Source organism: Phascolarctos cinereus, unplaced genomic scaffold, assembly GCF_003287225.1.
Source record: "Phascolarctos cinereus isolate Bilbo 61053 unplaced genomic scaffold, phaCin_HiC Scaffold_4;HRSCAF=312, whole genome shotgun sequence".
In the NCBI taxonomy this organism is placed as follows: Eukaryota; Metazoa; Chordata; class Mammalia; order Diprotodontia; family Phascolarctidae; genus Phascolarctos; species Phascolarctos cinereus.
In genome coordinates, this window is record NW_027555847.1 from 476,741,911 (window position 1) to 476,800,665 (window position 58,755).

A 58,755-nucleotide genomic window follows, 5' to 3' on the forward strand; every position below is an offset into this window, starting at 1 on the left:
TCTCCTCCCCTCTGTCTCCCTCTCTTCCTCTGGTCCTGGCCCGTTTTTCTCTTCCTCGTCTCCTCTTCTGCTTAAGCCTTAGGCCTGCCAGTGCCACCCAGTGGCTCTCAGGGGCACTGCGGGGCCCCACAGGTGACTATGCAGAGCTGAGGAATTCTTCCCTCCCCATCTAGGATAGAGGAATTCGATAATGGTTTGTCTCTTTTGAACCGCATGCATCTGCAGGAGCCCGAGAAGTCTTTTCTCCCTTGTGTTGGCTGGATGTGACCCAAACCTGTCACGTTCTTCCTTACTCACGAGAGGTTCTTGCCGGCCACACCCAAAGGACCAAATTGCTTGTTTTCAAAGCTCCTAGTGGGAGAAAAGGAAGGAAGAGGGGGAGAGACGGGAACAGAGGGGATGCTACAAGAGGTTTTTGGCAGTTCAGACGGTGCGCGCCCTCTGCTGCTAGTCGGGCCTGGGGAACTCACATGACCAAAAGTTCCCAAGTCCAAGACTAGCAACTTCAGGGAGCCATTCCAGGACAACGTTCCAAAGCTAAAGCGCAGGCGCAGGGCGTCACAGACTGGGGTGTATACAGTGTGAGCTTTTGCTTCCACTGGGAGGGCTTCGGGAACAGTCTGCTTCCAGGGCTTTCAAGAGCTGCAAGTAAGTGGCATTAAGTGGATGTGGTGGATAAGGTGATGAGCAGCCGGGACTCTAGCTTCTCTGGAATTGTGGGTGCCGCGTGTTTGCAGACGAATGATCTTGAGTGCCTCTGTCTGGCTAAAGTGGGGTTTCTGGGCTCGGGGAAGATCTCTTTGACTAAATGCAAGGGGGAAAAGGAGAAGGGGAAGGGGGGCAGGAGTGAGAGGTTTCTATCTTGCTTTTGCCTTCTACAATTTTGAAGCTCTTCTTCGCTTCAGGTGTTGGTCTCTCGGTCGGATTCTCAGATCTAGTTGGATTAAAGGCAGTAAGGGAGTTTCCCAGTCCTCGAAACTCTTAGTTTTGCTAGTTATGCCGGTTTCAGGTTAGCTGTTTGCTGAAGATGTCACCCAAGCATTCTGAGTAGAAGCAGGAATAATAGGGAGGTAATTTAGTGGGTGTGTCAGAGAAATATAGCTAAATAAGTGAGGAGAAGGGCTACACACACACACACACACACACACACACACACACACACACACACGCGCGCTTTGCACATCTTGTTTAATTTTGAAGGCTTATAGAACTTTCACTGAAGTTTACGTGGTGGGAACAAAGGAGTATTGTAAAGGACTTCCCAACTATGACTAACTCCATGTGCTGCAGATGGGAAGAATGAGTTGAAAATATGACTACCTTTGGAGTGGGTTCTCTGCTTCCCCAGATCCTCCTACCTACACACACACACACACACACACACACACACACACACACACACACCCCAGATCTCTCCTCCACAAGCATTTATTTTCTCTCCCTCTTACCTCTCCCTTCTACAGGTCTCCCCCTTTTTCTTCTGAGTCCCCACCTAGTACTATATTCTCTTGCTGCTTTCTGTAAAGGTCCTTAGAGGGGTTGTAAACCATCCTTTAATTACTATAGCTGAGTAGGAGAAAATTAGGCTAAGAACCCCCATTTTCTTCTTGACCAGATTATACAGAGTAACTGTTGGGGTGGAGAGTAACTTGGTATAGGTAAAATTCACTGGGCAAACATCTGAAATCTGGATTCTAACTTTGTAGCTTTGGGCAAGTCAACTGCTGGGCCTCAGTTCCTTCTGTACAATGAGAAGCTTCATTCAAAAAGTGTTAAGATTCAATCTGCATTCAGACTCCATCGGTTTTTACATGTAATTAAGGGGGTGGGAAATTAAAAGTATTTTTTAATGTGGAAAAAAGAAAAGAAAAAATTTCAGTATTAAGCCAGTACTTTGTGCCATACCTCCACCACACTAGGTTCTGAGGTTACAAAGACAAAATCAGCACAGTCCCCATTCCAAGTAGCTTGCATTTTATTGGGGCAGTGCAGCTTGTATAAGTAAAGGAAGAAGATAACACTGATAACTGGGGGGAAATGGGAAACACTTTGGAGAAGGCACGTGAGCTATTCTAAAAGGAGCTAGGAATTGTAAGAGGCTAAGGTTTGGAAAGAGCATTCCAAGCATGCTGAATAGTTTGCTAAAGGCACAGAATTGAGACTCAATCAACAAGCATTTGTTGAATACCTACTAGGTGAGAGTCTTGGTAGATTTAGAATCAGTCCCTGCCCTGGAGGAGCAGCAATCCAGAAGAGACAGCATATGCATACATAAATAATACAAGATAGAATCAAAGGGCACATAAAAGACTTCATTTAGAATGTATCACTTAAGCTGAGCCTTGAAGGGAGCTAGCGATTCTTAGAGGCAAAGGTGCAGAAGTGAATCCCAAGCATGGGAGACTGACAGGAGAAAGGGCTGGAGACAGGAAATGGAGTAAGAGTAAAAGCAGTAAGGCCAGTTTCATGTGTGCATGAAGGAGAGGAATGTGTGCTGGAAAGATAGGTTAGAGCTAGGTTGTGAAAGACTTTAAATGCTGAATAGAGCAGTTTCTAAAGGAACAAAATGTAGGCTGAGGTAGTGGGAGTGCAGGAGGGAAAGTAATATGAAGTGGGCCTGGAAAGACAGGCTAGAGCCAGAAATATGAAGGACTTTGAATACCAAACAAAGGAGTTTCTCTCTTATCCTATAAGCAAAAGGGAACCATCAGAACTTCTTGAGCAGAGGCTTGGGAGAGGCAGGATTGCATCTCTAAGTTTCTATTTGCCTACATTCAGCTGCACTGATCTGGAAGATCCTGATGTTAGCAATGAACTCTACCCTCTTTCTCTCAGAAATCCCCAAACACGTTGCCACACCCGCTCAAGTATGGGATTATCTGGATAATCTGGATTGTCCAAGAATTTGTGGTGAAAAAAAAGTCCTGAAGCCTGTCTTTAACCTTCTACCCACTTCCTAGGTTAGAGGATATTTCTACCTAACTCCCAGATGACTAATGTCTTCTGGGTGCCCAAACTCACCCATCCAGGCTTGCCTCTCAGGAGCAGCATTTGAAGATTACTGTACTAGGAATTCCTAGCTCAGGGGTACCAGGCCAATTTATTTTCCTCCCTCAGACTTTTACTAGCTGTGTGACCCTGGGCAAGTCACTTAACCTTGCCTAGCCCCCCCCAAAAAAACAGTATAATTTTCTTCAGACTACATTGTGGTACTGCCTTTAAGGAATAGTTGGACTAAACTTCTTTGAGACCTTTGATCTGTAACATGTGATTTCATGGATACAGGAAACCGTCCAATGTGGGGACTCTCTCCACCAGGCAATATCACCAACTCATCTGTGGTTTATGCTCTTTGAAGGGTTTCCCTGGAGGCACTGAGAGGTTAAGTGATTTGTAGGTAGTGGACAAATAGTAAGTATATGTCTGAGATAGAATTTAAACCCAGGTCTTCCAAGTCAGGCTCTTTATCCACTCCACCATTTTGCCTTCCTTTGAATCAACAATTAATTATTAGTAGTAGCAGTTAGATCCTTTTCTTACATTTTAGCTGGTTCTTAAAACCTACCATGTAATTTGCAAATTCAATGTTAGATTATTTTATTCTAAATTCATTGTGCTAACTTTCACAGAAGGTGCTCTACCCTATTTGTTTCACACCATCTTGTGAAATATTCCTGAAATTTATCTCCAAGGGCTAGTTCTTTAGGAGAAAAAAAAAGGTTCTAATCTGTAATTTCTCTCCTTCTAGATGATTTATAAAGTGATTAATGTTACCAATACCAATAGATCTACAAAGAACCTCCATTATTTTACATTTATTCATTCTCAAAATATCAGTCATTCTCCCTAACTTTGGGTTTCCTATTTTTTGAGTCATTTCCCTGTCCAAATTAACCCCCACAATCTCATGGTAATTAGACTTGCATTAATTTTAAAATAATCATAGCTTTGCCAAAAAACATTTTTAAAAACTTAAGTTACTGCTCAGTAACTTGCCACTACCCTATCCCTAAGGAAGAATGATCCTCCCTTTAGAAAAAAAAGTGACTTGACAAGGTATATTTGCATTAAATCTAGACTATATTCTATGATCCTTTCAATAATTCACTCTTTTTGAATATCCCTCACTCAAGATACATTCCTTTACTGAATTGTTACATTTACATATTTTATTTTAGTTTATAAAGGGAATATATTCCATATGCAATAAATACTACTCTTACTTTGGTGTAAGGGATCTAGTCTGAATTGTTTTGTTTTGTTTTTAATTTTAAGAAATGCAATCATGTTACTTTCAAGCACCTACAAATAAGTGAAATTCTAAAAACTAGCTAAACCTGTTTTGGTTGGGTGACAAGGCGGGGAGGGGAAGAGGTTTAATATGATTAACAGCAGCATTCCTATAGGTTTTAATATATCAAAGTCCTTAAAATAAGTGGTCTCCCCCACACACACCTCCATGAGTGGGTAAAATATGTTCCTTGAAATTTTGTTTGTCCTGTCACAGGATCTCAGAGTTGGAAGGAACTTCAGAGACCTACAAGAGTCCTTCCCATATCTCAAGTGACAGGGGTCCAACCACAGCTTGAAGACTTCTAGAGGGAGCCCATTATACCTTTGGATACTCTCAGTTGTTAGGAATTTTTATAGTTCTGGAAACCTAGATTTGCCTCTTTGCAACATACATCCACACACTTGTACATCCACATCATTCATCCTATGATCCAGAGCCAATGGAGGGTTCTGGTTAATTTAATTTTGTTCCTCATTGGAGCTTATTCCTTTATTGAAATTATTTTCACATCAATTCTTGTTGGAAATATATTCCCCAACTGGTAACAGCACACATTCCTGCCTTAGTGAAATATGTCTAGTTTTAGAGTCAAGACTTTGCTTCAATCTAAACACGACCTGGCTGTGTGACTTTAGGCAAGTCATTTACTTTCTCTGCCTAAGTTCTCTCATCTGTAAAATAAGGGGGTTGAACTAGATGACCTCTAAGTAAGGCCTATACTGAACTTAATTTAACTTTTATTTGATCCTGAATCCTTGGCACCTCAAGATCAACAGTAGAAACCATTATTCTATTATGAATAAGTATATTGTTTAGGTGAGATCTATCCCCTTTTATCCTTTATCTACTTTAATCTGTCCCCTCTTGATTTTTCTTACTGTTCCACCACTATTGCTATCCTTTCCCCTCACCTTCATCCTTGTTAACCCCCCTGCCTACTTTATTACTCCTTTTTCTCCTCTCCTCTCTTCTCCTTTCCTTTCTCCTCCTTTCTTCTCCTCTCCTCTCCTCTCCTTTCCTCTCCTTGCCAAAAACATTCAGTTAGGAAGCAAACATTCATTAAGCCCTTAGCATGAACCAGACTCTGTGGCTAAGAATGCAAAGACAGAAAGTCTCTACCATCAAAGATCTTACATGGAAGATTCATTGAGTAAGCACCACACTCAGAACTTAAGATATTTCCCACTCACCCTCAACCCTGTCCTGTGGCATAATATGTTATTTGTGGGTCCTGATTAGTTGGGTCCCAGCTAATTGAAATCTCCCTCAAATTTAGTTGGTTAGCAAATCCTTTCTGTGCTCTCATGAAGTGGGTATAAAAGAGAAGAAAGGACAGAAGAGCAGAACAATCAGATCACTGAGGAAAAGATTATGACTGAGAAATAGAGAAAGAGAAATTAAATTCCTGTTGACAGGGGCAGACTCTTTGAGTTATACATGAGACTTTTTAACAAGGTCCTTTTGTTAGGTAAGCTAAGAAGGAAACAGAAATGAACAACAACAAAATAATAAAAGCAAACATGTAAAAACAAAAAAAGGAAAAGAAAGGAATAGCAACTGAGATGAGGGGAGAGATGCTGAGCTCAAAAGACAGGGAAATACATCCCCACAAAGGCATAAATACAAAGAAGGTGGTGGAATACCTACAGTCAGACAGTCACTTGAGTAGTCAGCCTATGCTGGACGTGTTGTAAGGAAATGTCATGAAAACCATAAACTTCAGTATGTTGGGCTAAGGTTTTGAGAAAAAATCAAGCCTGCTTATATTTCCTGATAACTAGTAATGACCTTTTTGTACATATCCCAGATACCACATGGGGGTAATGGAAGGAGAACTGGATTTGGAGTCAGTATGGCCTGGGTTTGGATACTTGCCACTTGTGTGACACTGTTTGACTTACTTAAACTCTCTGAACCTCAGTCTCCTCTGTAAATGGAAGATAATATATAACACCTTCCCTACCTCCTTCACAGGGTAGTTGTGGAGGAAGCACATTGGGAATCATAAAGCACTATAGAAATATAAGTGGTTGGCATTATTCTAAGAACAGCAAATTGTAATTAAGACACACTCCCTACTGTGTTCACTAGCCTGTGTGTGCACATGCCAATATGTGGTCAAGATTATTATCTCAAAAGTGTGATCTTATTATTTCTGAAGACTTTTCCTGTAGGAACCTCATCTCCATTTTTGTAGTGGAAGGTAAACATAGCTACTACTCAAGCTACCACTTCAAGGCCTTCAATCTTCTTACACCTTCCTCCCCACCACATGGTCTGATTTAGTACACTAGACTCCTCGCTGTTCCACAAGACACTCCAGGCATTTTCACTGGCTGTCCCCCATGGCTGGAATGTTCTCCCTTCCCATCTTTGGCTATTGCTTTATGTGGCTTCTTTTAAGTCCCAACTGAAATTCCATCTTGATCGATTGGGTAGAAGCACAAAAGACAAGTCTGAGATATCCTGAAAGGCAAAATATTGAGTTTCTGCTTAATTAAAATTTCTGGTAATACAGTAAGGGATATTTGATGATTCCTTCAGCTCCCCTTTAGCAAGTATTATGTGCAAAGTACTACATTAGGCACTGGGAGATAAAAAGATGCTTAAAGCCTAATAACAAATGATGTCTATGTGGATGAAAATTGCTGATATGGTATATATGGAAATCAGCACTTGTAAAGCAAATGATCTTGTGCTAGATGAAGGTTAGTCTTAAATGGACAATGACCAGAGTCAGGACTAGAGAAAGGAAGGAAAGCAATCTCTATAGGCATATTATATGTGAGCTGGGAGAATCCAGTGGGTGATACTTTTTAGTATTTTAGGAAAATAAAAGTACATATTTTAATACCAAAATAATTTTACAACAGGGATATAGGTCATTATGTTGTGCTAAATCGAGTCACCTGAGTGCACTGAAGGTTTAGTGCCTCTATAGTTATAATTAATGCCCAGAGTATATAGTTTTCTTGCCTAGGACATACCGAATGCCTTACCCAAATCTGACTGATCCAACTCAGACAGAAAGAGAAATTTTTTATTCAAGGTTGGGAATTTTCACATAGGTTATGGATAGAGTACATTGTGCATCATTGCAGTGAAAGCCCTTTATAAAGTTCTCTGTGGTGTGAATTAGTATCTTCATTGTATATGGGAAATTAATGCAAAAAGCTATAGAGATTTGTTTCAGCTCTATGATTTCATAAAGGGCCGGAGAAACGGGGAGGGGGACCATACCGTTTAGTGAAGTATATCAGCTTAGTCATTTTTACTTCAGCAAAAATAGGTATCAACTTTTTTTCTGAATACAGTGCTCCATTCTGAAGCAAATTCATTATGCTCATTTATAGATATTAAATGTATGGGGTTAAATAAGCTTTGTGTAAAATTTTATTAGGCAACATTGTTTTCCCTTTGAGCTACTTTTCTTTCTCCTCAAATTTGCAACTTTGTAATAATATGCCCAACTCCAGAGAAAGTTGGGACAATACTGAAGCACTGTGACCTGTTTTAATGATACATAATGACTATTTTCCACTTTAGCCAGCCCTGGAACACCCCTAAGCCTCAGCTGCTCTTACTCCACCTCCAGTAGTGTTCTTTCAATACCTTTCCACTTGGCCTTGTCCTCCAAGAAATACTGACACTAAAGACTTAATTACTGTTACCACCTGCAAAGAAGGTAGAAGCCAGACTTAATTTGGTCAAACTGAGAGACTGACCAACTAAACTTAAATTAATAGATTTCTCATTGGTCCAAGAGGTTCTGCTCTTCATTTCCATCATGAATCCCAGAATTTCTGACCTGGAAAAGGACCTTAGCAGTTTTTCAATACAACTCACACCTAATAAGAATCCCTTCTGTTGTTGTTCGGTTGTGTCCAACTCTTCATAATCCCCATTTGGAGTTTTCTTAGTAAAGAAACTGGAGTGGTTTGCCATTTCCATCTCTAGCTCACTTTACAGATGAGGAAACTGAGGCAAACAGGGCTAGGTGACTTGTCCAAGGTCTCACAGCTAGTAAGTGTCTGAGGCCAGTTTTAAACTCAAGAGTCTTCCTGGCTCCAGGTGCAGCACTCTGTTCTAGACCCACTGTTCTACCTACACTGCCCAGAATCCCTTCCATAACAAATCTGACAAGTGGTTATTCAGTCTTCCTTTAAAGATCTCTATCAAAACCCAAACAATGAGCAAGCTTGGGCTGGGACCTATTACGTGAGAAAGAATCCACTATTTCCTTAATCAACAACTTCTACTTTGGTATAGCTCTAATTATTTAGGAAATTTTCCTTTACATATTGAGTCAAAATTTGTCTCTTTGAGACTTCTACTCATTGCTCTTCTGCTTCCAGAGATTAGAGCAATCTCAATCCTTCTTCTATGTATTACTTAAAAACAGTATTCATGTTGCCCCCAGAGTCTTCTCATCTCCTAACTAAATATCCCTAGCTGCTTCAACCAGTACTTAGACAGCATGATCTTGCACCCCTTCACCATTCTGGTCATTCTCCTTTGGAAACTTTATAATTTGTCCACTCTGTCAATGTCTTTCCAAAAATGTCACACTCAACTCCAGTTTGTCAGTCAATGTCTTTCCTAAAATGCAGTACCCAGTAAATTCATCTCTTTATAGGTATTTGCTGAAATATGCCTTCAAAGACGAAAGCCATGAAGGATCTGCTCATTTTTGCTGTTAAATTTATATATGGCTTTTTGGAAGCTTTATTTCACTGGGTAGTTCCAAAGCCAAAGAAAAATGTTGCTGGTGAAATAGTCCTTGTAACAGGATCTGGAAGTGGAATTGGACGATTATTAGCTTTAAGATTTGCCCATCTAGGAGCTATCCTCGTTCTCTGGGATATCAATCCAGAGGGCAACCAGGAAACTTGTGACTTGGCAAGAAAAGCTGGTGCATCAAGAGTGTATACCTATATCTGTAACTGCAGTGAAAGACAAGATATCTACCGAGTGGCAGCTCAGGTAAGACCTGTGTATTGCTCAATTTCTTTACATAATAAAATTGCATCAACTACCCAACCTTTGAGTAAGTGGTTTAACCAAAATTTGCATTGAGATGGTTCTCTATAATATAATAATCTAGTTTGGCAAACATTAAGTGCTTACTATATGCGAGGCACTATACAGTTATCCCTTCCACATGGCGACTTTTCCCATTGCAGTTTCAATATATCACAGATGGTTTCAATGTGTTGAGGCTCAGCAAGAGAAATTAAATGGGAAGTTTGAAGAAATTTTGTGAAAGCCACAGACAACACAAAAAGGCCAGCAGACAACAGAAAAAATTTAGAAACTCAGAAATGTATGCAATATATGTATAGTATTGTATAATATCAATATGTTTAATCCTTTAGTACCGTAATTCAGACTTCTTCTTTGGTACGGAAGGAAGGCCAAAAATTTTCACAAAGATTTTCCAGATCACAGGGGCAGCACGCCCATAACCTTTGAGATTTAGAAGTTATAACTGTGCTGGGTACTAGGTATACAAACTCAGATAATGAATGATACAAGCCATGCCCTCAGGAGCTTATGACCTAATTCATACTTATCTTTCTGCCTTTAGTTTCTAAAATGATTTAAAGTATTTTGTTACCATTTGTGAGTAATAATGACTTCTAAATGATGGATAGGTAAAATTACAGTATTATTTGATCCTCTAAATGCAGAGAAGATCAATGCTAATCTCCATATCAATAGAAATAGTCAATCAATAAACATTTATTAAGCGTCTATTATGTGTCAAGAACTGTGCTAAGCCCTATGGATAGAAAGATAATCTCTCCTCTCTAGATACTCACAGTTTAATGAGGGAGACAACATATAAAACCACTATGTCCAGCTAAGCTCTCCATATAGGATAAACTGGAAATTAACCACAGAATGCTAAAATCCCAGATCAGAGGTGTCAAATGTGTGCCGCCTAGGTTAAACCAAATTAAAGTTTAATTGGAAAATGTTTAACAAAATAAATAAAAATACGGTACAACATAGTTAATGTTAATTTGTGATTTTCTAAATCAATATGCAGTTGCAGGAATCCATTTGTATTTGAGTGTGACATCACTGGTTTAGACTTTGCCCTTTGAAATGAAAGTTTATACTTTTAAGAGATCATCTGTTAAGGCCCCTTTCAGCTCTATGAGGCTTTGAATCAGTCAGACCAATTCCTGCTTAATGATGTGGATGGAAAAATCCTTGCTCACCTGTAAGTATGCTTTATATCTAACTCTTGTAAGAATTTTTTTTCAGCGTAGCCAGCAGAAGAAGAGGAAATGAATGCAAGGCAGCATCTTAACTCAAATTACATTTGATAGTGTTCACTTTCCACCAAATGATGCCCTTGTGAAAGGAGCTCAATCACATTCAAAGAGCATTTTGCCATGTGATCATTAGTTAGGAACCTTGTAGGTTCAATTGTCCACTTTTACTTTCTCAGAGATACTTAGAAGGAAGAAAACTACAAAGTTTGGGCCTCAGCATGATTCTGCTTAACATTAATCCCAATTCTCCCCCATTGTAGGAAGGAGGAGAAAAAGATGCCTGTCTTGGATCTAATCTAATGCAAAGGAAGAATTGGGGTAGAATTGTTCATATTACTGAAGCACTTGTCATGACTTGCCCTGGTACATTCAACATATAATTTTATTTACATAGAAATTGATTTATCCAACTTTTAGGAATTTGCTAAATTACAGCAAGTGAAACTACCACAGTGCCTTGCTGCCAGCATAAAAAGGAAGCCTGGCCCCATCTAGGTGTAATCATTGATTCCCTTGCCAGATCAGAACAAAGATTTCCTTTCCTCCCTTCCCTTTCTGTTCTTAGATGGGGTCTCCCCATCTCTCCATCAGGGGCTACTCATGGACTGATCCCACTATTGATCAGCACATGAGTTTTAACCTGCTCCATATCCAACCCAGGCAAGTTCAGTTGTATTTCAGCAACCTGGCAGCCTCTCCTCACATTCCTCTGGGACTCATATCAATACAAGACATCATGGTGACACTTGGTCAGCTTAGCCTACTTCAGCTCAGAACTCCCTGGTTCAAGATATCCACTAGCCTCATCCTTCGTAGTAGCAGGTTTGATAATAGATATGCACCACCATGTCTAGCCATAGAGGGCTTTTCCAAGAACAATATCATTCTCCCTCTTTTTTTTTTCTTTTTTGGTGAGGTACTTGGGGTTAATTGACTTGCCCAGGGACACACAGCTAGTAAGTGTCAAGTGTCTGATTTCAGATTTGAACTCAGGTCCTCCTGACTCCACTGCACCACCTAGCTGCCCCCCTCCTTTCTAATTCTTAATGCAAATGAACTGACCTGGTTATTTCCAATCTTAATGTCAGTTCGGTTTTGATTCAGTCATATATCTTAACTCTTCTCTGCAGCACCAAAGTATTCTCCATGCTCTTTTTTTTTTCAGTTTTGTCTCAGAAATAAAATGGAATGCTACATGGTGAGATAAAAGTATCTTAGACCCAATTAGCTTAGAGTCAGCCCCAACTCATTTAACCCTGATGCTGTGAGGGCACAGGAATTCCAATAATAGATGAGATCAATAGCAGTTTCAATTAGTTTCCATAATATCTTCTACACCCAAACTGTGTCCTGACTGACTTTGCACTCATGTATATATTCACCCTCAGTTTCTAGGGCACCTGTTGGAAGAGCTGACTAGACATAAGAGCCCTACTCTGTATTCATACTGTAGACCTTTCTGATAACTAGAGAATGTCTTCAACTTGCAGTTTTCTCCAGCTTCTTGATGGAATGTCAGTCAAGATGAGGATTGTATGACAAATTATTGGTGAGGGCAAGTATGATAGAGTTACAGTTCAGGACCTATAATTTCATCAACATGGAATCTCCCCCAACAAATCAAATCAGCAACTTCTCTGTAACTTATACAGAATTACAATCTTAAAGAGTTGCCTGAGACATTGAGAGGTTAGGTAATCTTCCCAGTCACACAGGTAGTATTTCTCAGAAACAGGATTTGAACCCACATCTTGTCTTCTTAACTTCCAGGCTGGTTCTCCATCCCCTACATATACCATGCTAACTCTTGTATTGGATTATGAAAGATATCTCCTTTCATATTCTTCCTCTTTTAAAAAAAATTGCTGTAGCCTTTTAAATTTGATATTGGGATCCACCTAGAACTTATTGGGGTATATTGAACTTATTGGGGTATATTGTAATAAGTTAGTCTAAATCTAATTTCTGAAAAACTGCTTCCTAACTTTCCCTATAGTTCTTGTCAAAATGGGAGTCCATTTCCCAGTGTTTATATTCTTGGGTTTATCAAACAGTAGGCTACTATGTTTGATTGTTTCTGGGTCTTGCTTAGTTTTTTCCATCTAACATTTTTTCTATTTTCTGACCTATACCAAATTGTTTGGGTAGTTAGTACTTCATACATGATTTCAGATATGTTTATGCTAGGGCCCTTAGGTTCTGCTTCTTTTTTGTAATTATTTTTTAAATAATTTTTTATTACTAACTCGTATTTCAGTACTACAGCACAAAAGTAGAGAGAGGTCTTTTGCAATTTTTTATATTGACAAGCTCTTTCCTAAGTGATATTTCAAGGATCTGTGATTTTACTATTATGGGTACTTCCTCTACCAATGCAGGCTAACACCATGGTTCAGTGGAGAGAACTGCAGTTCTGGAGTCAGAACATGGGTTCATATTCAGCCTCTGGTGATTACTGCATGTGTGACCTTAGACAAGTCACCTTATCTCCTTGGGCTTTAGTTTCCTCTAAAATGAAGGGGTTGTGCTAGATAGCCTCTGAAGTGCCACCTAGCACTAGATCTATGATCTTGTGGTCCTACGAATTCCCTCTCCAATGCCATAGTAAATGTTTTCATGAGTTGCCATCAACAGAAAAGTTCATCCCCTGGTAGCCAACCTCCTGATGCTGAATCTCTGAATTTAGCTAGGCTGGTCCTTAGTCAGCATATCTCTTATCCTCTACCAGGACTGTACTCAGGGCCTTTGGGGCTTAGTAGGGCCTGCCAGAGATTGCATGGTCCTGATAATAGCCTTTAAAAACCAGTCACCTCGAGACCATGGTAAAACACTAGAGTAAGAATTCAGTAGGAGGCATTCAATTATGCTCTAGTTCACTAGGCAATGAAATCACAAAACACTAGGAAAATGAAACTCAGAATACATAACAAATTACTTCTTTTTGCTTTCTCCTATCCAGGTTAAAAAAGAAGTTGGTGATGTCACCATCCTCATTAATAATGCTGGAATTGTAACAGGAAAATATCTCCTAGAGATTCCAGATGAATGTGTGGAAAAGACATTTGATGTGAACTCCAAAGCACATATCTGGGTGATTTTCTTTGTGTTTTCACAGTGTCTACAAAATTGTCTTAGCATTCAATCTCCCTTTTGTAAATTAGATTAGTCAAGTTGTTTTAAATAAATAATGATTTATTTTCTGGCATTCTGAAATAACTTCAAAACTCTCTGAAGGTAGCATAACTTTTTAAGTCACGGAGTAGTTCTAAATTATAGGATTACCTTATCCCAGGTACCACTCAAATCTCTTTGATAATTTTTTTTTACCAGAACTATGATTTCACTGGTATATAACCATTGGACCTGAACTATGATTTCATTGGTATAGGGAACTTTTAGTGATAAAATGTTGTTCTACTAATGCAGATTGGTGCGTGCTTTGCAATTTGTAATCTTACAAAATTGCCTGGGGCAGTGAGAGGTTAAGTGACTTGCGCAGGGCCACATAACCAGTGTGCACCTAGTCAAAGGTCATCATCCTTCTATCCTTTATAAAGCTAGATGACATAGTGGTAGAATGTTGGTCTTACAGTCAGGAAGACCTGGGTTCAAATCCTGCCATCAGCCACTTCCTAAGTTATATGACCCTGGATAAGTCACTTAACCATGTTCAGCCTCTATTTCCTCATTAATAAAATGGTAATAGTGCTTACTTCAAAAGATTGTTGTGGGGCTCAAATGAGATTTGATAGATAGCTAGAGATATGTATATAAATATAGTTCTTTACAAACTTTTCAACAATAAAATCATAAATCATATCTGCATGGCACATTACAGTTTCCACAGTTTTCCCATATTATCTACCTGAGATTTTTTTTTCTGGGCCCCCCACCTTTTCTCATCTTTCTGTTCACCTTGATAACACTATGATACAATGGATAAACATAATGGAAAGAACTCTGGAGTCAGGAGATATCAGTCATAATCCTGACCCTTCATAAATACACCATGACTTTAGGCAAATGATATAACCTCTTTTGGCCTCACTTTCCTCATCTGTAAGAATAAGGAGCTTAGACTAAGTGACCTCTAAGATCCCTTTTAAGATCCCTTCTTTTCTAAGATTTCATTCAAAAGCTATCCTCTTCATACCATTCCCTGAACCCTGATATGGTTCTTTAAGATTCAATTCAGCTAACCCTTGCCAGAAAAATCTCATACTAAGATGTAAGTAGGTTGAAATTTGTAACTTTATCATGATTAGAACATCCATAATTAATGATGTGATTGCTTCATGAGGGAAACTAACTTATTTGCAGACTGAGCCTGCCCAAGGGTAAAGAAGAGATTAATAAAAAGACACTTACATTAACATATTGAACTAAAAATGAAAGTTTATTGTTAATGTTCATAAATATCATTAACTCAATTATGTATATCTTCAATTTGATTTTAAAAATAGGTATTATTACTGGTTTTTAGGCCTTAAATTTTTTTTTGATACTTTAGTTAAATTCCCTTTCTCAGTTTGCTAATGGGGTGGTCCATTTGTGTGTGTGTGTGTGTGTGTGTGTGTGTATACATATATAGATGTATATACATCTATATATGTATATTATGTAAGTTATATACATACATGTGTGTATATACATGTGTACTTGTTTGCTATGACATTCTTTGTTCTCAATCTTAAGTTCCTCTACAGAAGAGGCTATATTTTGATCTATCATTTGTAAACTCAATAATACCTTTTGATATCTTTTTATATAATGGCAGCATGACCAGCTGAAGTAAAAGGAATACTGTATTTAACTAAACATTCTTAATATTTTATTTTATCATGCCTCGTAGACTTACAAAGCCTTCCTTCCTGCTATGATTACTAATAACCATGGACACTTGGTTTGCATTTCAAGTTCAGCTGGATTACTTGGTACAAGTAGACTATCAGGTAAGTACTGTCTAGATTAAGCAATCAATGTTAATGTAATATTTTGCATTGCATTATCCTTTACAAACCTTAGCTTGGAGTTGGATGAGAGCCCTGTGTAAAGTATTGACCTAATTTCATAAGGAAAGCAAATTAAGAAATGAAGTCTATAGCAAAATTGGAATTAGAACTCTATTCCTAATTCTTCAAGCTGCCAACTGGCAAGTAGACACAAATAGCATCTATTAGATATGTTTATATAAAACTGAAATGTATAGCCTGGATTAGTCTTTATTTCTCACGATTGCCTTGACAAGAAACTGAAGCATGGCCCATACAGTTTTGTTTTCACAATTGGTAAGATTTCCTAATAATTATAGCCATCTGAAAGTGTCGTGGGGTTCTCTTCACTAGAGGTCTTCAAGCAAAGACCAGACGACCACTTGTTGAGTATATGGCAGAAGTAGTTCTAGTCCAACTGCAGGTTGAATTCCATAATTTTGGGGTGTCCTTTCAGACTCTTATGATTCTGTGAGTCTCTAGTCAAGAGATCTGCTTGAAATTGTTAACCCATCATATATGTGAAGATTTGTTGAAGAGGGTGTTTTGTTTTGTTTTTTAATGAACTGTACAAGTTTACCACAAACACAGTATCTTCCTTTCCCTAAATAAATAAATAAATAGATTAACCACAATATCTTCCTTCCTCCCTTCCCCTAAAGAAAGAAATAAATGAACAAATGACCACACAACAAACAAATAAATGGTCTACTGAATATTAAAATATATTTATATCACAGAATAAATTTTAATCTGAAATTTCATTCATTGGTCCCTCACTGTAATAAGGGCATTAGGCCATCCCAAGCAGCCTAATAATCTCTGCCTTATTCCTTCTGTGTTACAAATATCTCAGGAACCTCAGACAAGTAACTCTATACTCCAGGCCTACCTCCCTATAAAGCAGAGATTCTTAATCTTTTTTGCATCATAGACCCCAGCTAACAATCCAGTGAATCCTATGGATGCCTTCTTAGAAAAAAAAAAGTTTTTAAGTGCATGAAATGGAATACACAGGATTGCAAAAGAAAGCAAACATATTGAAATGTAGTTATCAAAATATTTTAAACCAAGTTCACTGACCCCCTAAAATCTACACACAGGTCCTTGGACTCTAGGTTAAGGACCCCTGGCTCAGTAGGAAGAAGAGTAAAAGGAAAAGGGGTTCTCCTGTCACCAAGACACCTTCCAAATATACCATACTATTGTGCACAATAGGTTTCAGTAAACTCATTAATTCTGTAGCTACACTAAATGGTAACTTATTAAATAACTTTATATTTAAATAACTTTATAATACCATCACCTGCAATACATGCCTCTACTGTCTCATTCTAGTATAGCCACAAAGAGTTTTTCCCAAACCTTCCAGGCTACCAAAAATGTTACTAGTTCAAACAAGCATACTATGACCACCCCCATTCCTCTCCCACTACAGCTCTCTCAGCTGCTCTCCATACCCTTTATTATTGCATGTCCTTTCTCCTTAGCCTCATTACTCTAGTTGGCAATGATCCTTTTCATCAGTTCAACTATTCACACCTCTCTTGCTAAATGACTTTCTTTCAAGGTACCTATATTCTCAATGTCAAATATACTTTACTTTCCACTGTCACACCCACATACTAGCATTGGCATGCCCCAAAACTAACAATTCCCCTCATATTTTACTTCCTGCCAGTTACAGTTCCCTCCATTTTCTTTGCCTTCTGTTCATGGCCACAAGTAGCAAAATGGCTCCTAATCCTGATGATTCTAATACTCTAGGTTAAGTCTTCTGCCTGGTACTATTCCAGCCACGTTGTGGTTGTTTGTCCTTCACTTTTGAAGAGGACCAATGACATCTTGGGATGATGTCTTGACATGCTCATAAATTGGATTTAAATGAGAGTTACACAAAATCATCCACCTCATTCTCTCTTCTACAGTCATTGAAATCCAGTGGCAAGACAAAAATTAGGACCACTGGCGATGGCCTGGGATGCAGTAGATGACCATGGTGTCTTTGATGTCTAACCAAGCTCTAAGCATTCCACCGAGTTTGCTTCAGCTGCCTTCGTGGCCATTGGAACAAATTGTTCTCATCTACCCATTCCTCCAGGGAAAGTTTTCACATGCTTAGGGTAGACATCCCCCTAACTCACTGATGAAGGGTCTGTTGGTTACCCTCAACCTGGTTTAGCCTGTCTGCCTAGATGTTTTTACCAGAGCAGGGCTTCTGAACATGCTACAGCTTCTTGAAGCCACAGAGAAGAGTTGGGTGAATCAGGGGGACAACAAAGGTAGATGAGAAACCCTGAAAATGGCTCAGTAAGCCCTCACACCAAAGTTGCTAGTCTTTCTGAACACTCCATACACCCCAGCTGCATTCCAGCCATACTCTATAAGCAAAAACATTCCCCTTTCACTCTGAAGGAATAGGACTGCAACATTTAGAAAAGCTATGAGGGGCAACTAGGTGGTGCAGGGGATAGTGGACTGGCCCCAGAGTCAGGAGAACCTGAGTTCAAATGTGATTTCAGAAACTTGATGCATACTAGCTATGTGACCCTGGGAAAGTCACTTAACCCAGATTGCCTCACAAAAGGAAAGAAAAACAAAAAGAAAATGAAAAGAAAAGCTATGAAAACCACCTTAGCTGCTATTCCCTTTGAAACGTTCTCCATCAAGTGAATTGAGATTTCACGTATTTGTAAGAAAGGGAAACATGACTATACACAAGAGTGTTGGAGCACCATGGATAACACATTCTGCACAAGAAATGAAAGCCAGCATGGCTTGTGAATGGAGAGGTGAGCTTAGAGAAGAAAGATCTGGGTTCAAGTCCTGCCTCTGCCACAGACTGACTAAGCTATCCTAGGCAAGTCACACTTGTGGTGGGAGGGCTAGCCAAGCCCTTTTCAGGGCTGCTCATCCACTTTTGGTGTCTACCTTCACCCAATTCTCATCTGCGGCTTGAAGAAGGTATTGCATGTGCAGAGGCCACACCACAGAAAAATGATCTTGGCAAATGGGCTAAACCAGGTGGAGGGTAACTGACAGGCCTCAAACCCATCAGTGAATCAGGGGGATATCTACCTCAAGCATGTGAAGACCTCTCCTGGCAGAACAGGTGGATGAAAACAATTTGTTCCAATGGTCATGACAATGGATGAAATAGGCCGGGTACTTAGAGCCTGGTCAGACTTCGAAGACACCGAGGTCATCTAATGCATCTTGACTTTTGCCCTGCCACTGGACTTGCCAGTGGGAGTGGGAGTGACTCTAGAAGGGAGAGTGAGGCAGCATTTAAATCCTCACTTAAATCTACCCTGTGATGTCATTGGTTCTTTTCAAAAATGAAAGTCAAACAACAACAATAACAGCTTTGGCAACTCTCTGAGTCTATACTTTGCAGAGAAGGTGCTCACTTGCAGTGGTAGAAGAACTTGTCTCACCTGGAAGTTCCCTACATCTGTGAAATCATAGGTCCAACTGCCGTCCATCACAAAACATATAGGAAGCCATCAAGTCAAGTCAAGACTTGAAATCGGAAGTCCAATCATTATCCCTCATAAGATAGGAGAGAGAGGTTGAGATTACTAGGACGCCATTTTGGTACGGACCCTCAGTAGATTAAGAGAGTCCAGCAAAGATAGAGGATTGGTATGATAATCCTAGTTGTTTGCCGCCACTTTTCCCATCCCTGAATCTGCAGGCATCCTATCCCTTATTCATTCACTTAAAGGCTATTTTTCATTTGCCAGTATTCCTTCTTCCCTATGCCCTCTGATTTCCCCAGTGGAGACAGTGCTAATTCACTTGATTAATGTGACATCTTAGATATAAAGATATTTGAAAACTAAAAACACACCCTGTCAATTTTAACAATTAAGGTGAACTTGTATTTTGTGCAATTTAAAACGTTCTTTTCTTCTCACAGATTATTGTGCGAGTAAATTTGCAGCCCTTGGATTTGCTGAGTCCTTATGTTTTGAATTGTTTGCCCAAGGATATACTGGGATTAAATCAACAATTGTTTGTCCATTTTTTATAAAAACTGGAATGTTTGAAGGTTGTATTACTGAGTGAGTACTTTTATTTTGAAGGAAATTTCTAATAAAATATAATTAGTTCTCAGTTTTATAGATAAAGAGCAATTGGTCTAGGAATGTTTCTCCTTCTCTCTCACCCTCTCTTCTTTCCTTCCTCAACTCTGGCTTTTGCAGAGTTTTTGTGATGGCTTAGAGTTGCCTCGGGTGACTTGCTGGCAGGATAGAACCTGAGGAAAATTTGACTTTTGCTTGCTTTCTTTTCTTTCTTCCTTTTTTCCTTTCTTCCTTCCTTTCTTCCTTTCTTCCTTCCTTTCTTCCTCCCTTCCTTCTTTCCTTCTCCTTCCTTCCTTCCATCCTTCCTTCCTTCCTTCTTTTCTTTCTCTCTTTCTTTCTTTTTCTTTTTAATCTTGATGTTCAGTATGAATCAAGTAATTTGATCCGGCTGCCATAAAAACTAATGCCTTCTTAACTTCTAGAACAAGAAAGGCAGTATTCCTATGTGCTGTGCACAGACTCCACTTGTATTTTTGTCTTGTCTTGAAGTTTCATTGATATAGGAAGTTCCAAGTGGGAAACTCCCTCTACCAATGCCAACTGACAATAATATTACAAGTTACAGTTTTAGGGACTGAGAAGTTCGGGGACATACACAGAGTCACAAAACAAGTATGTTTCAAAAATCAAATTTTTGAACCCAGGTCTTCCTGACTCCAAAGCTGCCTCTATGTGTACAGGTTATTGCTTAAAATTCTACATGCTATATTTTATGATGGACTTGAGCAAACTGAAACCAATCTAGATTCTATAATTAGGACCATGTTATCATAGATCTAGAGTTGAGAGGGACCTTCATGGTCATCTAATCCAACCTTCTCCTTTTGTAGATGAGCAAAGTGAAGCACAGAGAGGAGAGGTGACTTGCCCAGTGTCATGTGGATAATAAGCAAAAGAAGCAAGATTTGAACCCAGATCCTCTGAATCAAAAGCTAGTGTTCTTTTTCTCCATTGGGTAGAAGGATCCACTGAAGGCACTGGAGATGGTTAGCCTAGAAAAAGACAATGTTGAAGAGACATGACAGCTGTCTTTGAATTACTGTCATATCAACATAAAACAGATTACACGTTCTGCAAAGTTCCAGAGGACAGTACTAAGATGAGTGTTTAAAAGCTGTAGAGTGATTTAAGCTCAGTATGAAGAAGAATTCTCTAGCCATTAGAACTTCCCAATAATGGAAGTGATTTCCTTGTGAGGTTGTGAATTGCTTACTGAAAGTTTTCAAGTGGCAACTAGAGGAACATCTGTCCAGACTATTACAGAGATGATTCATGCATTGAGTAGTAAGCTACACTAGATGACCTCTTAGGTCCCTTCTATCTCTAAGATTATGAATCTCTAGGAAATTTAATGTTTAAGCCTTAGAGAAGAGGTTTTCAGCTGTCAATTATCCATTGGGACCTCTGTAATTCTTGGTAGCTCTTTACTTACTGTTCCTTTTTTCTGTATTCTTTTTTAAAATTTTATTTTATTTTAAATTTCAAAAATTAAATTTCAAAATTTATTTTAAATTTGTAAAAAATCTCTTTTCCATCTCTCACTCTCACCACCACCATCCTCTCACACACTCATACACACACCCACTGGAAAAAGAAAAGAAAAAGAAAAACACTTAGAACAAATATGTATAACCAAGCAAAACAAATTCCTAAATTGTCCATGTTAAAAAAAAAATCTTATTCTGTGCTATCTCTTCTCTATCAGGAGGTGGTTAGAATATTTCTTGGTCAGTCCTCTAGAATCATGGATGATCATTGCTTTGATCAGAGTTCTCATGTCCTTTAAAGTTTTTTTTTCTTTACAGTGTCATTGTTACTATATAAATTGTTCTACTGGTTCTGCTCACTTTAGTCTTCTACAATTCCCAGGTTTGTCTGAAACCATTCTTTTCATCATTTCTTGTGACGTAATAGTATTCCATAACATTCATATGCCATAATTTGTTCAGCCATTTGCCAATTTAGAGATATCCCCTTAGTTTCCAGTTCTTTGCCACTACAGAAAGAGCTGCTATAAACATTTCAGTTCATATCCTCATTGGACTTTCATGGCATCCCATCCTCCTATTTCCATCTCAGCATTCCACCTTACCTTCTACTTCCTACTCCCACCCACACAAGAATACTTTTCTCTCTCTTCACCCTCTCACTTGGTGATGCCATTCACTCCCATGAGTTCAGTTATCTCTACAAAGACACTTCCAGATCTGTAGATCCAGTCTGAGTATCTGTCCTGAAATCCAGTCCTACATCACCAACTGCCTATTTTGAACTAGATGTCTTAAAGGCATCTCAAACTCAACATAAATAATTATCTTCTCTTCCTTCCTCCTTCCACTAACTTATACTTCTTCTGAATTACCTATTTTGGTCAAGGACACCACCACCATCCTTCCAATCACCTTCATCCGAGAACTCAGAATCATCCTAAACTATTCACTTTCCCTCTCTCCATGTATTATCAGGTCAGTTACAAGTCTTCTCAATTCTTCCTTCACATCTCTCACCACTATTTCCTTAACTTAAAGCTTCTACCTTAGTTCAGTTCCTCATTGACTATCACTGAGACTATTACAATAGCCTCCTAATTGGTCTCCCTGTCTGATCAATCCTCCAGATAGCTGCTGAAGTGATATTTCTAAAACATAGATCTGACCATATCACTCCACCATCCAAGAATCATCAGATGCTTTCTGTTGTCATTAGGATAAAATAAGAATCATTTGCTTCGAAAGCCCTTCACAATCTGGGTCCCATCAAACTTCTCAGGCTTATCATATGTTACTTTATTTCACACATTCATCTTAAGCTAAACTGGCTCGTTTGCTGTTCCCTGTACATGACATTGCCTCTCTTGTCTCTATGACTTTGCAGCAACTCTACCTCACACCTGGAATCTACTCCCTCTTTACCTCTACCTAGATTCCTTTAGGACTTAGCTCAACAGATGGCAACATTGGATGTGATTGATGCCTGTCCTGATTGTTCTCATTTGCTAGTGCCCTACTCCCTATTAACAGTTTGTTTGGTTTTTCTTCTTTGTGCATGTTATTTCATCTTTCACTCAACAGAATTAAAACTCCTTGAGTGCATAAGGGATTTCATTTTTGTTTCTGAATATCCAGCACATAGCACAGTCCCTGGCACATAGGTGGTGCTTCAGAAATGCTTATTAAATGAATTGAATAAGGATAGCATGCGTATTCAATTGTCAGGTCTACGGAAGTAGCAGGCACCCCTTTCAGGTAACAATTTTAGCCATCCTGAGTTAAAGAATCTGAATCACTGGCTTAAGATTGGTTTTATTTTCTTACTTACCAAGATCTGGCTATTGACCTAGAATTTTTATTTTTCCCATTTCAAATTCTACCTGTTTTATCACAGTTTTGTAGAGAATAAGCCAAGAAAATGGAAGAGATGGGGATATCCACTTACCAACAAACATCTATGAAGTATCTCCTATGTGCCAAACACTGTGCTAAGTGCCAGGTAGTCAACCACAAAACTATGCAGTGCCTGCTCCCAAGGAGCTTATAGTTTATCAAGAAGACAACATCTATGCATATAAATAGATACAAAATAAATACAAGTGAATACAAAGTAATTTGGTGGGAAGGTTCCAGCAGCTGGAGAGAGGGGATATAGCAAGGCTTCTCTTAGGAGCTGGCCACTTGAGCTGAAGTTTCAAAGGAACTGAAGCTGCAGTAAGAAGGGAGTGGATTCCAGACAGGGGAAACAGCCTGTACAAAGGCCTAATTAATGGACATGGAGAAAGACTCATCTTCCAGAAGTCAAATCCAGCCTCAGATCCTGGGCGAGTCATTTAACCCTATTTGCTTCAGTTCTTCATCTGTAAAATGAGCTGGAGAAGGAAACAGCAAACCACTCAAATATCTTTGCCAAGAAAACCCCAAATGGGGTCACAGAGTCAGACACAACTGAAAACAACTAAACAGCAACAACAAATGTTGAGTGTCATGCGTGAGAAACAGTGAAAAGGTCTATTTGGCTAGACTGCAATAAGCACAAAGGAGAGTAATGTATGATAAGCTTAGGGATGTAATTTGGAGTTAGATGTCAAACAGAAGTTTGTATTTGATAGTAGAAGCAGTAGGGAGCCACTTGACAATGAACAGGGGAGTGATATGGTCAGATCTGAGTTTTAGGAATATCATTTTGAAGGGAGATATTTGGACCAGGTACATGAAATAAGTACATGGCTGATATCTTAATAAGTTGCTAAGGTAATGCGATAGCTAAGTAGTGCAGTGAAAAGAGTTCTGGGCAGAGAATCATAAAGATACTTACTAGCTGTGTGAGCTTGGGCAAGTCATTTAACCTTTGTTGTTCTAAGAATCCAATGAGATAATATTGGTAAAGCACTTAGCACAGTGCCTGGCACATAGTAAGTGCTATATAAATGCTAGTTGTTGTTGTTGTTGTTGCCATTAATAAGGATTCTTTTCTTAATCTAACATAAAAGATAGTCTGTCTGTAAACTACCTTGACTAATTCTTATGTTAGACTAACTTACTGTTTCTGTTTTCCAGAAATCCTCTACTGTTGCCAATTCTAGAGCCAAACTATGTAGCCGATAAGATAACGAATGCAATTCTGGAAGAACAAGTTTACCTGTTTATGCCACGATTTCTATACTTTGCATTATTTTTAAAAAGGTAAGCCAATCTCTGTGTTCTTCTTTTTATATCTTTTAATCTGCTAATATATCAATCACCTGGCCAAATCATGTTTACATCTTACTGGTAATAACAGTTACAAAATATTGGGTTTGTTAAAAAAAGAAAAAAGGTCTATTAATGCAATGCTTTTTTAAAAATTTCTAGTATTGAGAATAAGAGTTTATGCTTATGGGCAAGGGGATTGTGCAGTAGCAGTGCACTCCCTCTAGGGTGGTAGCTGGAATTTTCTCATCTATACCTGCTCAGTGTTTCAGGGTCATGGAGGCAGACTGAGTTAAATAATGGAAATTGACTGATTGACCAATTCATTGACACACAGCAGAGAAGTTTTAAAAGGAGTCATTTTCTGGCAAACAATGACAATGAACAAGTTAAAATTCAAGTGGGCTATTGAGGTCTTGAGTAAATGACAGTCTCTTAGATTCTCTCAAAAACATCTGCCTTAAACAAATGAAGCTGTGTCCTCTGGGGTTCCTGAGGTAGTGTTGAACAGTAAATTAGGTACTTAGAGAGTTAAACATGTGGGAAAAAAAACTAAGTGATTAAAAACCTGAAATACTAGACAGGTAAGTTTTCCTTCGTCAAAAATGGTTACCTCTTAAGGCACCTAGAAAGCTAAAAGACTTCTTTACTAACTCCTCTCCTCCTTAAATTTCATCTGTTGGAGGAATAACAGCTACAGACTGGCATGTCCCTTAAAGGATCATAGGATCATAGACTAAGAGCTAGAAGGGACTTAATAAGTCATCTATTCCAATACCCTTATTTTTGCAATGAGGAAACTGAGGCCCAGATAGTTTGACTTGTCCAGGGTCACTCAGGTTATAAGTAGTATAGCTTGAATTCAAATTCAGCTCCTATGACTTGAAATTCAAGAGTCTTTCTGCCCTACTGTTTCCTTAATTTTTTACCCTTATTTTTTGTGGTTGTTGTTCATAGAACAGCCACATACGTAGTAGCAACAGTGTGAATGACCTGAGAGGTCCATGTGGAAGTTGAGCAACTACTATCTTTGGAGTTCTATTTGCAGGGAACCTCAACTGATAGTTTCTATTTCTGAACCTTCAAAGGTTAGATATTCCTGAGAAAACCAGCCATCATACTAATAACGATGATTATAATGCCTCCCATCTGAAGCATTTTGGTTTGTAAAACATTTTATAAGCATTTCCCTTTGATCCTAAGAACAGTCCTATGACTTACACCGGACAGATCATTTTTATCCATCCTCATTTTAGAGACGCTAAAACTGAATTTCAGAGATATTATAGCTTGCCAGTGGTCACACAGCTGGTGACTAGTAGCCCTGAAACTTTCTCCAAGTCCGTTGCTCTTACTACTATACGAAACATCCATTCTTATTTTGCCCTGCCCTTCTTTCTTTCTTTTTTGTTTGGACTTTGATAATATTTTATTTTTTTCCCCAAATACTTGTAAAAACAATTGCAAACATTTGTTATTTTTTTAAGTTTTGAGTTCCAAATTCTATCCTTCCTTCTCTTCTCACTGAGACAGTAAGCAATCTGAAATAGTTTATATGTGTGCAATCATGTAACACATTTCTGTGTTAGCTATTTTGTACAAGAAAACTGAAAGGAAGGAAGGGAAAGAAAAAGAAAGAAAGAAAGAAAGAAAGAAAGAAAGAAAGAAAGAAAGAAAGAAAGAAAGAAAGAAAGAAAGAAAGAAAGAAAGAAAGAAAGAAAGAAAGAAAGAAAGAAAGAAAGAAAAGAACCTTGTCCTATACTTCTTTCTAAATGTTATTGAACTCTGGTGGTTTTCAGTGATGTAATAAAAAGAATACTAGATTTTCATTCAGATTACCTGGATTCAAATCTAGTAAGTGTCAAAGGTGGGACTCCTGACTCCAAGTGCAGCGCTCTATTTACTATACTACACAACCTCTGAGTTGCAACACAATGGATGGTGTGATTTGTTGTTGTTGTTGTTGTTGTTGAGTAGTTTCAGTTATGTCTAACTCTTTATGACCCCATTTGGGGTTTCCTTGGCAAAAATACTGGAGTAGTTTGCCATTTCCTTCTCCGGCATATTTTACAGATGAGGAAACTGAGGCAATAAGGGTTAAGTGATTTGCCCAAAGTCACACAGTTAGTAAATGTCTGAGGCCAGATTTGAATTCAGGTGTTCCTGATTCCAGGCCTGGCACTCTACATACTGTGCCACTTATCTGCCTGATGGCTTGACCTACTAATACAGAAATCCCCGGTAGATCTGAGGTATGTAGGAAGACCAGATCTAAGAAAAGAATACCTAACCTCCCTGGAGAGAAATTTTGCAATATGTGTGTACCTGAATTTACGCAAAGCAGAACTTCAGAAAATGACACTTATATTCTCCTGACCTGACAAAAGTATCCTGTCGAAGTATAACAAGAAATTCTGTCTTTATATTCCCTTTAGCTTTTTGCCGGTCAACGCGGCATTGGCTCTATGTGAATACATGAAAGTCTTTGAGGTAATGAATTGCTTCACAGGACGACTAAAGAAGGAGTGAAAACCAAACTCTAAGGAAGATGTCACTTAGAAATCCAAATCCAGCACTGCCAAATATTTGTTATTTCAGTGAAGAAATGACTAATGCTATTTGACACAATTTCTGAATACCAGTAAAATATATATCCTACTATCTAGGCTAATATTTAGCTTTACCTAATTAGCCTACTACCTATCTAGCCTGAAAAAAAAAGATATATATATGTATATTATATGGGTGTTTTATTTCTATTCTATGAATGGGTAGATATTTTTCTTTTCAAAAATCTAAGCCCAATCTTGACATGCCATTTGCACTCTCTTTTGGTGGACAGGGGAAGAGGGAGGATATTAGATAGACATCCTATTCTTAGTGATTCTTTCCCTTATCCAAATCTTTGGGTGACTTGAAGAAAGATTCCATGTGAACCAACCAGCTGCTGGCTACAGTGGGAGAGCTAAAGGTTGTAGGGTTGGCTAAGGTCCATGATGTATTTACGTAGGTGTCACCATACCTACTCCCCTAACCATTTTCCCTTTTTCAGCTTGCTTACCTTTTGAAATAGGGAAAATTAGCCTCTCATCCTCTCCTCCCAGAGCAGTAGCACAAGGATACCATCTATGTGCTCATCAGAAAATCACCCTATCTAATCACTTGGGGTACCAAATGAGACAGTTGAGTTTCAGATACATTCAACCACACAATTCTAGCTACTTCACATTATGTACATTTGCATAAGCTTAGAAAATTCTCTTAGATAAACACCTTTTATTCTTCCAGAAAAGGGATCAGAAAGAGTTACTGCCTCCCACTCCAGAAATGAACCTCATGGAATAAGATTCAAGCTTTTCCATAGGGAAGTTTCAGAAGACTAATATTGCTTTAGTTTCTTTACTATTCTAAAATAATCCTGGAATTAATCCATCATATTTGTAATGTTTAATCAACTAGATCAATCTAGTGTTTGCAAATTAGAATTTACTTAATTTGTTTCCAGAGAATAGAAAATTTGTGTATCCTCATAATTTCCAATAGTGTTATGCTGTCCAGTTGATTGTATTTTTACAACTTAATCATCAGTTGGTAAGGTACTTTTCTTCTTTGAAATTAACTATGAAAGCAAGACTAAAAATTGTGCCTGTGTTTGAAACTGCTCTCCATCTTTCCAAACCTCTTTACCATGAGCAAATCTTTACAACTCAGCTATTTGTTGGTGGCACCTGCAAGACAAACTGTGGAAGACCTATTTCAAGTTCTTTCCATTCCTTCGTGCCCCACCCCAACCCCAACTTTTTTTTGTGAGAAGGAATAAGGAGTGTCCTAGAAGACCCTTAGTAAGATAACAGATGAAAATATTTGAAAATCAGTGGTCCTCCATCAGTGGTATGGGAGTTCTTGAGTAGGTAGGAACTTAATTGCACCCTGATTATGGTTTGTAAAGCCTTAGCTTTTTGTAACTTGCACAATAAACCTTTATCTTCATGTATTTGTATTTCTTCTCTGCTATACCATCCCCTTTTTGTCGTCCATTGTATATCTTGGGATCTCGATTAACAACTGTTGAGAATCTGGGAAAATAAAGGTAATATACAGCACAAAACAGGAAAGGGTCTCCTTTGTGCCAAAACATAAAAAGAGCATTTTATTTCATAGGAAAAGTCCTATATTCAGTCAGTCACTCAAGAAGCATTTACTAAGTGCTTCACTTTTGCCAAGTACTAAGCTAGATGCTAGAGAGACATTGTGGTTTTTAGTTGTATCTGACTCTGTGACCCCATTTGTGGTTTTCTTGGCAAAGATAACGGAGTGGTTTGCCATTTTCTTCTCCGGCTCATTTGAGAAAGTGAGACAAACAGGGTGAAGTGACTTGCCCAGGATCACACAGCTAATAAGTATCTGAGGCTGGATTTGAAATCAGGAAGATTAGTCTTCCAGGTTCCACGGCCAGCATTCTACCTACTGTGCCATCTAGCTGCCCAGAGAGAACAACATTACATTGAACAACAACAACAAAAAAAAAAACCATAAATGAGTCCCTGTTTCAAAAGAAAAAAGGGGGGGGGCTGACTAATATTGCAATTTTCTTCAGTTACAAAGTTAATTAAGAACAAAGCGTAATATCATTCCTATATTATAGTCATTATTATGCTACTCTTAGGACCTATTTATTTAGTTAAGGAATGAAGGCAGAGACTAAGAAAATAGAATCTAACAAAAGGCTAGAGAACATAGGAGGCATCCACTACATCATAGCACAGCTTACAACAATTATTTGTAATTGGAATTGCTGCAACAAAGTCACACAATTCAATTGCAGTTTCACAGTGCCCATAAAATTGTCTAAACAAATTCAGATCCTATTTTAAAAACTCATATTCAAAAGTGAGAGACCACATGTCAAACAGAAAGATTGACCAAATCATAAATATTGAGGTAATTTAGTGCCACTGGCTATCAAATGAACTTGGCTTGTGTTTTTCATTTTCCATCCATGGGACTCATTCAAAATTCAGAATGAGTTAGGACAACATTTACACACACACACACACACACACACACACACACACACACACACACACACACACACACACACACACACACACACCCACCACTGATCCCTGAAGGGAATAAGTCAATGGGACTCCACAGCAAAACTCTGTACCTAAGGAATGCCCCATCTGCTCCCTATGTATGTATCATCAATAGACATTGTTCTTTTCTTCCAGGACCACACAATCTAATGGTGACAAAAACAGCAAGATACTTTCTTCCTGGATGTGGTATTTTTGATTGTAGGTAAGAAATTGTAGAGAACACTTGGTATGACCTAATGGTTTTGGTTTTTTAACTTTTTCCATGTCAAAGACAGGCCCAAGAAACACATGGAAAACTTGTCAGCAATCAGCTTTTCATTTCCCCAGGGGTCTAGCACCAGCATGCTGCCTGGCACTGAGAGGAACTCATTCTGAAAATTGGAGGGAGTGTGGATGGACAGAAGTTGAAGAGAGAGCCTGAGAGAATGAAGACCATGGACCAGAGGGACAGAAGGGCAGAGAATGATAAGGGAGAGCAACAAGTTCCTTGAAAATGCTAATTTCCTTCCCAAACAGATAAACCTGGGTAGACGAAGTAGGCAGGCAGTTTGTTAAGTCTTTTCCTGCATTTTCTTACATTTCCAGCCAAGAAATAGGAAAGGATTGCCCTAGGTGAGCTAATACAGCCCAATCATTAGAGGAGGGAGGTGGATGGGTATTTGTTCCTAACCTTGCACTCAAAATAAATAAATAAATAATTGAATGAATAGTCCTCTCAAAAAAAAAATTAGTGGAGGGGCAGGGAAGAGGAGAAAGTCATAACAGAGTATGGAAGACAATTTAGCCTTATTTCTTGGTTTATAAATGGCTGCCATCCTAGGTAAAATAAATGATCCTTCCAGCCTAGTATTGTTTCTGACAGTGATCTGGAGGAATATTTTGTGGGGAATTATGATCCCTCATGGACTGCTATGTGGCACAGTTGATAGAGCACCAGAGTCAGAAAGACTCATCTTCCTGAGTTCAAATACAGCCTCAGACACTTACTAGCTGTGTGACCGTTGGCAAGTCATTTAACCCTGTTTGCCTCAGTTTCCTCATCTCTAAAATGAGCTGGAAAAGGAAAAGGCAAACCACTCCAGTATCTTTGCCAAGAAAACCCCAAATGGGGTCACAGAGATTTGGACACAACTGAAATGACAACATCAACAATTCATCATGATTCAACTTAACAGTTATTGGCTGCTTTGTGCAAGGCATTGTGCTAGCTATTGGACCAAAGGTTCTTATTGATAATACCTAAATGGATTTGTGATCTCGTTGCTGTGAGCATTCTGTCAAGGGAAGCAGTTCCTATCTAGCAGATCCTCTAATGGCTGGTAGAGTAGATAGGGCACTGGACTTGGAGTCAGGAAGACCTGGGTTCAAATCCCACCTTAGGCAATAGCTTTGTCACCCTTGGTAAGTCATTAAACCTCTCCATAACTCAGTTTGCTCATTAGTAGAGTTAAGGGGTTGGTCTCTAAGGTCCCTTCCAACTCTAAATCTGTGATCCTGTGATTTAAATCTTAATTGAGTCTATTATTTTTTTTTCAGCCTGTACAATATCCTGGGGCAGTACTTTCCATATATTTACTTTAAGCGCTGTAAATGTCACAAAATTACCTGTTCTTCCAATAGTTTCAGTGAAGTAACAAATAGCTCTTTAGCATATGCTTGGAAAAGTATGTGCACTTTGAGTCCCACATTTTAGGAGAGATATTAACCAATTGAAGAACAGCCAATGAATGATGACAAGATGTTGAGGGATCTAAAGAAAAAAAAATGTCATATGGGGAATATTTGAAGGAACTTAGTATGTTGAAACTGGAGAAGAGAAGACTTAGAAGGCAAAGGTTATTATTTTTAAAAAGCCTGAACTCTGGGCAGCTCCAGGGTCCAGAATGAGGAATAATGGGTGGAGATTGTAGGATGAAGATGGCAAATTCCACATAAAGAATTTTCTGTAAAAAAAAAAAAGGAATAGCCTGTCTTTTAAGATACTAAGTTCTCCATAACTGGAGGTACATTAATGGAGGCCAGATGTACTTAGATTTTTGTAGGCAGAGTGCCTGCATCAGGTTGAATTTTACTTTACAGTTCAATATTCAAGAGTTTTTGCTTTCCTAGTGTCCTTTGCTTTATTACCCATGTCCTACCCCCAATAACTGTGGTAGCCCCAAAAATTAAATCCTGGGTCTTTCTATATGCCCTCTCTTCTGGTAATTTCATCAACTGTGGAGGACTTAAGAGAAGTACACAAGTATTTATTAAGCATCTATAATGTGCCGGGCACTGTGTTAAGCTTCTTGTAAATATCTCATTTGATCTTCTCAACAACCTTGGAAAGTAGATGCTATTATTATCCCCATTTTACAGTTGAGAAAACAGGATGGCAGACATTAAGTGACTTGCTCAGGGTCATACAGTCCTACATCACCAACCAGAAACCAACTGGACATGCCCAAATGGACGTTCCATAGATTTCAAACACATTATATACAAAATGGAATTTATTATTCTCTCTCTAAAACTCCTTTTCCAAACTTTCCTATTTCTATTGAGGCCACCACCCTCCTAGTCACCTATCAATCAATCAATAAGCACTGATTAAGCTCCTGTTATGTGCCAAACACTGTTCTAGGCACAAGGAACCAAAATATAAAAAATCCTCTGTCCTCAAGGATCTTACATTCTGCTAGAGGAAGACAACACATGACTGTGATTATGATTATTGTACTTGTTTTCTCATGCAAAGGGACAGAAAGAGTAAGTGACAATTAGGGAGACAGGTGGGAGAGATAACAAGGTACAGTAGAAAGAGTAATGAACTCTCACAGTGGACTTGGGAGCTAGAGACCCCCAGTTCAATGCCAGCTTTGCTACCTAAGTTCCCTTGGGCAAGTCACAAACTTCTCTGGTCCTCCATTTTCCTCATCCATAAAATGAGGGCATTGGAGTAAATGATCCCTGAGTTCCCTCCCAGCTTTAGACCTATGATTCAGTGATCTTCAATTTAAACTAATAAAGTTATTAAATCCTTGCCAGAAGGTACTGTTTCATTTATGTTGTTTAGAAGTAAAAACAGTGCTCCTAAAATACAGTTTCTGGGTTTTTTCTGGGTTTTGTTTGTTTAACATAGTATAATTGGGGAAAGGCCTAGTGAATGTGGGGATAGCCAAACCTGAGTCATTTCCTATAACGTGCATTAAATGGCCACATTTTGTAGTACTTACTGGATGCTTTACATACTACTGTATGTTACTCATAAGGCCTCAAACAGTGAAATGCTCTGGCCAGTAATGAGGATGACTAATTCATTAACCTTAATGCAGAGGCTGGATTCTTTTGAGAAACTTTGCTAAATAAACACAAACGAGTTTGCAGGGACATGTACAGTATGGGTGAGTTCGGGGAGGGGGGGGGTGTGCCTTCTCCTTCCACGAATGTTGTTTAATATTGTGAAACCTGTTTTGAGGAGAGGTATTCCAGCCTCCCCAGGCAATCATTTCAATAAAGATTTAATCCAATCAGGCCTCTGGTTCTTAAAGAGAACAAAAGCTCCACTCTTAAGTTGTGAAACAGAAAACTTTTGTTTCAGATTTAGGAACCATGGAACTAGAACAGAAAAAGTCAGTCGTAAGGTTATGAATTGCTACCCATAAGAGAAAAAAAGGTATCCATTTTTTAAGTCCCAGAATAAGACTATCATTTATATAAAAACAGTAACAATACCTCAGCATAAAGAAGAAACAAATCATAGGCAGGAAAATAAGATTCTCCATTGTGCGTTGCTGAAATGTTCTTTGTGAAGATTTTTTTTTAACAGATGATGTTTAATACAGGGGTTCTTAACCCTTTTTTGTGTCATAGACCCCTTCAGCAATCCAGTGAATATCTCAGAATAATGTTTTTAAATCCATAAAAGAAAATACATGGGGTGACAAAGGAAACCAATCATATTGAAACACAATTATAGCAAAAGGTTTAAAAAAAAAAAAAACACCAACTTCACAAAGCCCAGGGTAAAAATTCCTGTTTTAATAACACTGAGAGAGGTGTCTTCATTTTTTAATGAAAACTATTGCAAACCATTTTGTGAGCTAGAGACACCTTGTTAATCTGTTCTCCTTTTTGTGAGCTTAGAATTAAGTTTACTGTATCATGCTTTCTTATATAGTGGTGATACCTTTGATGTCTTCCCATTTTGTGCAGTGTAGGGTCTCCCCAAGCCCTAAGGAAGTATGCTGCTGTTGATAGAAACACTAGAAGTGCCTTGAGCCATATCTAGAAGGATAGCATTACCTTCTTCCTTCCTCTTTCCCAGGGACACATGAAACTACATTCTGTCATATATATGCCTGAGTCATCTAAAACATTTGCCAAGTATATATTTCCAGAAGGCATTAAGACAAAAACCAGAAAGGAGCTGTGGCCCCAGGTGTGCCAGATGTAGCCTAAGGATGTTCACCCACAGTAAAGCTGCAATGATTCTGCTATATGAGTCCTCCATAGGGCAAGGTGACCCTGGGCTGGCGGCTTCTGCAGCAAGGCTGATACCATGAGCAGAACTATAGGAATTCTGAACCCTTTGTGCCTTAGACCCCTTTAGCTTTTCTACTAAAGCCTATGGATCCCTTATCAGAAGAATGTTTTAAAATGTGTAAAATTACAAAGGAAACCAATTATTGAAATGCAGTTATCAACGTAGTTTTTTTAAAAAAATAAGTTCAAGAAACTCTAATTTTCTTTTATTGTAATGACATAGAGTGTTCCATTAATTCCAAAAGTGCCAGCATTTAACAACCACACTCCAGTATAGTCAGAGGGAACTGAAATAACTTGCAGACCAAATTATGTGCTAAGTGTGTTGTAAATAATCAGTGATTAGCATGCTCAGAATTTAAACTGAGAGGTCCCATCAGAAGCAAATTCAGGAAAAGCATAGCCATGTGCTACAGAGAAAGAATGAACCTATTTTCTGATGGGATCTGTTTTCAAAACAGCTGCTGTTTTAAAACCACTCTTCATGAGAGCAAAGAATGGGACATAAAGTGAGTGCAATAACTAACATTTATATGTATAGGATTGTTGTGTTTTATGTCTCTCATCTGATCATCACAATGACCTTGTGGAGTAGGCACTATTATTATCCCCATTTTACTAATGAGGAAACTGAGGCTGAGAGATGTAAAGTGACCTCTTGAGGGCTAGTGTCTGAGGCAATACCTGAACTAGGGTCTTCTAACTCCAGTTCCAACGTTTAAGTCACTGTGCTAAATAACTGCCTTGCTGCGATAAGGAAGGAATTCATCTGTAAAAAGAGATCTAGGGTGCCCCCAACATGCAAAGAGGCTTAAGATCTTTCTCCTCTTGGGAGGGTAATGAAATTCCATGGGAGGTGGCCTTCACTTGTAAGGTAAATACCGATGATGGGTGTGGGTGCTGAGGGGAATCTTTCACTAGGTAAATAACCTCACCCACTGGTAAGCTGCTGAAAGGGTAGGTACAGATAGAAGGGAGCAACAATGTATGTATACACTGACAAAGGAAGCCAAAAGAATAGTCATGTGATTTACCTGGAAGGCAGCCCCTCACTGTGCACTTCATTTTGAGCTGGCTTTCATCTACCCCAAGGGGTTTATCTAGTCCAGGGGATTTTAGAATTCACTTCAAGTTATTAATCTCTCTGTTTGCTAATGAATACACACAGCAAGTGACTGAAAAGATTTGCGAACTCCATTGGGAGGTGGGAAGTGGGGGGGGGGTAGCAGGAAGGAGAAATCATTACTCTGCCACCTCCCCACATGCATCTTGGTTCTCGGATAGATGCATCCCCTGCTTTTCCCAGACCAATCCATTTTCACAACTTTTATCCTCAATGATAGCATTAATTACCCAAGAGTTAGTGGCCACTAATTTTCTTTTAGATAATGGGAAGCAGATGGCACAGTAACAAAGTGGGGGGAGGAAGATAGATGGGTACAGTTCATTGCATATACAGATATATATTTCTAGCTTCAAACACTTATGACTACAGGAGAAAACATGGCTTTCTAATTATATTCCCTCCCCCTTAATGTCAAGGAAGAAGAGAGATACCTCAAAAGTTGGAGGAGTAGTGTTTCTTAGGCTTAGAGGAAGGGGAGATGGGTAATAGCTTGAAAGGGCACTCAGGTTACCACCAATCATTAATTAGCAAATTTTGATCAACACAGCAAAATACCATCAACTATAACAATGCTGCACCTCATCAAACTCTCTTTGAGAGGAAGAAATGGAAGGTAGAACATTGGCACCCAGTGTCTATCCATATTGGGCCAGGATGGAAGATGCTGAATGAATAGTAAACTTGTTTCTTTACTTTCTCCAGCATCTTTCTCTCTGAATTCTCTGCAAAACAGTTCTATAATCTCCACTTCTGCCACGTCAGTGCTGATGGATTCTAGGGAAGCATTGGCATGTCAAACAACCAAACAGAAACATGGGAAATTTTTTATGAACTACTGAAGCAAGAAAACAATATACTTAATTATTACAGATACAGTGTAAATAAAAGGTGATTAAAATGAAGCCAAATCTGAGTGACTGAAGAACCTGTAATGGTCCCAGAGAATAATCAGTCAATCATCATATATTTATCAAGTGCCTACTATGTTCCAGACAGTCTGGTATAGTAAGTAGAGAAGTGGTCTGAGAGCTAGGAAGACCTGGGTTCAAATCCTGCCCCTGACACATACTGGTTGAATGATCCTGGCAAGTCACTTGACTTCTCAGTGTTCTGGGTAATTCTCTAAAACCTTAAATTGCAGAGGCAGAGCCAAGTTGGGGAAGAAAAGTCAGAGACTTGACTGAGCTCTCCCAAATTCCCTTCTGAACAATTTTAAATAATGACCCAAAGGGACAGCTAGGTGGTGCAGTAGATAGAGCACCAGCCCTGAAGTCAGGAGGACTTGAGTTCAAATGCGACCTCAGACTTGACATTTACTAGCTGTGTGACCTTGGGCAAGTCACTTAACCCCAACTGCCTAAAAAAATGTTAATAATAATGACTCAAAACAAATTCTGGACCAACAGAACCCAGAAAACGATGGGGTGAAACAATTTTCCAGCCCAAGACCACTTAGAAGGTTGGCAGGAAAGGTCTGTTGCAACAGGGTGAGAATGGAGTGTAGTCCAGTTCAGGCAATGCTCCTGCAAGACAGCAGCAGGCCTTGGGATCAACTGGATCAGCAGCAATGAATGCTGGAAATCAGCCCACAGACAGTAAGGGAGTCAGACAAGTGGTCAGAGGGAGATTATAGGGATCACTTCGCTGGCACTAGGTGTAGTATTCTTTTGCATTGCCCATATGTTTGGATTGCAGTCCTGGATCCCAGTCCCAGAATGAGGAGGAGCACTAGTTCACTAGAGCTTGCAGCTGTAGGGGAGTGGGAACCCTGGTCACAATTCCAGAGTGGAAAAGAGTACCTACAGTCACTCACAAACCAACAAAGGCCATGAGAGTAGTAAACACACCTTTCCTGAGATCATACCATCTTGGAAGGACTGAAAACTTACAGAATTGCAGAACTGGCTATGAAAAGAACTACACAAAAACTCTGAAACTTGGTACAGTGCCCCCCTCCACCCTAGGAGGAGAGCCCAACTTTAACACAAAATTTAAAATCAATAAATAGGTTGGAAAACTAAGTAAATGACAAAAAAAGAATAAGAAAAAGAACTTGAGGATAGAAAGTTACTCTGTTGACAGGGAAAATCAAAACAAATTCAGATTAATTAAGTCAAAACTGCTATATCTAAAGCCTCAAAGAAAAATGTGAATTGATCTCAAGCCCAAAAAGAATTCCTAGAAGAGCTCAAAAACAATTTTAAAAATCAAGAAGAAAAAATTTGGAAAAGACATGAGAGTGATGGGGGAAAAAAGAGCCAACAGCTTGGTAAAGGAGATAAAAAGAATACTAAAGAAAATAACACCTTAAAAAATAGAATAGATCAAATGGTAAAGGAGATACAAAACTCCGTGGAAGAGAACTTCTTAAAAAACAAAATTAGCCATATGGGAAAAGATGTACAAAAATTCATTGAAGAAAAGAACTCCTTAAAATGTAAAATTGGCCAAATGGAAAAGGAGGTATAAAAGCTCATTGAAGAAAATAATTCCTTAAAAATTAGAATTGAGAAAGTAGAAGCTAATGATATTATGAGATATCAAGAAACAATAAAACAAAATCAAAAGAATTTAAAAAATAGAAGAAAATGTAAAATATCTCATTGGAAAAATAACTAACCTGGAAAATAGATCCAGAAGAGATAGTTTAAGAATGATTGGACTGCTTGAAAGCTATGATGAAAAAAAGGATCCTAGACATCATTTTTTGAGAAATTATCAAGTTAAAAAGATGCAAATTAAAACTACTTGAGATGCCACCTCACCTATCACATTAGCTAACATGGCAGAAAAGGAAAATGATGAATGTTGGGGAGGTTGTGAGAAAATTGGAACACTCATGCAACTGTTGGTGGAGTTGTGAACTAATCCAGCCATTCTGGAGAGCAATTTGGGACTATGCCCAAAGGGCACTCAAACTGTGCATACTTTTGACCCAGCAATACCACTACTAAGTCTGTATCCCAAAAAGATCATAAAAATGGAAAAGGATTTATATGTACAAAAATATTTATAGCAGCTCTTTTTATGCTGGCAAAGAATTGGAATTGAGAGGATACCCATCAACTGGGGAGTAGCTGGACAAGTTGTGATATATGAATGTAATAGAACGTTATTGTGCTATAAGAAATGATGAACAGGCAGATTTCGGAAAAACCTGGAAAGAATTACATGAACTGATACAAAGTGAAGTGAACAGAACCAGGAGAACGTTGTACACAGTAAAGCAATATTGTGCAAGGATCAACTGTGAATAGCTTAGCTCTTCTTAACAATACCATGATCCAAGACAATTACAAAGGTCATTACAAAGATGGAAAATGTTATCCACATCCAGAGAAAGAACTGATGGAGTCTGAATGAAGATTGAAGCAGATGATTTTCACTTTCCTTACCTTTTTCAGGTTTTTTTTCCTTTTGGTCTGTTTCTTCTTTCATAATATGACACATGGGAATATATTCTACATGATTGAACATACATAACCTATTTAATGTCCTTGCCTTTTAGGAAGTGGGGGGGGAGAAAAGGAGAAAAATTTGGAGCTCAATTTTAAAAAATGAATGTTACAATTGTCTTTACATGTAATTGGAAAAAATAAAATACCGTCAAGGAGTTATCAAGGAAAACTGCATATTCTAGAAACAAAGGGTAAAATAGAAATTGAAAGAATCCGTGAATCACCTCTTAAAAGAGATTCCAAAAAGAAAACTGCCAGTGGTGTTATAGGCAAATTCCAGAGCTCCCAGGGCAAGAAGACAATATTGAAAGCAGCCAGAAAGAAATAATTCAAATATCATAGAGCCAAAGTGTCAATAACACAAGATCTAGCAGCTTCTACATTAAAGAATAAGAGAGTTTGGAATACGATATCCCAGAGAGCAAAGGAGCTAAAATCACCTATCCAGCAAAACAAAGAATAATGCTTTGAAGGGGAAAATGGGGGTTCAATGAAATAGAAGACTTTCAAGCTTTCCTGTTGAAAAGACCAGAGCTAAATAGAAATTTTGACTTTCAAATACAAGACTCAAGAGAAGCATAAAAGGTAAATAGGAAAGAGAAATCATAAGGGATTCAATAAGGTTAAACTGTTTATATTCCTACATGGGAAGAATTTTATCATTATTAGGGCAGTTACAGGGAGTATGCATAGAAAGCACATGAAAAATGCTATCTATCGTTAGAGAAAGAACTAATGGAGTCTGAATGCATATTGAAGCATCCTTTTTTTGCTTTATCTTTGTTGTTGTTTTTTTGGGCTGTGTTTCTTTCACAACATGACTAATATGGAAATATGTTTTGCATGACTGCACATGTATAATCTATATCAAATTGCTTGCCTTATTCATTGGGGGGAGGGAGAGAATTTGAAACTCAAAAAAAAGTTTAAATGGAAGTTTAAAATTCTTTATACATGTAATTGGGGAAAAATAAAATATTAAATAAAACTTCAAACTGCAGAGGAGTTTCTGGCCTGCACTGGTAAGAAAGAGTTTCCTCATCTAGGAATGTCCTATATGAATAAAATCACAGATATTGTACCTATCTCCTATCCTTAAGTGCCAGGTAGTATGCTGGATGCTTAAGGACACAAGGCAAAAAAATGAAAGAACTCAGAACAGATAATGAAACATAGCTTCCTCTTCCTGGCAGAGGATAGAAGATGGATTGAACTATGGAGGAAACGATGTTGTACAAAATGTCAAATAAAGTCACCAAATCAGATGTTTTTACCTAACTGTTTTTATATGTTGAATGGGATACTTCAATTCCATGATCTGGAGAGAAGGGGGATGGAGAATATTTCCCAAAATAACTATAATGTAGAAATAAAAGGCATCAATAAAACTTATTTTCAAAAAGACTGCTGCTGTAACAGTGTTATTTCCTGTGCATCTGGAGGAGGTAGAAGAAATATCAAATTCTTAAACTTCTATAGTTATGTCATATAAAAATATATTTTGTGTAATGACATAATGATATACGTATGATGTATATTATATGTCTGATATCTAAACATAATATACTTCATATATACTACCTGCATATGTACAGGAAATAACCTAGAGTCACAGAACCTCTGGGTTGCAGTAGACTCAGAAGTCATTTAGCCCAATTTGTACCTTAAAAAAGAATCCCTCTACTACATACCTGACCATTGGTCATCAAGTCTCCACTTGATGGCTTTTAGTATCAGAAGATGTATTGTCTTCTTGGGCAGCCCATTTCACTTTTGGACAACTCTTATTGTTAGAAAGTTATTCCTCTTGTTGAGCAGAAATCTATTCCCTATAAAGTCCACCCGATGATCCTAGTTCTCTGTGGAGGTAAGTGAGGCAAATCTAACTGCCCATCTACCTGACAGCTCTTCAGATATTTAAACATGGAGAGGATGTCCCATGTAAATCTTTTTATGTTCTGGATAAAAATCTCCTGTTGCTTCAACTGACCCTCAGATATCATGATTTCAAGTTACTTTACCAAACTAGTCACTCACCTTTAAACACATTCTTTTTTTGTTAATATCTTTCCTTAAAATGTGGCACACAAAATTGAATAGAATAGTCCAGATGTGGTCTGACCAGGGTAGAGTACGATAGGTTGATCACATCCTTATTTGGACACTGTACTTTTCTTCATGCTGCCCAAGATTGATTTGCTTTTTGGCTAAGTTGCGGTGTTGATTTCAAATTTGGAATCCGCCAAAATCCTTAATTCCTTTTTTTCACATAAACTGCTGTCTCATCCCATGTTCTCTACTTTTACTTCTATATTTTATTTTTTTAATGTAATATAATGTATTTCTATTAATTTTCATCTTATTAGATTTAACCTATCATTTTGGCCTGTCAAAATCTTTCTGGATCTCATTTATGTGAAGCAATTCATTAGCTATCCCTCCTTATCCTACTTTCCTATCATCCACACATTTGATAATCTTGCCACCTATTCCTTCATCCAAATATTGGATAAAAATGTTAAATGGAATGGGGTAAATACAGAGATCTTTAACTTGGCACCAGGGAAATATTAATCCAGTCATTCAACCAGTTCCAAATCTGTCATTAGGCAGAACACATTTCTATATTGTGGTCTTGAAGATCCCATTGGAATGTTCGTCAAATGCTTTACTGAGATCCAGCTATACTGTATCTAATATCCCCCTGTTCTAACAGTCTAGCATCCCTGTCAAAACAGGAAAAGAGCTTAGTCTAGCATGACTTGTTCTTAAAGAATCCATGCTGACTCAGATTGATGGGCTCAAAAATCCACCTCTTTGATAATCCTTTCTAGACTTTTTTCTGAAATCTCCTTCAAGCTCACTTGCTTGAAGAATCTACATTCTTTCTACAGTTTGCAGAGCCTACATTCTTGCTCCTTTTGAAAACCAAGATATTTGATTTCTCCATTTATCAAGCAAATAACTCCCTATTAGCCTTTCTATCTTCTGCATTTTGCTGGTCAAAGGTAATTTATATAGAACTATAAGATTTGTGAATCAACACACATACACACACAGAGTCACAGTCACAGTCATAGTCATTAAGCATTTAAAATGATTACTATGTGTTAGGCACTGCACTAAGCTTTGGGGATTCTAAGAAAGGCAAACAGTCCTTGCTTTAAAGGATCTCATAATCTAATGGGGGAAAGGGAGAAAAACATGCAAACAATTATGAAAAAACAATACATACATATGTATATATACATATATGTATGTATGTGTGTATGTATGTATACACAGGATAAATTGGAGATAATCACAGACAAAAGTCACTAGCATTGAGGAAGATCAGGAAAGTATTTTTGTAAAAAGTGGAACTTTAGCTGGAACTTGAAGGCGTCGGGGAAGCCAGGAGATGAAGAAAAGGAGGGGAGAGCATTTGAGGCGTAGGGATCAGCCATGGAAAATTCACAGAGTTGGGAGATAAGAATGACTTATAGGAGGAACATAGAAGGAGATCAGTGTCACTGGACTTCAGAGCATGTAAAGGGAAATAAGGGGTGAGAAGACAGGAAAGGTAGGAAGGGACTGGATTGTGAAAGGCTTCAAACGTCAAATAAAGGACTTTATTTTATACTGGAGGGAATAGGGAGCCACTAGGATTTATTGAAGGGGGTAAGGGAAGACATGGTCAGATCTGTACTTTAGAAAGCTCAATCTGACAGCTGATTGGAGAAAGGACTGGAGTAGAGAGAGATTTGAAGCAGGGAGACCAACATATACATGCATATATGCATTCATATATACGTGTATGTATGAATTCCCCTCTGAGGCTATTCCCACAATATGCACTCACAAGTTGGATGTCCAGGGAGCAAATAATATCATGAGTTCTGGATCTTTCTCCCAAGTCTGGAACACTCTCTCACATCACCTCCACCTCCTGGTTCCGCTGGCTTTTTTCATAGTTCAGCTCACTCCCTCCTACTGCCACCCTTTTGTCTTTTTCTTCCATTGCAAATGCCATTGCAATATTTGAACCTGGCCTTTTCAAATATGGCCTCATCAGAGAGCTGTCCACAGCCACATGAGTCTCTTCACTGCTTTCCCCTCAGGGAAGTCATAGGATTGTGAACTTTTCAGTCACAGAGACTCTTGAAGACTATCTCTTAAGTTATAGAGGAGTTATATATAGTTACATCTATGTATTACCAATTCTTGAGATAATGAAGTACTAGACTAGAAGTTCACAGGAATGATGTAAGTACACTCTATCTAGATTTCAACAAAGCACTTGACAAAGTTTCACGTTGCCTATGTAGACAGGTAAAGAGAAAAGGGAAAATGAAAATACGATTAATTAGTCATAGAGGCGATCATAAAAGATAACAGAGATCATTTTGATTATATGAAATTGAAAAGCTTTTGTAGAGACAAAATCAATGCAACTAGGAAGTGATCAGGTGAGAAAATTTATTGCATCAGATATTTCTGATGAGGGTTCGATATCCAGGAAACATAGGGAACTAACTCAATAATAAGACAAAAAGCCACTCTTCAATGGATACATGGGCAAAGATGTAAACAAACAGCTCTCAAAAAAATTGCAGACTGCTAACAACTATATGAAAGTTTGCTCCAATAATTAATACCAAGAGAATCAAAACAATCCCAAGGTTTTATCTCACATCAAGAAAATTGGCAAAAATGACAAAAGACGAGAATAATTTATATTGGAGTGATTGTGGAGACAGGGAATGCTCTGTTGGTGAAGCTATGAATTGACCCATCTATTACAAGAAAACAATTTTAAATTATGCTAAGAAAATCACTAAAATGTCGAAGCCCTTTGATCCAGAGATTTCACTGCTATGAATATACCTCAAAGACATAAAAGATAAAAGGGACAATATACACCAAAATACTGTAATATCACTTTTTGTAGTAGGAAAGAACTGGAAACAAAGTACGGGGAATGGCAAAACAAATTGTGCAACATGAATTGTATCATAAGAAATAGAGAAGTATGGAAGATTTACATGAACTGATGCAAAATGAAGCACGTAAAACCAAGAATACATTATACACAATGAGTACAATAATGTGCAGAAGGAACAACTACAACAAAAAAAAAACCAAACTAAATACTATGAAATTATAAGGACTAAGCTTGATCTTAAAAACAAGAAATGCAAATTTTTACCTTCTTTACAGAGGTGAGGTACTATTGACGTTGAACACTGCATACACTGTCAAATTGGGTTGATGCATTGATTAATCCTACTACTTTTCCCTTCATTTAATTCTTTGTTATAAGGGATGGCTCTCTGGGAGCAGGAGGGGCAAGGTTATATTGAGAAATGAAGATGATGTGGAAAATTTAAAATACGTTAAGAACAATTCATATTTTTAAAAAGAAAGTGGATTCAAAACTGGCTGCCTATTGGACCCAAAGAGTCAATGACTCATTATTGGCACAATAACAACTTGGAATGAAGTCTCTGATAAGAATCTATATGTGCATGTTAAAGGGTATTCAAGGATGTTCACTTCATGACTCCAGGCCCAGTGCTCTATCCACGGCACCACATAGCTGCCCGATGTGTATATAATTTTGCAGACCTTAAAAAGTTATATAAATGCAAGTTATTATGTTTTGCATGTGTTCTTAAGGGAGTCATAGTCCGGACTGTGCTACAAGCACAGGTCTGGGTCACAAAAGATACTGTACAGCCCAAGAATGAAATTGCCAGAAAGTCAGGGACAGCTGCATCCTTGACAACACCTTCTGAACACTTTTCTAACCTCATAGGTATGCCTGCCTGTATCAGAGGTCAAGAAATCACAAAAATGGTAATAAGTATGTGAATTTAAAATCTGTAAAATAGAACTAATGATTAAAGTGACAAAGTAGGAGGAGTATATTGTATAAAAATAAAAAATTGTACAAAAATGCTTTGTAAGCTTTAGAGGGCTATCTATTATTATCTATTAACTATTATTATTTTAAAATAATAATAATGGGCTTCCTTTTATTATCCTAATTAATGACAATAATAGATCAGATTAAATGAAGTGTTGGAGTCATACTATATGCAAAGGTAATATATACTTTTGAGGAAATTGGGGCACTTGGAACAGAGCAGAAAATGAGAGAAGGGGAAGCATGATGGGGACCTTTTGGGTAAATATAAAAGGAAAGAGAAACATACACAATACTGTGTTCAGTTGTTTCAGTCGTGTCCAACCTCATTTGGGATTTTCTTGGGGTCACAAAGAGTTGAACATGGCTGAAATGCCTAAAAAACAAAATTCATATATATACATATACACACACACACACACACGTATATACCTGTGTATGGGTGAATATATGTATGTGTATGCACACGGTACATATTATATATAATGTGTTTATAAATATAAATTTTAATTTTACATATGGATGAATATATAAAAAGATTTTATGTGCGCATATACATAAAATCTGATTTAATCCTACTGACAGTACTATAATATAATTAATATAAGTACTATTATTTACAGAATTACAGGATTTGAGAGTTGGGGTGGAACCTCAAAGGCCTTCCAATCCAACCCATACATTCAGGCAGTCAATAAGTATTTATTCATTAAGCACTTACAATGTTCCAGGCACTGTGCTAAGCTCTGAGGATGCAAAAGAAAGGCAGAAATAGTCCCTGCCCTCAGGGGGGCTTACATTTTAATGGAGGACCATATTTAAATAACTAGGTACCTACATGGAAATATTCCCCACTAAACATACCCAACAAGCAAAGTACGTTTTACATACAAACTTCTGCTTGTATATATACCAATACGTATATAGATGCCTCTGCTTATAGACCCCAACTCCTAGGGGAAACCAATTCCAATTTTGGACATTAATTATTAGGAAGGTTTTCCAGAAACCAAGCCTGAATTTGCCTCTTTGCAACTTTGCAACTTTGCAACACCCCAACTTTGTTCCTGGTCTGTCTTCTGGGGCCAAATTGAATGAGTCTAATCCTGCCTTCACAAGACAGCCCTTCAAATACTTAAAGATAACTATCCTGTCATCTCTGAGTTTCCTCTAGGTTAAACATGCACAGTTCCTTCAGCTTATCCTCATATGCTAAGGACTCAGAGCCCATTAGTACCCTGGTCGCCCTCTTCTGGACATTCTCCTGCTTATCAATATCCTTAAACTGTCATGCCCAGAACTGAACACAATGCTTAAGCTGCTGCCTGACAAGGGCAGAGTACAATGGGATTATCACCTCCTTATTCCTGGAAATTAAAACACCTCTTAGTATAGCCCAAGACCACATTAGCTTTCTCAGCTGCCTCATCACACTCATATTAAGCTCATGGTACATCAAAAGAATCAGATCTTTTTTTCAGAGCTATTGCTTTCTATCCATGTTTCCATCTTATAATTGTAATTGTACATTATTGTATATAATATTATATATTATGTATATATGTGTGTGTATGTATGTGTACAATGTAATTGTATATTATTGTATATAATATAATTATAATCCAATCTTATAATTGTATACAAGTCCAAGGCTTTATATTTATCCTTATCGAATTTTACCTTATCAGATCTAGCCAAATGCTTTTGGACCCTACCTCCATCATTCAGGGTGTTAGTTATCCCTTCCAGCTGTGGGCTAACTTAAAATTTGATGAGCAGATCGTCTATGCCTTTATCCAAGTTGTTGATTAAAATGTTAAATAGCAAATAAAAGGTTAAACACAGATCCCTTGGGTACGACACTGGAGACATCCTGCCATTTTGACATTGAATCATTAACAATTCATGTCTAGATCTGTAATTTACCCCAATGACAAAATCACTTCTCCCTCATTTGGCCTTCACCAAAATAGTGTGTATCATGTCTCCTTACTCTGATTCTTGGATTTCTTCATGTGTAAACTTTCTTAACATATGATGCTTCCCCACCTCATTCTCTTCTTATATCTTATTTCTTTTGAATGAAGGTATACCCATTCAAAACCATATTACAATCATGGCTTTCATCTCATCAAGTGCTAGTGATACCTATGAAGTCAAATTCTCCTCTCTATATAAGGACCTCTTGTAACTCTCATTCATTGCCTAAATTTTAGGTATTTATGTATAGACATTTGAGGACATAGGTTTTGCTGCTGCCTCCTTTCTTGGATTTTGTCTCCTATGAATTCGTAGATAGCTCAGCTACTGTTTGTACTTCTTATTTGTGGTTATTCTTATCCCTAGAGTATCTAACTTGGGAGACATATACATACATATTTTTCCCATTCTATAAATGAGAAAACAAGCTGAGTTGTTACTTATGCAAAAGTCAAAAATACCAAGTGATAGAAACAGTATTCAAACCCAGGTCTTACTACTCCAAATCTGCTCTGCTATAGGCTCACAGGCAAAGCAGTGACCTACGTATCAGAGCCTCCAGATCAGAGTCTTCTGGCTATAGAATTCTCACCTTTGCTCTCTCTCCTCCCAAGAGAAACATTGCTATAAGCACAAAGATTCTAAAAGCATGCTCAAAGGCTTTGTCTTTTCATGCCTTTATCAACTAGGTATAGGTAATTTCAGAGGGAGAAAGAAATTTTATATAGTGTTCAACACATTGTCTATACCTGCTTGGAAGTCCCACTACTCAGATGCTTTTATCTAATAATAATCTTTTATCTAATGATAACAATTCTAATAACAATTATCTAATAATTATCTAATAATAATTTCTATGTCTAATAATAATCTATTGTTATTTCAACTCTCCCTCTGACTTGCAACCTCAAAACCTGTTCTTAATCTTTCCATGACTCCCTCCATCCCTCATTTCTTTATGAGGCTATCACCCTGCACTAGCTATACTCTCCTCCCTTCCCTGTCTTGACCTTTAGGTATATCAGTTCAACTCTACACTGTCTTCTTCTCTTAAATAGCCTTACCTCTAATTCTATCAAAGAGCTTATTCTGCCAAGCTTCAGCCTTGAATTATTCACTGTATCTGCTGCCTTCTCTCTAACTCACCTGCTACTGAGCAAAGATGGAGAAAAATCACAAAATCATACCTACTGGATTCACTACATATTTATGTTACACAGTCTTAACTGGCTCCTCACTGGAGCAAGACAATCCTTTTGCAGCCCCCTAGTTGACTCATTATCCTCCCTCTCCACAGCAACTCTCACAGATTCAATTATTTCTATGCAGCTAATCTTCAGAACTATTTATCTAGCCCAATCTCCCTCCTGGCCTCCAGTCTCACATTTCCAATTGTATAGTAAATATCTTGAACTGAATGTCTCATACACATCTCAAATTCAACATGACCAAAGCTGAACTCACTTTCTTACCCCCACCAAAAAACAAAACAAAACAAAACAAAACCTGTCCTTTACTCAACTTTCCTATTACAGTTAAGGGTACAATCATCCTCCTAGTCACTCAGGCTCACAACTTAGGTGCCATCTTTGACCCCTTGTCTCTCACCCATCATATGCAATTGATAGCCAAATCTTGGTTTGTTTTTAACCTTCGTAACATCTCTCCCATATATCTCTTTCTCTCCTGTGACATTGTCACCACCCTTGCACAGTTCCTCATCATCTCACCCTTCAACAACTGCAATAGCCTGCTGGTTGGTCTCCCACCTCAAGTCTCTCACCACTCCAGTTCATCTTCTACTCAGATATCAAATTGATCTTCCTAAAGTCCAACTCTGAATGTATTACACTACCACAGACCCCACTTTCATTCAACAAAGTCTAATGGTTTCCTTTTTCCTCCAGATTAAAATATAAAATCCTCTGTTTGGCTTTTAGTGCCCTCCATAACTTGACACCTTTCAACCTTTCCCAGTCTTCTTATACCATACACCATTCCACATCCCCTCCCCATTACCAACAAACTCTTCAATCCAGTGACACTGGCCTTTTTGCTGTTCTTCACAAAAGATACTCCATCTCCTGACTCCAAACATTTTCACTGGCTGTCTCCTTTGCCTCCTGGCTTCCCTCTAGTCTCAACTAAAGTCCCACTTTCTACAAGAAGCCTTTCCCAGTTCTCCTTAATCTTAGTGCTTTCCCTATAAGACTACCTCTAATTTAACCTGTATTTATCCTGTTTGTACACAATTGTTGGAATTCCATGTTCCCATTAGACTGTGAGCTCCTTGAGAACAGAGACTGTTTTTTGCTTTTATTTTATCTCCAATACTTAGTATAGTGCCCAGTACATAGTGGGTACTTAATAAATGCTTGTTGACTGACTAGCTGATTACCCTGATGTGATAATGTCCATTCTCTGAGCGTTGGCAGATAAGCATCTAAGACCTACCACAACATTTCTGCCACTTTTCAATTTAATTCAACAGGCATTTATTAAGTACCTACTCCATTCAGGGTACTGTGGTAGGCTATAAAGTCTAGATAAACTACTGGTCAAATCCATTGTTATTCTTATTCTTATATCACATTAGCCCTCCACACTGTCTGATTTTGTAAATATTTTGGGGAATTTTTCTTCCTTCTCGAATTTTTGGTTCATAGTCTTGAATTGAATTTAAATCAAATTTGAAGTCTACAGAGGTTGTGGACCAAATATACAGAATGAAACATACGTTTTTGTATATGACCAATATGGGAATTCATTTTGCATAAATACACATATTTGTTAAAATGGATTTTATTTGTATTTTTTTTCAGTGGAGGAGAAAGAGAAAATAAATGCTTCTTAATTTTAAAATTAGCTTAAAATCTTTGTATAATTTTAAAATACTCAATGACTACCTAATTATTTTTTATCTTTTCATATGAATCTGTCTTATCTCTTCAACTACAGGTAAGCTCACCTTGATCCAGAAATACTGGCCTTCTAGAGTCTAACACAGAACAGATCCCATCAATTCTACATGAGCATAAACATCTTCCAAAGACCAATGAGATTCCTGAGAGGTATTCCACTCCCTCCCCCTGCAAACTGGCAAGGTTCTCTGAAGGGAACTATATATTTTGCCATCATTCATCCATTTGAGATTATCAGAGAAAATTATTTTTATTATAACATATATGAATAGTGTCATGTTTTAGAAATTAATTCTCCTGCAATACAAGAAGAATGATACCATTATATAGCTAGGGAAATACAAGCACAAGAATTAGATTATTTTATGTAAAATAAGATTTGAGTTTAAGTGCTTTATATGTTGTAGAAACAGAAGAGAGAAATGAATTCTCTGTCACTGAGATACTCAGGCAACCAATCATCTTTTAGCATATATTTATTGAGTGCTCATATACCCTAGATAAAGCACTATGTTGAGACACCGACAAAATTGAATGAGCTTCTGATGTCCAATTCTAGAATGATAGATTCACTGGTACAGGGGCTAGGGTGCTTTATCCTACTAAAGGCCCCCAGTTCTGAGTCATGAGAACAAAGTACAATCCAGGGGGTGTATGACCTCTAAAGATAGGCAAGCAAACTCTTAATATACTCACTGCCTCATTATACCCTCTACCCCAAAAGAGAATTCTGAGGACAATCACTAAAAATTTAGATTGGGCTCCTGTCTAGGCTCTCTGCAAAAGAGAGTATTAAAAACAAGATTCCTTCTAGAATTGTATTCAGTGTTCAAAGTTGATCAGGTTTAAGCAGCTATTTATGCCCTCTATCACAAAATAAATGCATAAAACACAAACTACTCTTAAGCATTGACAAATATTTAGAAGATGAAGCATGACCCATCACACAACTTTATTCCCTCCCAGGAGGTTGGTACTTAATATAGGAAACACTTCATGGAATTGCTAAGCAAGTATTTTACTTTCATCTCAGCTCTGTAGTGTCCTGGCACCTTGCTCTAGGTTCAAATTTCCTGGCATGGGTTGGGCTTATACACTCGCAAGTGATTATCTTCTCTGAAAAAAAGAAACCCTCTTGCTGCTAATCATCTCAACTTTCAATTGACCCCAGGCCTTTTGAATCCAGACTGTAGTTATCAAGGTTGGAAAGGTCCATTTCCAGATTATTGGTCACCAGTGCTCAGAGAAAGAAACACAAAGCAGAAAAACTAGAGGCTTGGATTCATCCTTTCGAAGGTCAGTATATGCTCTCTCTGCCACGTGCAATTCACTACCATATCTGTCAGAGGGTAGAAAGGAAGAAAAATCTCCTCCCTCCACCTAGTAATTCCAAGGGAGAGTTATCTGAGTGTCAAGCCACATACTCAGAAGAGAGGATTTTTCTCTCCCTTTAAACTCTACTGAATTGTCAGTTCTTGGGGCTTAATGGCCATTTCTCCATCATAGATGGGGTAGTGGGTTGGTGGCACATAAGGACCAACCAGAAGTCTCTATTTATGTATGTCTTTTGTCAAGAAACCAGAGAAATGTATTGAGAAAGTGGCCACAGTTCTTTCTCAACACTTCATGTGAAGTGTTATTTTTTTTCTTTCTGTAGGTAATTGTCAAGAGTTGCATTTTTCTTTTATATAAAGGGTTAGTGTCCTTATAGGAGCAGGTACATAAAATTGTAGATGGCCTGAATGCAAGGTTGCAGAATAAATATCAATAATTATTCTGAAAGATAATGGTTAATTTCATTCAGTAGACATTAACAACTCCCAACACAATCTCTAGGAATTATTCAGAGTTCTGAGCCATGCATTAGGTAAACACTACTAGCCGTCTGTAAAGGATTCATTAGTGTTCCATCATTCCATTTATTTCTATTCCATCTGCGTGTAGTGTCAGTGGAAGTAAGTGGCCAGGGCATAAGCCTGTTCCTACAGATGAGATATATATGGGATGGCCACTATTGCACTGGGACCAGCCTTGCAATGGTAGGTGCATTACAAGGGATTAGGAAATCCCTGTTTTTTAGAAAACATCCTTTTCACTTCTTCTTGATGAAGTCTTGATCACTTAAAATGCAATATCCTTAAAAGTGGAAAACCTTTATCATGCATTCACAGGTTATATAAATAAAAGAATCCTCTCAGTGTAGGTTTTAATTTGAACCAGAACAGAGAACACTTGAGAACTCTGGAGCCTAAAAGTAGATCAGAAAGCATTCACCAATTTCTTTAATTCAACTGGTATTTATTAAGGGTCTACTAAGGCCTTGGTTACAAATGTAACCGAGTTTCAAACTGATTTTCCTGTAGGTGAACAAAGAGGGTTCAAAAGCCTAACTGGAAACCCTGGGAGTTGTGGTCTCCAAGGGATAATGCACCCTCCTAGCCTAGAAGAAATAGGTTTATCATGAAGTCAGAGGCTGAAGGAGAGCAAAGTTCCACCAGACTAGAAGCTTTTGAATCAATGAAGAGAAAGGAGCCAAAGCAAAAAAGAAAACAGGCTGCAGTGGGGCTGGGTTGGGGGGGGGGCGGAACAGCAGCAGCAGCAGCAGCAGCAGCAGCTACGCTCTAGCGATCAAGTCCCGGTGATTGTCTGGCAGTGCAAGTTCTGGGACCAGAGACTAAGTCTACAACGGCCAGATGTCTGCTTAATAGAACAAAGGTGCCAGACGGAAGCAGGTAGTTTTAACCGTCCCATTAAGTACTGGGAGAAGCTGAGAAAGGATTAACTCCTCCTCACACTCTCTATTGGTGACTGTTTCTAGTAGGTATTTCTATATTATTTTCTCATTATTTCTTTAAGCTATTTCTATTTCCTGATTTTGTTTCATATGAAAATGTCTATCCTCAATCATAATTTCTTGGTGCTGTATCTGTATGCTAATTCCTAGCAGACATCTAGGTGCCATAATGGATAGAGTGCTGGACCTGGATTGAGATATACCTGAGTTTGAATCTTGCCTCAGATACCTGTTATGTGAACCTAGGCAAGTCACTTGACATCTTAGTCTCAATTTCTTCATCTATAAAATGGGAATAATAATAATAGCACTTATATCACAGATTTTTGTGAGGATCAGTGAGATAAAATATGTAAAGTGCTTTGCAAACTTTAAAGAATTATATAAGTGATAACTATAATTATAGTTATTATTACTAATAATTCTATACCATGGATATACAATGGAGAACAGTGGCTAACTGTAAATATATAGAATTTAAATAGATCAGAGATATAAATATCTATTCAAAATGTAAGACTTTTTCCCAAAGGGGGACTGTCCTCAAACTGGACTGTGAGATAATCTTACAGTGACTGTTTTTATTTATTAAGTTTATAAGGTAGCAGAGAGAAAGAAACTCACATAGACCAGGACCAATTTGTCTCTGGGTTAGAGTGAGCCATTGTTGTAACTAGAACCAGGTGTCTGGGCCATCCAGTAGAAGGAAAAAGGCATGATTTGGAGAGACGGACAGACAGACAGACAGACAGACAGAGACAGAGAGAGACAGAGACAGAGAGACAGAGACAGAGAGAAGAAAGGGAGAGAGGAAAGAAGGGATGAAGGAAGGAAGGAAAGAAGGAAGGAAGGAAGGAAGGAAGGAAGGAAGGAAGGAAGGAAGGAAGGAAGGAAGGGAAGGAAGGAAGGAGGAAGGAAGGAGGGAAGAGGGGAGGAAGGAGGGAAGGAGGGAAGGAAGGAGGGAAGGAAGGAGGAAAGGAGGGAAGGAGGGAAGGAAGGAGGAAGGAGGGAAGGAGGGAAGGAAGGAAGGAGGGAAGGAAGGAAGGAAGGAAGGAAGGAAGGAAGGAAGGAAGGAAGGAAGGAAGGAAGGAAGGAAGGAAGGAAGGAAAAGAATTCCTAGCCAAAACCTTGCTCCAGAGTAACTAACTTCTATCTGCTGGTTACACACACACACACACACACACACACACACACACACACACACACAGAGGAATAAGTACCTTTCCTCAATCAACTTGCATTCTAATAAATGTAATCATTAAAAGTCTACAGAACCTAGAAGCAAAATCTCTCAGGGCAATTTTATCCAACTATATGTCCTGTTCACTGGATATATATTTATAAGAGGGTTTTGAAACCATTCATATTTTGAGGCAAGTTTAAAATTATTAAATGCTTACTAACATCTAGCGTCTTCCTCCAACTGGTGAATTCCTCCAGAGAATCTTCACTTGAGGAAGCCTACCCATACCATCCATGCTCACTTCTAACTTGGATCAGCTCTTGACTCTCTGGTACTTTTCCACCATGGCCCCTCAATGGTACTCTCCCTTCTTTTTCAGCTCTCTTTTATATGATGACTTCTCCCTTCAAATGTAAGCACCCTGAGGGCAGATTCTGCCTTTTTTGCTTTTGGCATAGTGGATAGAGTACACAGGATGGATAGACTCAGAAGGACTCCCCTTCATGAGTTCAAATCTGGCCTCAGATACTTACTAGCTGTGTGACCCTGGGCAAGTTACTTAATCCTATTTGCCTCATTTGGAAAATGAGGTAGAAAAAGAAATGGCAAACCACTTCAGTATCTTTGCCAAGAAAACCTTCAAAGGAGTCACAAAGAGTCGGACATGACTAAAAAACAACATATTCACAATGCTTAGCATGGTACCTGGAACTTAGCAAACATGTAATGAATGCTTTATCTAATCTAATCTACTATATGCTAGACACAGGGAAAACCCAATATTTAAATAAGATACACTTAAATCAATAATTCATAGTATACATCCTTGAAGCAGGACAGGGTAGTGGGTTGAGTAGCCTGAGTATTACATTTGTCATCAACAGGAGAGACCTGAGTTTGAATCCCACTCCATTTACTAGTTATTTGTCACTGACAAGTCATTTAACTTCTCTGAACTGTATTTTTTAATCTGCAAGATGCAGATAATAATACCTATAGCACTTACCTCACTGGGTTATTGTAAATGTCAAATGAAGTAAGAGATATAATACACTTTATAAACCTTAAACTGCTGTATAAATGTCAGTTATCATTATTAGAATTGGCAGGGATTTTCTATCTGGGAAGGAATTCCTTTTATACATGGTCATTCAGGCTCTATTTGAAGGGCTCTAGTGATGCAGACACTCACTATCTAAAAACAAACAAACAAACAAACAAACAACAAATCGTACATTATTTTTATACCACTCTGATAGTAGGTAGAAAATTGGATTCTGTAAAATGAGGATAATAATAGCACCTACCTCCTAAGGTTGTCCTGAAGGTAAAATGAGATAATATTTATAAAGTATTTTGCAGACCTTGAAGCACCATAGGAATGCTAGTTGTTGTTGTTGCTGTTGTTATTAGAAGTTCTTCTTTATATTCAGCCAAAATATGTCTCATATAACTCCCTTCACTTTGATTCTACAAGTGTGTATTAACTGTTTACTATGTGCTAGGCCCCAGTAAAATATAAAATTTCGGTTAAATTCAGTCCTTACCCTCCTAGAAGTTTTAGTCTGGAAAAGAGATATCATACTTTGATAAGTAAAGGAAATAACAAAGTAATATACAATGCTCTGACAATAAGGTATTATGTGAAGTCAAGGGAAGTAAAATCCATTATAAAAGGAGATGGGGAGGGAAGAAGCAGCAAATCAGGGATGGCTTCCTGGAGGAAACAGCATTTGAATTGGGGTTTGATAGGATTCCACAGATGACGCAGAGAGTAGACAACATTCTGGACAATAAATGCCTGGAGAAATGAAAACAGCTATGTGTGGGAGAGTGTAAAGAGACTGCTGTTCTGGGTTCTAAATTGACTCTGATGCTTTACAAGTGGTGTGACCATGGGCAAGTCCCTTAACCTCTTGAAGTTTCAGTTTGATCATCCCTAAGATGAGGATCATAATAATTGCAGTACCTGCTTCCTGGGACTGTTGTGAGCAAATGCTTGGAAACAAATGTTAAAGCACTACTCGAATATAAGCTGTTGTTGTTATTGTTGTTGGTCCTATGAGATACTCAAATTAGTCTAGTTTGGTTACAGCACAGTGTACATAGAGAGTAGCATGAAATGAGGTTGGAAAGGTAAGGTGGTGTCTGATTGTGGGCAGCCTTGAATGTCAGGTTAAGGAGCTTGGACTTTATTCAGTACATAAGAGTTTATTGAAAGTTCTTTTAATAGTATTTTATTTTTCCCAATTACATGTAAAGACAATTTTTAGTATCTATTTTTACAAATTTTGAGTTCCAAATTTTTCTCCCTCCCCTCTTTCTAAAATGACAAGCAATTTGATATAGGTTATATATGTGCAGTCATGTAAAACATATTTCCATACTAGTCATAGGTGTGACAGAAGAAACAGACTGAAAGAGAAAAAAAAACATGAAAAAAAGAAAGTGAAAAGTATGCTTTAAACTGCATTCAGAATCCATCAATTCTTTCTTTGGATATGGATAGCATTTTCCATCATGAGTCTTTTGTAATTGTTTTGGATCATTGCACTGTGGAGAAGTGCTAAGTCATTCATAGCCGATCATCACACGATGTTGCTGTTTCTGTATACAATGTTCTCCTGGTTCTGCTCATTTCATTTGCATCAGTTCATGTATGTCTTTCCAGATTTTTCTGAAGTCTGCCTGCTCATCATTTCTTATTGCACATTAGTATTCCATTACATTCATATACTACAACTTGTTTAGCCATTCCCCAATTGATGGGTATCCCCTCAATTTCCAATTCTTTCCCACCACAAAAAGAGCTGCTGTAAATATTTTGGTACACATAGGTCCTTTCCCCCTTTTTATGATCTATTGAAAGGTTTTGAATAGAGGAATAAGTGACTGCATTAAAGCATAAAGAAGATGAGGTTATACTTCTTTGTAAGGATGGATTCAAGGAAGGAGAGGTTGTTGGTGTGAAGGTTTACTATGAGGCTGTGGTTACAATCCAGGTGGATTTCATTGAAGTCCCATAGTAGGAAAAAAGAGAAGGAAATGATGCAAGAGATACCATGAAGAAATGAAAGTATGCAGGCTTGATATCATAAGAAACTTCCTCAATATTAGTGTTGTCCAAATGTGGGATAGGATGCCTCAAGAGTTAATAGGTTTATTGGAGACATTCAAGCAAAAGCTAAATGATCACTTGCCAGGTATTCTGTATGAATTGGGCTAGATGGCTACTGAGGTCTCTTTCAAGTCTGAAATTCTTTAATTTTGTGAAATCTACTCCCAAGTATCTCTAAAGCCAAGTCTCAAATATACTGGTTCTACTCTCAAACTCAGTGTTGATACTCACATTGATTCACTCTCTAATCTCAAGTGAACTCACATTGAGAACACTAATCTTACCACAACTACACCCTCTGCCCATTCCATCCATGCTACCAATTCTCAGAACTCCCAGGCTGGTCTCCCAAACCACCAACCAATCTACACTAGCCTTAAGGCTACTTACTGATGCTTCTGAATACCACCACCACCCCCATCCAAGAAACTGAAAGCTCTGGCTCTCCTTCCCCCCCCCTTTTGCCCTACCCCCATAGCCATAACCACAACTGCTAAAGATGGGAAGGAAATCATCCAGAGAGAATATAATTACTTCTCTTGTCCCCCCCCATTAACTCCTTGGCATCCTAAGATCCTGACAGCTCCACCATTTGGCTCCAACCTGTATTTCCTGCTTTATCTCTCATCACTTTCTTTCATGTATCCTTTATTCCAAGCAGACTGAACTATTAGCTATTCTCCTTATTTGATATGCTATTTCCCACCTCCGCGGACATATCTTTCCACTGACCCAGATGGCTCTGGAGGAGAAAGTAAGGCTTGTGACTTTGCACAGCCCTCTCTCGCTTAAATCCAATTCACTTGCAAGTCATGGCATCACTTTCCTGATGTTGTGGTCCTCTTTGAGAACAAAGGACAAATAACAACAACAACAACCCATATCTGGAATGCACTCTCTTTTTTATCTGTTCCTGTTAAAATTATTTTCTTCTTTCAAAGTTTAGGTCAGTTGCTACCTACTCTGTGAAGTTTTTCTTAATCACCACTAATTAAAAGCATTCACTCTCTACAAAAATTTTCCTAGAACTTTTTATCTTTCCATTGTTCCTAGCACATTGTACATTGTATTGTGCTTAACTGTGTACACAACACATCTCTCTCTCTCTCTCTTCTCTCTCTCTCTCTCTCTTCTCTCTCTCTCTCTCTCTCTCTCTCTCTCTCCGTATATACATATGTATGTATGTAGGTACATATATATGTGTGTATGTATGTATAAAGCTCCCAAAGGAAGCTTATGTCATTTTTTCATCCTTGTATCCCCAGTGCCCAGCACAAAGAAATATTTAATACATATATTATATGTTGAATTGAGAGGCAAGGTGATATAGTGAAAAAAGTGTTAGACTTGAGGTCCAAGAAGCTGGGTTTGAATCCTGGCTCTTATACATACTTTATATAGACCTTGGCCAAATAATCTCACCTCTTCATGCCTCAGGTTCCTTATCAGTAAAATGAGGAAATTCCCAATAGATCAGTGGTCAAAAATACAAAGTTTTCAAAATAGCTGCAACAATAAATAACCATAAAAATGCTCCAGATTACCATTAGTAAGAAAATTTTAAATAACTCTGAGGTTTTACCACATGCTATATCAATTGACAATATTGACAAAAAATGGGAAGAGTCAATGTTGGAATAGCTATAAAAAGATATGCCTATTAATGTACTTTTAGTGGGGCTTTGAAAAAGTCTAACCATTCTGGATTTCAATTTAGAATTATATAAGAAAAGTGACTAGGTTGTCCATATTTTTTAATGCAATGATCCTGCTACTAAACATGTATCCCAAAGTAAAAGACAGAAGCAAAAACGAATGTATTAAATGTACTAAAACATTCACAGAAACACTCTTTATGGTAGCAAAAAACTCGAAACAAAGTGGTACCCATTGCCTAATGGATGGCTGCTAAAAACTATGATATTACATTCAAGTAAAAAACATGAAGAATTTTAATTCAGATTCATAAGATCCAGAATTAAATAAGCAGAATCAAGAGAACAATATAACCAATAACTACAAAAAATGTAATTGAAAAGGTCAATAAAAGGAAGCCAAAATCTGAGTAATTAAAAAAACCATGGAACAGATGAGAAACAGACCAACTGTCTCATGATAAAGAAGTAGGGGACTTCTAGTGTGTATATTTTCAGATACTATCACCATATTTAAATATTTTACTTGTTTTTCTTTGTCACAAGAGAGGATTCAGTCTAGAAGAAAGTAGAAAGTGTGATTTAAAGACAAAAGACTACAATATTTTTTAGTGAGAGTGTTAAAATAGATAATTTCTAAGGTTCCT

At 38.0% G+C, this 58,755-nt stretch overlaps 1 protein-coding gene across 2 annotated transcripts; it reads left to right on the plus strand.

Moving 5' to 3' along the window:
* The first annotated feature begins 212 nt into the window (after positions 1–212).
* LOC110221381 (epidermal retinol dehydrogenase 2) lies at positions 213–32,469 on the plus strand. Of its 2 annotated transcripts, XM_021005954.2 has the most exons (8): positions 213–648; positions 8,931–9,277; positions 13,538–13,669; positions 15,431–15,530; positions 19,492–19,636; positions 24,208–24,333; positions 29,574–29,643; positions 29,769–32,469. In XM_021005954.2, exons 2-7 carry the CDS (start codon positions 8,945–8,947, stop codon positions 29,635–29,637), a joined length of 900 nt encoding a protein of 299 aa, XP_020861613.1. In that variant the 5' UTR covers positions 213–648; positions 8,931–8,944; the 3' UTR covers positions 29,638–29,643; positions 29,769–32,469. The 2 variants fall into 2 exon arrangements, with proteins under 2 accessions (XP_020861613.1, XP_020861612.1); XM_021005953.2 differs by lacking the exons at positions 29,574–29,643; positions 29,769–32,469 and adding an exon at positions 26,775–28,333 and having other exon boundaries at positions 466–648.
* The last annotated feature ends 26,286 nt before the right edge of the window (positions 32,470–58,755 follow it).

Coding starts and splice junctions, on each gene's coding strand:
- LOC110221381 (XM_021005953.2), top strand. CDS start 8,945: ATGCCTTCAAAGACGAAAGCCATGAAGGATCTGCTCATTTTTGCTGTT. Junction 13,670..15,430: donor ACTCCAAAGCACATATCTGG/GTGATTTTCTTT, acceptor CATGCCTCGTAG/ACTTACAAAGCCTTCCTTCC. Junction 15,531..19,491: donor TGGTACAAGTAGACTATCAG/GTAAGTACTGTC, acceptor TTCTTCTCACAG/ATTATTGTGCGAGTAAATTT.